Source organism: Tyto alba, unplaced genomic scaffold, assembly GCF_018691265.1.
Source record: "Tyto alba isolate M040663 unplaced genomic scaffold, T.alba_DEE_v4.0 Super-Scaffold_13, whole genome shotgun sequence".
Taxonomy (NCBI): Eukaryota; Metazoa; Chordata; class Aves; order Strigiformes; family Tytonidae; genus Tyto; species Tyto alba.
The window spans coordinates 44,433,130-44,495,567 of NW_024881275.1; the positions used below are offsets into that span (position 1 = coordinate 44,433,130).

General features: G+C 43.3%; 1 protein-coding gene across 4 annotated transcripts; it reads right to left on the minus strand.

The window, feature by feature from the left end:
* Nucleotides 1–792: 792 nt before the first annotated feature.
* Nucleotides 793–58,664, minus strand: FKTN (fukutin). 4 transcript variants are annotated; one of them, XM_033009257.2, is made up of 9 exons: nt 58,268–58,664; nt 56,905–56,964; nt 54,940–55,143; nt 53,239–53,516; nt 51,644–51,776; nt 49,930–50,059; nt 48,662–48,795; nt 47,662–47,789; nt 793–4,181 (listed from the first exon to the last, which is right to left on the minus strand). In XM_033009257.2, exons 1-9 carry the CDS (start codon nt 58,370–58,372, stop codon nt 3,824–3,826), a joined length of 1,530 nt encoding a protein of 509 aa, XP_032865148.2. In that variant the 5' UTR covers nt 58,373–58,664; the 3' UTR covers nt 793–3,823. The 4 variants fall into 4 exon arrangements, with proteins under 4 accessions (XP_032865148.2, XP_032865151.1, XP_032865150.1 ...); XM_009965177.3 differs by lacking the exon at nt 793–4,181 and adding an exon at nt 40,508–42,832; XM_033009260.2 differs by lacking the exons at nt 47,662–47,789; nt 48,662–48,795; nt 49,930–50,059; ... (3 more) ...; nt 56,905–56,964; nt 58,268–58,664 and adding exons at nt 5,827–5,927; nt 12,314–14,102.
* Between the last annotated feature and the right edge of the window lie 3,774 nt (nt 58,665–62,438).

Here is a 62,438-nt window from a genome sequence, read left to right on the forward strand (position 1 = left end):
TCCTCACAAGTCCCACTGCTCGTCACCACGTCCCTTCTTAAATACGTTATCGCAGAGGCGCCGCCGATTGGCTCAATCTCCCAAACAGAAGTGGAGTTGACTTGGAGCTGAGGGAGCTTCGAGAAGCTTCTCACAGGGGGCCGCCCCTATAGCCCCCTCCCCTGCCACCAAAAAACTCCACCACTCACTCAACCCAGGACAGGTGGCATTGCCTTACTTATTATAAATACATATTTTGAACCTCACTCTTGCTGATTTCATGACTTTTATATATAATCTCTTGAGACAGTACCTTTCTCAGACACATATTGTGCAGAAACCCCTCTCTTGTTGTATCATAGAGCAGTGTCAGAGCTGTGACACATCCAATTAAGCATGAAACTGAAACTGGCCCTGTGTCCCAGCAACTTCCCATCTTTTCCTCATAACTTCTACATCTGTCATCCTAGTGCTTCCTCTCCCTCTCCCATCCTCAAATTCAATTGGGGATTAGGTTGTTCCCACCAGATGTTAGCCAGAAAGAGCAGCTTTACACCCTAAGATCCCCCTCAACTTTAGATTAATTTTTATATCTAAACCTGGACTGCAGTCCAGATCTGTAGGTTGTGCCTATCTGAATATCTCCACATAATGATAGACTCAAATCAGAGTCCAAATTAATACTTCAAGGTGAGTTCTGCTTTTTAAAATGGAATTGGTTAAAATCTTTTGAAGTGTCAATATTTGCAAGACAAATACAATAGTGTTGCACAAAGAAATTTTATTTATCTGTCTTTTCAAGAACTAGTCAAAATCTTCTTAGCATGTAGAGTGAAATACAATTCAACCAAAAAGTGTAAGAAATCATAACTAACAAAGAATTCCTGTCATTCTTCACCTTCTGATGATGTTGTTTCTAACATCAAGACTCCTCTGTAAATGCTGAAAAGTAGAACGATACTTTACTGGCATCCTCTACCAAGTGGTATGCAAATATAAAATTAAATTTTAGATAATTTTAAAAAGACAAAGATTTGTTTATTAAATAATTTATTTGGAATATATTAGATGTTAAATAACATCATATAGCACAAAATGTGATCAGTTACACTGTATTTGTCCATGATCATACAGATAAGAAATCCACAAAATGTGAAGAAGAAACATGATCCCCTCAAAAAAATTCTTTGGTAGACAGACCTAGTGAAACACATGCTGAACATGAGCGTAGGGAGCTCCTAAATGGAAAGCAGAGCAAAAAGATAGTTGACAAGAACCAAAGCAGTAACAAGGAGGGAAGCCTTTTAAGATAGAAAATATAACAAGCATGATAAGTTACAAAATTGCCAGGTTTTCTTTCCCCTTCCCTGGACAATAAATCTGCTCACAAGATGTTTTGGCTTGCCTTGGTGATATGTGTTTCCCAGGATTGCAAGTGGCTGATAGACCAAACAGCACCACCACACCTTGCCCACAAGTGCTCTGATTTACTTGGACTAGTTTATCCTTCTGTAACTCCCATCAAGACAACAGAAAGCTAGGAGGAGGACTTGGCTGATTACGTTTTGAGGTGCTGTGCAGAAGAGGCTGTGACTGCGTTCAGTAACATTAAAGTGGGCAGGGGCAGTGAGAAAGCAGTACTGATTTCACAAACCACGCAAAAGACTCTCAGTGTGTTTCCACTCAGCAGCTCTCCAGTGCAGTCCTCAGCTCTGAGAGCTCAGAAATGCAGGGATAAGCAAACTGAAGATTAGCAGTGTTTAGAAACAAAATTAAATCACCATGAACTCTTTTGGGTTTGTTTTTGTTTTTTTTTCTTTTGGTCAAAATCCATCCACTGGCACATCTGTACCTTATAACACCAGCCCTGGATAAGGTTAGCTGTGTTCCTGTCAGACCCTGGTCTTTGTCAGTGCACAGGACAGCCCAATACACGCTTAGCAGGAACCAGCCCTGAATTCTTTGGTGCACCTGGTGGTTGGTGAGGCTTTGAAAGTCAGCTCAGCTTTGGCTGCCAAATCCACTCATGCAGAAGGCCTGCATGTGTTACATGTGCAAAGCCTACCTCTGCTTCCTGAGAGCAACTCATTGTCACATAAACAAATAGAAACAGCCCAGGTACATGCCTTGGCACATGAGAGCTCCATTTCTTTACCCGTGGTGAATAGCTGTCTTTTCTAAGCATTGACACGTACCTTGATCCACAATGAAATCAAAAGGACCTGTGTCAGCGGGAGCAGAATCTGATCAGGAAGCAGTTCTACTTAAACCTGATGTCATTTTTTTTCTGTTGCTTTATGCAGCTTTAGAACTTGCATGAGCAGTGCAGACCTTTACTGGCACAAGTTATAATTCAATCAAGAAATTAAATTGATTTGTGGGCAACAACCCACAATAGTCACTTTTATGAGAACTCTTTTCATTCTGCTTATCATCTAAACACCTAAAGCATGGTGGTTGGTGTTCCCCACAGAGAACCCAGTGAATCAAGGGGAGGACATTTACACCAATTTCTTTGTCCTTGCTCCATCAGCCCATTTGAGATAGTGTCCAGATGGAGGAACCTCAACTACACCAAGTGGAAGTGGGGAGTTTAAAAGCAGTCAGCTGGGTATGGAGGCAGCTTGCCCCTAATCTTGTCCATGGTCTTGGTATCCTGTCTGGGGCAGACATCAATCCAATTTCATGTAGCGGAGCATCAGGGCACCAAGGTCTTACAGATGACAGCAAGCATGTGTGCAGCTTGGCTCTGCTTCCCATGGCAGCAAAAGCAGGGCTGGTTCAAGATCTTGATGCCCAGTACCCCTGGCACACAGCCCTGTGCCAAAGAGGCACCACAGTGCACCAGTGGTGCATGCCCAGCACCTTCTACCACGTTTAGATATGCTCCAACTTCTTCTGTGCACTGGCATGGGAAGGGACACTGATCACTGGTGTTTCCATGAAGGTTTTCACAGTGCACCATTGAAGACTTTCTCCTGGGATCTCCCTCCCAAAACAGGACCTCCCCCATTGCTACAGCCGTTGAAGAACAAAGATGTTTAGCCACCAACCTGTTTCATGGGATTTTAAGGCAGCTGGATTGTACCTGACCACCTTCCTTCACATGCACACTGTCACTGCTACAAAGGTTCACTCTGCCTATTGTAACCACTGAAACTCATCTATGACTATGTCTTCTTTTATTTGAAAGCATTTTTGCTTTAACTTAATGTTTAATTTTGTATAGTAGCATTTTGATCTGATACTAGGGATCCCTCCAGTATGATGGAGAAAGGTGTAGTCAGGTTCAAGTGCTAGGACTTATATTTTCAAGAAAAAGAATCAAGCTGGAAAAAAGATTCACAGGCTCAAGTCACTCTTGCAATTAGTCCCTGGAACAACTGACAGAGGACTGTGGCAAATATCACATCTCCCAAAATCTTTCACTACTGAGGCCAGATGCCTGTCTTGGACAAATTTTGAGGTGCACTCATCATTCTTGAACTCAGTAGTGTTTCATTGAAATAGCATGGGAGAGTAATCTCTTTCCCTGCCAGAAACACTGGATGAATTTCTGTGGCCTGATTTATGAAGGAGACCAGGATAGAAGGCCTTTCTGTCTTGGACTCTGCTGTGATGGCAGCGAGCCGTTCCCAGTTCCCAGGGGCTGCAAGTTCTTTGTCTGGTCTTCCAGGTTCTTGGCTGACCAAGGATTTCCTTTCCTATTAAGTAGAAATGTATATCATATAAAACAGTAATAAATATAAATAAATATTCACAATGCACAGAGGAACAACCCACAGATTCTGGAAAAAGAGAGAGACTATCCAACTAACACCAAGACTGGATGGTTCATTGTCTACTAGGGAGATGATGTCTCTGACCAACGCTCTACTATATTGCTGCTCATACCAGGAGAGGAGACACCACAGTTTTCAATAAGTGCCAGCTCCTCCATGCTTTGCAAGCATGGGGCTTGCTGGAAGAACCCCAGGATGCTGCCCCGTGCTGTTGTCTGCTGGAGACCTGGCTCTCCCAGGACCTTGACGAGGAAGTTGATGTATCTCATAGCTAACCGGAGTGTCTCATTCTTGCTCAGTTTTTTGTCTGGAGGATGGGTGGGAATGAGTTTCCTCAGCTTGGCAAAGGCACTGTTGACATTTTGCTGCCTCCATCGCTCCCTGGTGTTGGTGAAGATATTTCTTGTCATTCTCAAGGTGCTGCAAAGCAAAGGAGATGATCAGTGAATGCTAGGTATCCCTGGCTTTCACGCAGGCTGCTGCTCTGGGGGCACTGTAACCTCTGGACTATCAGCAAGCACACAGTAGTAGTGCTAGGCTTTTCTAATTTTTGCCATCTGTGGCTGATGCCCTTGTCCTGCATGTACTGTACAGATTCAGCCTAATCCCTTATGTCATGTCCCCGTTTGCAGCCATGATGATAAGCATTGCAGCTGCAACCAGACATCGGATTCCAGTAAGGACTTCACAAAGGAGTAAATGGAGTTTAATTTCCCCATACACCTGTTTGGCGGTGCTATGACCCCAGCTTCGCCAGGCTCCTGACAGTTCTCCTGCAGCAGAACTCCCAATAGCCAATTCATTAGTCATCCCACCAGGCTGTGTGAGGGCCAACCGGGAACTTATTATGGGCAAAGGCAGGCAGCCCCAGGGCAGAACACATCATGCTTTCCCAGTCCCCGTTCACATCTTCTTTGGGGCTGCCCCCAGCTGGCCCAAGCTCGGTGACTTGTGGCTGGATCTAAGCCAGGTGGACCTTCCTCATGGGCCTTCAGTGAGTAGACAACCGATACTACAGACACATGTGATTATGATTATTTCAGGAAACTTCTCCAGGGACTTAACAGTGTGGTTTCCTGCCTAGCCCACACTGACTGCTCACTGCTGGTGGTAGAGACTCTTAAGTCTGATCCATTCAGGCTTCTGCTTTATCCCCTGAGAGCTGCCAAGACTAGCCACAAGTGCCATGAGTGCAGGCTGCAGAGAGAAAGTGCAATTCTGTGGTTCCTACAAAACATGCAGACATCCCAGACAAAATGTCTACATATGTGTTACCTGTTCACCCTGCCTCACAGAGCTAAGCAGCAAAGGGAACCCAGTGCCCAGAGCAGACCTGTCAGAATGCTGTGCAGGATGTGCACAGTGATTTTAAATGCCATTTACCAGAAAGGTTGTCAAAAGCTCTTGGGATTGCCCCGACCCTGCTCCCACCACCATTGGAAAGAGTCTTCCCTTCTCTCCACAGCCCCACAGAAGATACTCACTTCTCCATTTCTGAAGCTGCTTGTTATGCCAATGGCACACAGACAATTGGAGCAGGGAAAAACTATCTGCAGCCAAGAGACTAAAGGACAAATGTTTCCACTTACCCTCTTATGTATGTGAAAACCTCAGCTTTTTATATTCATTGGCTAAGCCACCTTATAGCAGTCCACAGGGAACTGGGCAGCCAGAGGGATAGCACCCTTCAACCCCAGAAAGAGGAAACTTTGGGGTGACAGCCCAGCTATGATCCTGTGTCCATGTGAAGCAGCCTCATACTGTGCAAGACACTCACGGCTCACCAAAGTATCTGGTAATAGAGTGGGTGAATAAAGAAATCCCCTTGTGCTTTGGAGGTTAATTGGGGTGCCCTGGCAGGGAGACAAGACATGCATAGCAGCTGGGGAAGTTCCCTCCCAGTTCCTTCAAGGTCCAGTCCAGCACTGATTACAAATCACTAGGGAAACACGGTTACAGCATCATAAATTATGTCAGAGACGCGTTCAGAGACCTCGGTCAGAAATGCAGCTAGTACAGATACGCCCATGTGTGCTATATACAGCTGCACTCATGCTGCTCATACCTTGCAGGCTCCTCTCAGCTGTAGCCGTTACAGAGCTAACACATTTCTATTTTGGTAGAAGTCTGAAATTACTGTTGTAAAGGCTCGGTTGTCTACTCGGCCTGTAGGGGATGAGAAAGTTGTCTCATCAAAATGTCCTTGCTTCATGAGAGGCTTATTTAAAAAAACAAACACTCATACTTCAGGTTGTTGAGAGTTTTTCTTATATTTTGTAGACCAACATTGAGACCCATCACTTGACCCATATGGGGATTATATTGCTCCGTTTTTTTTTATTATTCCCCTACTCCATGTATTACTTTTGGTTTGTACTATGGGAACAAATCTGCTTGGTACTTTGCACCTACCTGTAGCAACTAGCATGTGGTTTTTTGGCAAGAACACTGCCACATGAGTGATACAGATTTTAAACACTGACTTCCAGTGCTCCTCTGTACTGTGGCATGTTGTCTCCCCAAGGCAAAACTTTTGCCCTTATAGTTTTATTCTTTATTTTAGAATCCATTTCACATGGATCCAATCAGATGCTTGGATCCATGTGCCACCTGCTTCTCTCTCTCTCTTCTATTTTTAGTGTTCGACAAATTTATGCATATACAAAAACAGGGGTTTTTTATAACATAGGGAATATTTTTTATAGCATTTTTATAACATTGAGGAAGTTATTTGGGCTTCCTTGTTTCTTCTAATGGGTCAGGTAGATTGTATTTTGCAAGGCCTTTCAGTCCGTGCACTGTAATTCTGGTAAGTGGGTCTAGGTTTGCTGGATGTCTGTTTACACCTCAGTTACAAATACTAAGAGAGGGACTGCTCCTTCTCTTTCTGCTGCTGCAGACAGTCTCCAGTGCAGCATTCGAGGAAAGCAGGTTAGCATCCAGCCCTGGCACTGTGAACATATCATCTTGCCCTGTTAGAAGTATTGTTGGTGGAAAAATAACCCCAGCCTACTCCTTCACACCACACCTTCCTTCTCTCTCTTCTCTTGCCTTTGGAAAGGACAATACCGTGTTTGTGGTCACAAGCCTTGGCAGCAAACAGATGTCTGTATGAGACCAGCTTTTGCTTTACACTTCAAAAACATGTGTTTGTATTTCTGACGTTTATTCAAGATCAGCAAACAGTTCCTTCCCTCTCCCAGTGTCTCCTCTTGTGCTGATAGCTCTACCCAGAGCCTCATTTCAGGTGCAATCCACTTCTGTACACCTCTCCACCTTAAATTCCTCTCTCCTTTTTCCCTTTACTGGTGCGGGTTTCCTGTTGTGCTCAGAGTTTCAGCTAGAAACAAGAGACAAACAAGCCTGGTACAATCCTGCAGTAATTATAATGTTTCAGCACAGCTCCTTTTCTCATATCATCACCTACACATACCTTGAGTTCTTTGTAACCACAGCACCTTGCGGATAAAATTCAGCCAGTTTACTGACAAGGGATCTGATTTGCATTCCTTCTGTCTCACTCCCTTCCTCCTCTTCCCTCCTGCTCTTCAACCCCCCCACCAAGCTTGGCTTTCGATATGATATTACTTGCAGCTTCAAGTCTTTTCTAATGTTGCACATCTGAGCAGTGTATTCTTTAGTTTTCTCTGGTGGACTGTATAAAATATGTATTGTCTAGTGGCTGCGTGCAGCTTGTATCCGGCTGATCCATTTTAAACCTGTGCAGAAATCATCCATTTGTACATATCATGAACAGATAAATTGCATTAACCTGCAAGCCTCTACTCTGTGCTTTCTGGTCACCTTCCCTAACCACAGGTTTACAGCCCCATATTTAGCTGACAATAAAGAAACACAGGAAGACAGCAACTTAAATTCAAGAGGATCAATTCTGCTCTCAGGAATGTAAATCTGGAAAGTCACGCCATTTTCAACAGAGCAATTACTTTCAAGGGCAAAATGTTGCCACTGAGGACAGGATTTAACTCAGATCAAGACACATCTAGAAGTACTAAGTAAGTGCAGTTTCATGAGCTAAGATCCACATCTGCAGTGTGTAAGAATTGTGCAAAGAAATAACCCCAGTCCACCAGTGAATCTGCTTCAACAGCCAGAAGAAGAAAAAACAAAACACCACCACTCACCAGATAACTGAAGCTCTTTCCACTCCCCTGCCTACCCCTTTGAAAAATATAAAAATAGGGAGAAAAAAATACTGGCTGTGGTTAATGCAGCCGCAAGTGTCACCAGACAAAGGACTAAACAATAGAAAAGATGAAGATTTCTCCCCCAGTAGCAGCATTTCTTACAGCCTCTCTATGCAAAAGCTATTCAACCAATGCAGGCAGCCGCAGAAGAGCAGCTTAAGCACAAAGCACCATCTCTGCTAGGACATTCCCCAGCAAATGGCCCCCAAGCCGGTGGTTAATGTCTGAGAGCTGGCAGGGGACTCACCAGGAGCCCAGCACTCAGTCATAATTAGCAGGTTGCTATTAAATAAAGATCTTGGATGAGAAAGTTCCTCCCTCAAGTTATACCTTTGACCTCGGTGAAGTTAAATCTGTGTTAAAACTGGCCACTGGAGACCTACTCCTGCAAATCTTAATCAGAGAGCAGACGCCTGCTGCCAACAAGAATCAGAGTGCTTCTAGTAAGCCTGCAGTGCCACACCATTACTCCACGGGGGAAACCCAGTGCCTGGTAAAATTGCTTATTTAACACATTGCATTGGATTTTATGAAGTCCTCTCAGCCCTCAAGTAAATGGCAACAGAAGAGCAGATGGTGCCTGTTTCCTGTATCAGGCAGGTACTTGTGAGCATGATCTACCACAGGGAGCAAAGATTCCTCACTGCTGTGCTTTGTTCACTTTGCATCAGTGTGATTTGGAGAAGAGAAGCAAGAGGAAGCTCATTGTTTCCCTTTGGTTTCATGTGAGCCTTGGAGCGTGGGACTCAGATCTATGCAGAGGGGAAGATTGAGCATGGATGTCACAGGACATTACACTGCCTATCCATAACGTGTGACTTTTTTTTTTTTTTTTTCCCACCGCTTAGAAGGAACAAGCTCAAACTCTTTGCAGCTACACCATGCCCTGTTTGTTGCATGGTTGCTCAGTGTGTGTGTGTGTGTGAGAGAGAGCAGTTGCCAGCACAGCGTGGCCCAGCCTTGCTCAGCATTGGTAGGTGCTGTGTATGAGTAATGAAAGAGAAGAGCCTCTCTCCGCTCTCACAGGGAGATTCCTAACACCAGCAGTGAACTCCATTTTATGTCAAATAAGATGTGGGAAGAGGAGCTACTTCAGGAGCAAACAAGTGCTCCTTTCACTGCCTCACACCTCTGTTGGGAGTGTTACCTGACAATGATACCACTGTACAAAGTACAACAGAAGAGCAAAAGCTCTATAAAAAGTAGTCAGAGCTGACAGAGTGATTTACCTTTTTTAGAGTCTGTAAGTCTAGAACAAAATGCACATAGTGGAATCTCTGCTTCTGGGAGCCCTCCAGTCTAAGGGCAGCATTTACAGAAACTCTCTCAGCTATGCTGTGCTCTCATTCAACCTTTAGAAAAAGGAAATCACTGGAGTCTTCCAAAGCAACTCTGTAAAAGCCTCAGGCTTATGTCAGCCTTCATGTTTGGGGTTACTAGTCTATATATGATCACAGTTTCAAGAGGCAAGTTTTTCACCTGACCTTGTGTTGCCCCTGGGTTGCTTAGTTTTGTAATCCACTTGCCCTCCTAGAGGGTGCAGACCTTCAGTGGGGGAGAATGCTTGCTGCTTTCTGAGAAATCAGCCTAGTCTGCAGACTTCATAACCTGGACACCCTGGTATCATGTCCCCTGAGACTGCCTCAGGAAAGGTATGTCTACAAAGCAATGGGCTGACACCCAGCAGGCATTTGGGAGAGCACAGAATGCGTGGTTAAGAACTTAGTAATAGTGATGATGAGGTTTACTCAAGGAAAAGTTTAGTCTGCACGTGGGAGAGGTTTTGGGTTCTTTATTCCCCTGTGGCTCCCCTCTTGTCAATTCATTTTATGTTCATTTGCAGTAAATTCAAATTATGACACAGCTCTGTGCAAAACAAAGAACCCACTCATGGGCTGCAACAGCTTTTGCTAAGTGGAGGTCTAGTGTATTGGCATGGATGTGACAGCTTGCAAAGCTGAAAAAGGAACATTCTGCCAGAAGGTTTAGCCTTTATTCACTAAACTCCCACTTATGTTATTTTCTGTTCAAGAAGATCTGAGAGCCTTTCTTGGAAAAGTGCTTCTCTGTCCTCTTGGTCCCTTCTTCAGTAAGGCCTTCTTGCATTACAGTCTGAGCTACAGTTCCAGTGGATTTTATTTAAAAACGGCCTCTGACATTAACTTCCCCAGTACTACATACAGACACTATCCCAGTGCTTCATGGTTGACAGCTTGATGGTCTTCCAGGAGTTCTTCAGGAACTCCTCTTGTCCAGACACTGTGTGCAAAACCCTGTTCCACACAGGTATTTCCTCCCACCTCATTACAGCACTCATTCCTACATGCCTCTTCCTCCACCTACCACTATGAGGCAGTAAGGTAGCTGTTAATAGCAGAAACATGTCCCTTTATTTTAACTTCCATGCCTTGCTTGCATACATAGTAATCCTTACTGAAAACCTGTAAGGAGTGGGGAACAGAGGCTGCATGTCTTACAATTCAGCAAAGACCAGTCCGCAGCCACCCACACTGTTACAGGAGTTGTTGGGAGCAGAGGAGGGAAAATCCAGTGCTGTAAGGGACATTTGCATCAGGGGGAATGTAGGTCTTGTATTATGATTGAATATGACCCCCAGACAATATCTGGTTTTGCATTTTATCCAGGTCTGCTCTGAGGCTGACAGCCAATCTCTCTGCGACTTCAGCAAAAGCAAGATTGAAAGCTTTACAGCATCCTGATAGTGGCATGTAGTGCCCTGCCATCCTACCAAACACAAGTGAAAACCACTCTACTGACCACCATGGCATCACCCCAGGAATTAATTGAGTCTGCTGTAAGACTAGAGTTCACCATAAGCATGGAGAAACATCACCACCACAGCAAATTGTAACTTCCAAAAGTGTGATACAAACCACTGCAAGACAAGGACCACAACCCTGTTTTCCCCTAAATGTCATGCTGCTACCCTCTGTGAGGCCACACATGATAGAAAGATCAGCATGAAGATCATCACTGGCTCAACCACACTCTAGTGGGCACCTGCATTTAGACCCCAGACCTCCTACCTGGCATACTGACTGTACGAGCATTTCATTTCTTGGATCAGCTGCTCATATCACAACTACTTTAATGATTTATGTAAACAGTCAGTAAAACCAAATTGCATTTATTTTAGTTGGTTTGGGGGTTTTTTGGGTTTGTTTTTTTTTTTTTTTGTGAAACAATATAGAAAACACATGGTGGGAAGAGGTTCTGAAAATCAAATATTGTCCTACACTGTTATATGGAAGTCAGGAAGGATAGAGACAGCTACTTCAGACAAATGTTTATTTTATTATTTATTAATTTTCTCAGGCAAATACAGCTTTATGCAGAAGGCTACTCCTGGAAATATAAACATGTTATTGATTGTCAGTTTCAAAAGTCATTTTACAAATCTGAGAGTTATTATTATTTACTGGCAGAAATGAAATTAATAAAATTGCTAAGCTTTTCCTCCTAAGTGAACTATTGAATTGAGCAAAATTCAAATGCCTATGCATTTTACACATACATTAGCTCTAAGACAGACAACCAATAAAATAGTGGGAATATTTTTAAATATGTGAGGAATGGTATTTAAAACTTTACATCTTTACCTGTTGACACTGTCATAAGATTTCTACAAAGTCTAGTATATAAACATATCACAAAGTCTAACAAACCCATGATTATCTGTGATTTAAAAATTATTTATTTTAAATACCAAACATCACTGGAGAATTCTGTTAAGTTTTAGTTCTAAACTCAGACAGTCTATGATGCTTTGTGTAATCATTTTACACCAGTGCAATAACTCTGATTTATAGCACTGTGCAGTGGTATAAATGAGTTTGCCTAATGTGTAATTATACAATTATAAGAATATCTAGGAATAGTAGGAAAAGTGATTTTTAAATCACATTAGCTTGCTCCACATTTAAGCATCAACATTTCTTTCATAAGTAGTAAAACCAATCAATAATTTCTCCTGGAACAAGGTCTGATTCACTGAGTCTGTGTGGATACTAAGAATTTGAAAAGTCCAGGCACAAAAATAGGGCAACATAGTTCTCTTAATTAAACACAGCCACCTGTAAATTGCTGTTTCTGTAACTATTCTGTTTGTCAGATCAGGTGCCTTACTCTTTTTGATGACAAGATCCGGAGGTGCCATAATAAGAAATAAAAATCTCGTGGATGGTAAAAAGCTATTGCAGAAATTCCTTCCTTTAAGGATATTCCCTGCTCCAGGAGGAAACTTTGGCATTCCTAAGAAAGTTGCAAGATCAGCTCAAAAGAGGGGAGGCAGTGCAGTAAAGAGAAGAGGCCATTGTCACTTACTTTTCTGGTCACAAATGCTTGTGGCTCTTGAAACCTGGTCAGCGGGCAGACAGCAAAATCAGACGCTCCCTATTTTTCTTTCCTGACTGCTCTGGCAATGCCTGGCCACAGAGATCGCTCTCGCTGGAGTCAGCCTAGAGCTGGTCCTGGCTGCTTCATTTATAGAGTAGCAGGTCCTTTGTCTGGCGCGTGTCACCACTAGTCCTGGCAATCCAGGGAGCTTATTTTGCATCTCCCAGGAGATTTGCTCTATTCTGCTTTTTCTCTTCTCACCACACGCCCTCTGCCCTTTTCGGAGGCTGGTATGAGGTGGTAGCTGAAACCATGTTTGCTAGCCTTAGAGCTACGCTGGCTAGGTCAGGTGCACTTTGCAGGAAAGGATGGAAGCTTCTCATTACAAGAATCTATTTTTTCTCTTTTTTCTTTTCTTCTTTTTTTGGGAGGATGGGTTTTTTAAAATTTATTTAGTCAGCTCTGAGCTTGCAAATGTTTCCAGAGACAGAGTTGCAGTGTTCATTCAAAAGCCAGCTTTAACATGACTCGGTGCTGAGGAACAGGCCAGTGGATCTATTGTATTCCTAAGTGGGAGATTCACTCTCTGCTCTGACAGTACGTGTGGTGAGGTTGTGGGGGTGACTATGTGCAGGCAAATCGATCCTGCACTACCTTTTTTGGTGAAAACTCCCTTTCACTTAGACTCACAGCTAGCCCCTTCTGTAGCCTGGAGGACAACTACAGCTGCTGAAGTCTCAGTGCTGCTCCAAGCCTTGCACTGGCCCTCTGCTTGAATCTGGGTGACACACATCTACCAGCTTGCCCTTCACTTCAGGGTCCACTCAGTGCATTAAGGGTAGGTTTAATTCACGCTTTTACAGCAAGGATGAGCCAGCTCCATATGCCTGTGGCTAGGATGCAGGGTTGGTAAAGCAGAGACTTCTTTCTCCACTGCTGGGGTGGTCCCAAAACTTCCTCTCAGCTGAGGGACAACAGGCAAGCAAGCCAGAATCTGACTGCAAAAAAACCCAAAATTGCAGACTAACACCATTTCCATCACTGGCGCACATGCATGTGTGTCCATGACACGGACTGGTCCATCGAGCCTCACCCTCCCCCTGGGTAACAACTCTCTTCATAGGTGAAACTCTGGAACAGATTTCCCAGAGAGGTGGTAGATGCCCCATCACTGGATCATTCAAGGTCAAGTTGAATGGGGCTCTGAGCAACCTGATCTAGTTGAAGATGTCCATGATCATTGCAGGGGGGTTGGACTAGATGATCTTTGGAGATCCCTTTCACCCCATTCTGTTCCATGATTCTGTGAAAACAGTCAGAAAATTGCCCCAGGCACAAGCCAACAAGGGTATGGCCTTGTTGTAAACATGCATAGCCTTTGGGACCAGTAAGATCTCATCTGCACCTCCATATACTTCTCCACTTGCTGAGGTTTGCTTTGGGTAGACACAAGTGTAAATACAGAGAAGAAGGGCAAGATACCAACTTATGCTCTGGGAATAACAGGATACTAAAGCAGAACAAGAGATGGGGAAGGAGAAGCCCAAACTAATCACCCCACTACAGAAATGGGGCATGAAAACACCTACACCCAGGATAAGGCAGCTTGCAGCACACTCCACCACTTTCCTCTGCCAAGCTCCAAGAAAGCACAGCTGTTAGGCAGACCACCTCACCCAAAACAGGAAGCTGACTAGGTAGGGCTCACCTACTATTTTCTTTCAAAGCACTGCAAATGTTTCAGTTAACAGGATTACTCCCATAAATATTAACAACCCAGCGGTGGAATGATGTGGTTGCTCTCTGGAGAGAACAAGCCCCAGGTCCCCGCTGAGGTGAGTTGTTCCTCTCAGAGCTCAGTTCAGCCCTTTCACATGGTAAATTAACAGCGGCACTACAGCCTGAAAGCTGTGTCAACCGCTTCATTTAGCACAAGTGTTATGTTAACTAAAGGCCCTATTCTGGAGGGGGCTTTGGCCTCACAGAAGCCTAATTTCCATGTAATTTACATTGGAAAGTTGCAGAGTGCCCCTCCTCTCTGTTACTTCCCCCAATCCATTATTTACCCCAAATGTGCCCTGAGATGGTACAGCCAGCTTGCAATGGTAGGGACAGGGGCTTGCCAGTTCAGAAAGGAGACAGAGCTGCAGAGCTGAAGCTCTTTATCTGGAATGGCTTGGATACTTCACTGCCTAGGGCTTTCAAAACCTGGCCAGACAAAACACTATAAAGTATATAGCCAGGAAAGTGTCTGTCCTTGCAGGGAGAGGGGCTGGATGGGCTACTATTCATTCTCACTCATGTGTCCATGCAAGAGAGTTGGATCCTGCCCCTGCTGCTCTCAGATAAGTGCCCTCTCCAGAGATAGGCTCCTGATGAGAAACCTGCCTCACTGAAGAAACATGAGGAGAAAAAAGAACATCCTAGCCCCCTCTCATGTACTTCAGAAAAGCCACCACCGTGTCTGTTTACTGTTTCAGTCACATCTGTTTAGTGTTTCAGTCACATCCCACAGTCTCCTCATCTCCCCCCTGTTGTATGAGGGAATTATTCCTCCTGAACACCTCTGTGGCAGTCCAGCTGAGGGTCTGCAACCCCAGCACCCAGGAGGTCCTCACCTACCCCTTGCTCTCCTGCTCCCCACTGTACACTGCCACCCTGCAGCCCCAACTTCTTTCCTCCTCTGAGAGGCCACCACAACAAAGCTCTCCATCTGCTCCAAGCACAGCGGCACTTTCTCCTGCACTGCTGGGACGTGCCGTGACCCACTGTCAGGCCCTGGGCAGGAGAACCCAAGTGACGAGCTGTCACTGGTGTCAAGTCATTGAGAATGCTGTTGACATGGCATAGGGATGCTGACTTTTCTATCAATTTTAAGGGTCTTTTCCATCCTGTCAAACATGAGGGTCTGCTTCACTGTCTCTTTATTAAGCTTCCTATTGAACTGTAATTTCTTGCCACCAATGAATGACACCAGTCTCATTCAGCTTCCTCTCCATACTTGGCAGTGACATGACATCAGGGGTAATACATTATCAATACATCCTTGTAGTCCTGGGATTACTTTCCCCTACATCAATCCATAGCTGCCAAGATAGTATAGCTCAGGTAGGGGCAAGGAGAGAGGAACAAGAGCAATGAAAGCAATATTGCACCCTGGGCATGCTCTTCCTCACAAAATTTCTGCTGGGATCCATCCTGACAGGTTTTTTTGGAGTCTGGGGCAATTCTTTACCTGCAACAAGTCTTGGTTTTTAGCAGCCACGCATTATCAGTTCCTGAAAAGTCAAGGAGAAACAGAATGTATTTTGTAGCTTGCACTCTGCCTGCAGACTGCAGTTGATACTAGCACGTTTGCTGGTGTAATGGCCACACTTTCCCTCCTCAGGTACTTCTCTCAGAAAGTAGAGTCCCAGTGCCCTTACAGCACTGACAAGGAGAGGAGGCACACTGTGTGTGCAAAGAGGGTAACTAGGGACATACAGCTGTTGTGTCTGCAGATACAGAAACTGCTAGTTTATTGCAGAAGTGTTGTCAGGCCCCTGCTGAAACGCAGATCCACTCTGCCAGGTAGGTACACATTCCTCCTAGCAGAGAGACATTCCTTGGCAAGTTTGATGAAACAAAAGCAAGGAGAGAAAAGCAAATGTAGTCTCAGCCCTCACATGGGTAAGTACTGAAGCTGAAGAGGAGAACAGGTATGGGCCCCCTATGGAGGACACTGCCTTTCTCCATTTCTGCTATCATGTGCAGCGTGTTCTCCCACCAGAGGCAGTGCTGACCTCGCATTCACTGTAACCACTTTCTGAAGAGCCACACTTCAGTCAGCTCATCAGCTTGCCTTGGTACCACAGATGCTGGTAACAGTTAGACCTGGACGAAGCAACAGACTGCCTGCATTGCCAATCGTTCATGCAAGAGCATTTACATGTGTGGCTCTGCAAAGCGGAAGATATGAGAGTTGGCCACTTGGAAGAAGTCAAGAACATGTGGGTGGTTGCAAAGTGTGAACATCCTCAAAACTGGGTTTCTTATGTCCCTTTTTGAAATTCAGCATGCCAGCAGTTAAATTTCAGCCCCTGAAAAAACCTAGAGGAGTAACTCCAGTTATTCTTCTTCCTAAAGGGAAGAAAAGCTGTTCCTGGCATATGAGTGGTATGCAAGCAGGAGAAAAAGGCTTTATTTATCCTGCTGCTTCACAGCTTCCAGGATCAACAGAAGCCTCTCCAAGATAGAGTAATGGTCAGATGGAAAAAACGTTGTTTGTGTTTCACACTGGGCCAGACCTCAAACTCTGTCTTTCTCCAGCAAAAATCTTACTGCAGATAATCACAAAATCAAAGAGAATCCTGTCTAAATACAGGCAGAGATTTCAGAAGATGGGACTGGGTTCAAATTGGGTTTCCCCCTTTGTGAGGTGACCCCTTTCAGTCAGATGAAAGCAGCGCACAGAAAGTGATGGACAGAAGAAGGACAGCAAGAGGCTGAAAACACACGGCCACATTATCACTGTGAGGCCAGAGCCACGCTCTACAGATGGGAGCAGTAAGAAGCAGTTATATACATCTGGGCTCCTGCCCTTTAAAAATCAAAATTTAGAGCAATAGATTTTTAATATAGTGAGCTGGAAGAGGCTGCCTGAGGTTAAGAACAGCAGCTGCATGCAGACTGCTGAAATATTAAACTTCTATCATCTGAAGCTTTTTGTAACATTCTGAATCTCTTGTTAGTATTAACAAAACACTCACATCAGGGGGTGCTTTAAATTCTGGACACACTTTCGGCTTAATTCCAGAAACCAGAAATCTTCTCTTTTTTAATGCTGGAACTTGCCTTGAAGAAAATGTTTAGCCACAGAAGAAAGAGACTGAAAACTTAGTATTTCTCTAAAACTTCTACTGGAAGAGAGAAGAAAAAAAACAGCTCATTTTCCCTTTGGCACAGATGTACCTAGATGTTATGAGTTCTTTGGAAATCACCTAGAATAGAAAAAAACAAGGCAGTCAATTCAGAGAATCATCAGCTGCTATTTTCACTCCATACAGTGCTAAGCTCACCCAGGTTGCATGCAGCAATAAGGCCACAACATAAGCATCACTCAAAGCAGGGATTCAAAGAAATGTGGAATTGAATATAAGAATATCTTCCTGGTCAGATTATAAGCCCTAAAAGGTCTTTGCCATAGATGTATTTGTGCCTTCTACAACAGCCCTTCAACTAATGACAAAAAGTAGGGACCAAGACATTTAATTTCTAGTATGACTTCAAGCAAAACGATCAACCCCCAGCCACGTGTATTCAATGCATTGGGAGCTGCTAGGATTTTGTAGTCTGGAAAGTTGTCTTTCTTATGTACAAGTCTTTGAAACCATGTGCCTTGCTCTTTGAGGTCAGATCTTGCAAGAACAAGGAAATTTGCTCTGAATCTCTCTGGCATCTTTTCTGAGTGCAGGTTGCTTCTTGGGAATGACTGAGGCTGAAATTCTCGAAGGAGAGGTCCCGTATTTGGTGCTTGAGACTGCTCCTCTTGCAAAAGCAGCAGTGCATGTGTATGCAAAGGAAAACTCCAAGAAGCCTTGCCTCTAAGGAGTTAATTATGACTACGCAGTCTGTTTCACATAATAAAACCAGACCTGCCCACTATTCTGGCTCTGAAAGGTAGCCTTCTTCCTTTACTTTTAAAGTTTTGATATCCTATTTTTTCTCAGTTATGAATGTATGCCTGCATTGCTGCCTTGATAATGGAGAGATAGTACAATTCCAAATGTAATTTTCAATTGCTTTGTTTCCATTTTTCAAAATATATCTCTATATTTCAGTTGCTCAGCTGGTATAAACTGATGTACTTTCATCAATAACTATAGAGCAGCACTGATCCACAGCATGCAGAAATCACTCCATTACTCTTTCAATTTACCTGCATTCTGTCATGTGACTGTGATGTACATCCCTTTACTTTCCACTGGCTCTACAAAAGCCAACAGAAGTCGGAGGAAGGAAGGCAAATGTTTGGCAAAATTCCTCAAGGTGAGAACTGTCCAATCTGTCTATCTGACCGCTTGCATTTTCAAAATAATTTTGCAAGGTCAGCCAGAAGTTCTTAATAGTTTGGACCAGGGTGTCCATTCCCCACCCGACCATGAGTATTGTTCCTGCAGAGCTGGTGTCCCAGCCTCTCGCATCACAGGACAGGGAAGCAGCTCCATTAACACCAGTAAAATCCCTCATGTACACGTTAGCATGTTTTCACTCCAAGTGTGTCACCTGAGCTCATGAAACCAAGACATGCCCTGTGATTATCTTGACACATCAAACCATCAGGTTCTGAACACTGTATGTGTAATATTTTTAATAGCCTGTGAGTAGCCCTTCAAACATCTTTGCCTACCCACTGTGAACAAGATGTAGGTATCAGGATATGTGTTCAATGGCGTGGAGGAGAACTGGGGAAGAAATTCTCTTGATCATCAGTGAGTACCAAAAGCCTAGTGGAAAACCCTGTCTGGGGTGGAAAACCTTGTCTCCGGTGTGTTACATCTGCCATAAGAGAGGCAGCCTCATCTTTGTCACAAACAAAAGGAATTTCTTTCAGCCAGAAGTATTATACAGCAAATGCAGGTCAGGTCAGCTTTTTGGATGGCTTTCAGTGGCCACACAAAGAATAAATAAGCTCTCAGCTCCTCTGTTTCAGTTGTAACTGACTTCTCTTGCCTGCCTCAGCTTTCTACTCCAGTTTGTAAAAAGAACACCACCATTCCTACCTGGATGAAAATATGACAGCCTTAGGGACAAAGTAAGTGCCATAAGCCACATTTTGAGTACTGGTGAAACTTGAGTAAGATGCTGTTCTGATTGCCTAGCCTCTCAACAAGTGTTTCAAGAAGAAATAATCCTATATGAAGCCCAGGGCCAGAGGATGTGATTACCTTGTGTGCACTAAACCACAAGTGCAGATTTTACGTGATACAGTGCCTGCACTTCTAGGCTTTGCAGACACAGGTTCAATGGGCATTTTTGATAATCTGTCCCTTTATTCATTTTGGTTACTGTGTTCAGTGACTAAATCCAGACTGCTGACAGCACCTCTCAACTCAAACCTTGTTTGGGATGCTGGGTTTTACGCTATGAATGAACAAACTTGTAACACATCATGAATGCAAAGGAAAGGGGAGAAAGTCACTTTTCTCCAAGGAGGTCAGAGACAATCTTTCAGCGTACCAAAAGTAACATCCCGGAGCAAAGCACTGGCCTCCAGGAATGCATCAGCACTGCCCTTCTCAACCCAATACTGAGACACCATTAATACACAGGTAGTGCCCACTCCTGACCTTTGATTTGTTGGTGTCTGCCGCTGCTTTGCCAAGCAGGAATGCCCGTCTGTACAGAAACAAAGCCCTGCTCCGCTGCTCCTTGTCTTGGCACTCTCTGCCCAACCCTTTCAGCAGTGCTGCCTTTTTGCAGTTTAAATGTTTCTTTTTAGAGTGCCTTTTATTTCCAGCTTGGAGAGCAGGGGGATGAGAGATGAGATAGGGATGCTGAAGTAGTGATTTACATAATCTGATTAACAGAGGATTATCCAATGGCTGCTGAACAGCCTTAGTGTGCTTGAGCTAAAAACCTTACTATTCATTGCTCTCACCACCCTGCAGGACAGCTGCACCTGCAGCACCAGCTAATTCTCTCCTGGGGACTTCAAGGAAGGAGAAAAGCAGAGGCATATTTTTATTATTATCTGGGGGAGGGTTGAGGAGCTGCAGCTTCTTGTGTGCAATCCCTAATTGATCTGTCTGCATTAGTCTTCAGGAAGCTGAAACGAAAGCTGAGCCAGTTGGCATTATCAGGAACAACCATCACCTTTGAAAAGGGCCAGCTTGTATGGCTCTTCCCAGTTTCCCTGTGGCTAGTTCAGTGGGCCCCATCCAGACCTGCCACGGAAAGAAGCTGTACAGAAGGGTCCTGCACATGCAAGAACCAAAAGAACCATTTCCCCTGTGCTCACCAGTACCCTGCTCAGCTGGAAGCAAACCAGACCCAACCATTTCTCTAACACCACCAGAGAGCTTCTCAGGCGGTTGCCCGCACCTCTCTTCCCACTCCAGGAACGATGTCGTGACGTAGGGATGAGTATGCTCAGGGCTTGTGAAGCCTCACACCCAGCATATTATCTTTTTATTGTTCACAAGCTGCCATATGGTCCAGTTATCCAGGGACATGGCTGAGATGACAGCTGTGGGAAGGGCAGCAGGACCCACTGCAGCAACCCAGCTGTATGCTTGTGGAGAAGGAATAAGCCTGCAAAACAGCTCTCCCACAAACACAGTCCAAGACCTCCCATATAGGAGAGCAGCTAACTCTCCTGTAGCAACTCAGCAGAGAGGCTAAAAAAACCTGACGAGAAGATGAACGCCATAGCTCCTTGGACATATTACAAAATTCAGCAGCACATAAGTGCATCAACCGTGGTTAAGTCAAGCTGTCCCAGAAGGAGGGGGAGATGGATGAATTTCACGTCCTGGCAAGGCAAGAAGAGTTCAGCTGCTGGTTTCAACAGAACCTGGTGTGCACTCCAAATGTCCACCCATGACAAAGGGGTGAAACTCTAAACTGAGAAACATGTTAAGTGTATAATGGAAAGAACTGGTTTTATTCTCCTAATCTACACAGACCTGTAAATTAGGAGAAAAAAAAATAATAATAATAATAATTTACACAGACCTGTAAATCAGGAGAAATAGCAGGTAGCATGAGCTGGACCCTCCCACACACATTCACATCAAAGCCAGGGAAAGAGGAATAATTCGGACATTTTTCCATTGTACAGTGGGGCATCTGTAAGGCTAGGCAACTATAAGTGGATTTTGAGCCTTCCAAGGAAACAAAACCTGGACTTTCTAGAAAAAGAGACACAAATTTAATCCTCCAGTAGAAATGCTGCAATATAATCACCTAAGACCAATTGTGAGTCTTTGTTTCCAGGAGCACACTCCATCCTCAGAGCTAGGTCTGGAGATGCTGGTGTTGCTTTACATATTCACTTATGACTGCTGTATTTGTCTGGGGGTCTCTGAAGACCCAAATGACAGCTGACATTCACAGATACCACCTAAACAGATTTGCAGTGCAATGTGTCTTTCTTACTCCTACCAACAGCAGTGTGAATACATAATGCTGCATAGTGGTCTAGTTAAATAAGGTGATTGCAGAGTATCATGAAGTCTTCCTGCCCACTTGTTTACCCAATTTCTCCTTCTCTTCTGAAGCAAAAAGGGGAAACCATTTCTGACTTCGGGGGGAAAAGCACAAGAACAAAAGCTGAGAAACAGCCACCAGATGAGATTTTGTGTGTGCTGGCAGCACATATACAGTAATCACCACTGAGCGTTTTTTTTTTGAGGAGCTGCAGCAGAGAGAGCTGCCCTTTCACTGTATGTTGCACAGAGACCAGGACTCAAACCTTAGTGCTTCTTGGAAACAATAACTCCTCCCAGCTGCTGGCTGATGCGATTTGGTTTGCAAAATGTGCAAAGCTGGACAGCAATTGCATCTGTGCAATTGTAGCCTGTTGTCCAAGATGCCCAGTGTACTCTATGGTAGCAAAATCTCCATGCTCCACAGTAGAGGTATCACCAAGGTATTTCCATGCTTTTGCGTAATTCGTATTCCTGGATTTAGGATTTAGCAATTACCCAGGATCAATACAAAGGGATAAACTGCATCCTGGGGTACAAAAGCTCTCCTGCTTTGAGGAAGTTCATCTCTGTTGTTAAACTAATCCTTCACACTGGCATCTGCCCAGATGCCAAGAGGAATGAGGAGCTGACAGGACCTCCACTAGCTTTTCTCTGTGGCGCATGCTGTGTGAAACCTGTTTCCTACAGACCCTTATTTCTCTGTACAACTGTAGCTTAGTGAGTTCCCCTTGCACCAAATGCTGAATGCAGACCCTTGCCTCTTGAGCAGAAAAACATTTAAAAGTAAAAAAGGCAAAATAGATATGAGAGAACTTGCATATGTTTATGGATAAAAGTCAGGCCCCTTCTTCACTAGGTCATGTCACTTTAATACAGGCCTGTTCAGTACTTTGGAATTAAAGAGCTAGGACCTGGTGCAGATCATCTGGTGTTGCCTGGTGTTCCAGAAAGGGAGAACGGCACCACAGATCACAGACACACAGAGACAACAGCAGCATCTGTTTGCTCCACCGTGTGTTCCCAGATATGAACTTTTTTGTATATTCCCCAGAGCTCAGCATCCAGAACAATCAAACTTCCCCACAGCTGCTATTATTTTTTTTCCATGCTTCTGTTCCTGGAAAAGGCAGTAGAGCTATTTAGCTGCCATCTGTTCACCAGGCACACAAACCTGACCCACAGGAGGTATATGAAATACATATGCAGTATGAACAGAATGAAGAAAAGCCTTCTCCTGAGCAGTGGGCACATTTCTCATCATAAATCTTCAACTTACAAATAGCAGCAGCTTCTTTCTAGCACACAGCAGGCAAAGATATTGAGAAAAAACATGCCAAGGAAACATATTCAGATGGCAGGGGCCAGGTCCACTGACAATGGTTAGAGGCAGGGATGTCTAGGTGTGTGTGAGGAGATCATGCAATCTCTAGCATTACAAGTTGGCTTAAACATATACTGTTCTTCTCAGAAAGGTGCAACAAACTAGGGACTTCTTTTTTCCTTTTCCAGCCCTACTCCTGTGCCCCTCTCAGCCAACTCAGGCTCCCTGCGCAGCTGAACAACTGTTTCAAAACACAGGACAGCTCAGCTCTGAAGCCACTGCGTTATTTATGAGTTTGAAAATCAAAGCTGTTCAGTTCACTGCCAGTAAATGGCAATGATTGGAAGGAGGAGGGGTAGGCTTCTGTGCAGCTCTTCATTCTCTATTCATTGTGAAAAGGGGATCACTCCAGCTAACTGGCCCGTGGAGATAAGGATTTCAGACAATCTGCATTAGTCTGATAAGCCAGGTTTTCATTTCATAAAGATTATTTGTTAAGAACCTCAGTAAAATAAAATGCAGTCGGAAGGCTTATCAGCACAACCATTTCTACTCACACACCTCTGCCTGCCCCTACTGACATTATTTTCCCCCTATAAATAAAGCTCCCTGATTGTGTTCCAGCTCTCTGGGATGGAGCACAGACTGAGGATGAGAAGCAGTGGGGGAAGTCTGGGGAGGACAAGGAATAATAGCCTGAAACCTCCCCGCTGAGAGTGGTCATGGTTAGAGCCATGGTCCTGAGCTGCACTATGTGGGAGGACAGCAATGCTCACCTGGTGGGTGGTTTGAATTTGCCCCTTCTGGTGTAAACCAGAGCAGGTAGGCTGGCATCAGCAGCCTTCCTTCTTTGTACCAGCTAAGGATCAGATCAGGAAGGAGGAGTTCATTCATGTTTCCCTCTGATTCATGTTTCCCCCTTTCCTCACATATTAAAAAAATGTCCACTAACATGCAAAGTACTAGGGACTCCCAAACCCCAGGCAGTCTTCTCTCTTCCCTCTACAAACCGGCCTTAGTCAGGCATTTTGCTGTAAAGCAGCCTTGCTGAATAATGGAAAATAATTAGAACCGCCCCCAGTGCTCCCTCTTTCCCTTTTTTCTTCTCAGCACCTTCAGCATTAGCAGGGTATGTACCAGACCCAAGACTCTTCTGTACAGAAGGTACTGCCTTTCCAGGAGGTAGATGGCCATTTCTGCACAGACAAGACCCTGGGCTTTATTCAAGTCTCATACAGAAATTCAGATTAAGTCCCTCTCCAGTCCAACCTGGATGGAGAGACCCACAGGAAAGGCAGCCACACAAATACAAACTATTAACAACACAAGCTCTTATACATTTTGACAGACAGAGCAATTGTGAAGTCACTTAACATGTGTAATCTGTTGATTCCAGCTGCCATTGCTGCACATGCTTTTATTAGGACTTGCTGGCAGAAAGACCTTAGCAAGACAGAAAGTACTCTGGTAGGGCTTAGCATTTTGCCTTACTGCTTGCTAACATCATGGAGTAAAGTCACCAATTAGTATTATGAGCAGGTACAACTCTGTCTTACTCAGACCTTTTCTTTAAGGACTCCAACCCTCTGCATGAGCACCAGTGACCACGAACAAAAGTTGCATTAGCCCCATTTCAAACACAGGTTCCTCCATTTCAGGGCCATCTTTAAGTGAAATCCAGGCTTGTTCGACCCCAGTGACAAAGCCTTGTATCTCTTCAGTGCAAGTGCTTCTGACACCCCATATTTCAAGAAGTGAAATGGGAGATGTGGCAGTCTGGTCACCACTCTGGACAACATCAGAAGCATCCAGCTCCAGGTTTCAACCAGCTTCATGTCAGTCTGCCAGATATTAATAAGGACTGGTTAATAATCAGAGTGCCTTGTAAGTGATACTGAAGAGGACTTGGAAGATGAGGCAGCAGAAACAAGAACAGGTAATGTTATTTTCTGGGACCTTCCTTGGCATGCTCACAGGAGATATTGTGGACCATGACTCCTAGGTCAGAACAGCTCTGCTGTACAACAGGGAAAGGCAGGCCTGAGGAGGACTGAGAGGCAGCAGATTGATTGGGTGACTTCATTAGCTGCTCTTAATAAAGTGGCCGTAAAAGACCAGTAATGAAGATGCTAAAAATGGTCTCAGCACATTGTCCCTTAGCAAAAGTTTGATCTCAGTAGGAAAAAACAGGTACTTTTTCTGAACAAAAAAATTGAATGCATTGTAGAGGCATTGTAAACCCAAGTAAGTTGCTACAGCAAAGAGCCATGGGGTGCTAAAAGCATCAGCTGTGTAGGTGAGTCACCACAAGTGGCTACAGACAGCACATGCCAAGGTCTCTGATGGAGGTGGGCCCCACACTCCCTCACTAGTGATGCTCCTGTGTTCACAGGTATGTTACATGTCTTTATTAGACTCACAGTTCAAAATGCCAACACCAGAGAACACTGCAACGTCACCTCCAACCAAAAGCTAAAAGCCCTATTGACATCCTTTTTCCTGCCTGTGCTAACACTATGAGTCACAGAAATGTGCCTTTTCTTTCCAAATGTGGAGCAGGATGCCATATCCTTTGACAGTAGGGAGGTAGAAGCTACATTACACTGCTGCAGAAGTCAGCCCCTGGGATTGAGAAAGCATGCACCAAGAAAAATTACTCCTTTTCTTCCAAATAATGCACCAGAACCCACTGCATCCCCTTACCTGAAGGGATATGGGAGTATAATCTCTACTGGTATAATTCTTCCTTTGTGGACCAGAATGTGAGTTCAGATTGCAGGTGTGTTCTCAGTTTACTCACTTTCCCGCTAAAGTGTATCTGCTCTGGAATAAATGCCTGTGTGCCAGTATAACCATAGTCATAGTGGGTGTGCTTGGGAATACTATTGCTTATTTCAAACAGTGTCTTTTCATGCATAGACAAGACCTTGGGATTTCTGTGAATTTCCTCTGTGAATATGGTTAGAAAGGAACATGTAAAAATAAGTTTGCGAGGCCTTCATCTGTATAGATAAAGAAAAATCGTTTCCCCAGGGGATAAAGCACCATGTATTTGGTCAGTCATGGAGTGCACCCTCCTGCATGCCACAAATGTATCTTGGCTTCCCAAAATAAAATAATTAATTAAAAACCCACAGCTCTGGCCTGGCTCCTGTCTTTATCGGCTGTCACCTATTTAATCTTCTCTCCCTTTCCTTGTTTATTCAGAAATCCCTCTCCCAGTGCAGCTGGAAAGGTTGTTACTAACTAGTAACCAAGACTGAATGCTGACAATGTGAGATGATTACAAGCACCCAAAGAGCAAACATGCAGATTTGTCAACAGAAGATGTTCCTGCTACCCCAACGGGCTTCTGTGATACTTCTCTGGACAGTGGTGGTGATAAACAAGGACTAGTGTTGACTCAGGAGGAAAGGCCACAGAGTTCAGCAGTAGCTCTGTGTGGAGGCTGCTATACCCAAGACTTTTGACTTTTCTGAAAGGGGGTGACTGAGCAAAAGGTGCTGTAATTTATTACTTTATATCAAGAAGGGCCAGTTGGTTTATCTTGGTTTTAAAGTGAATAGAAGTAAAATAGAACTGGATGTGCTGGTGAGAAGCAAGGAGACTGAAGCACCACAACTGTTCAAAGTGTGTAATGTTGACACCTCAGGTTTTGAGTCCACTTTGAGAGTCTAAACCAAATTGCAACAAAGTCATCATACATCTTCCTTGAAATGATTTTGGAACAGCATGAAAACCCATGGGACATGCCCTGCCATGTGGGAGTCCCTGCTGGAATTTCAAGTTTGCACATGACACCAAACTGGGAGGACTGTTTGATTCATGCTGCCATCTGGAGGGACCTGAGCAGGCTGGAGAAATGGGCTGACAGGAACCTTATGAAGTTCAGCAAAGGGAAGTACAGAGTCTGGCACCTGGAGAAGAACAACCCCAGCCACCAGCACATGCTGCTGCCTGGCTGGAAAGCACCTTGGCAGAAAAAGACCCAGGGGTCCTGGTGGACACCAAACACCAGTCCCACAAGAAAGTGACCAAGAGCTGCCTGTGACCCGCAGCGGGAAGAAGCAGGGGAGCCCAGAGGGCTGGTAAGCAGTGCTGGGGTGTGGGGAGAGGCTGTGGGACTGTTCTGTAGCCTCCCAGGGAGGCACGAGGTGTTTTCAAATGAACCTTCTTGCCATATGTGCCTGGAGACATCTGCCATAGCCAGGGCAACCTGATGGGGCCCTGGGAAGACACAGATAAAGCCTCAGTGATGGGCATAAAACACCAATGAGAAGCACAAGTCAAAAGATGGGGGAATGGTGGGGACAGTGGCACTGCAGTAACACTGTATATGTGTAAGTGCACCATGGTCGAGGATGGCCTGTTGTGACATTCCTGAGTGATGGACGGTGACATCACTGAGCGATGGGTTCTGATGTCAGCAAGGGATCAGCTGCAGCATCTTCAAGTGATGAATGGTGATATCCTTGAGCAATGGATTGCAGCCACATGTCCCTCGCTGATTATGTGCAGGCACCGAGTCTCACCCAGATGGCTCATGCTCGCACTCTGGATGAGCAAGTTTGGGAGATCTGGAGCATCATGCAAAGCTGTTGTTGGTACTGGTGTCATGCCTGGGGAGTTGTTCTCTGCAACTCTTGGTGCCCAACCCCAGAGCCTTTGGGGGATTTTCCCTGGCCCTCCCAGGTTCAGGCAGCCAGGTGTCATGATTTAACCCCAGACAGTAGCTAAGTACCACGCAGCTCCTCCCTCACTCCTCACCACTCCCAGTGGGACGGGGAGGAGAATCAGAACAAAAAAGTAAAACTCGTAGGTTTTACTGGTGTCCACCGAGTTCTGTTGCCTCCTCTGCCCAGAGCCTTGCAAACTCGGTGCAGAGCCTGAGGTCTGGTACCAGCAAGGCCAGTGCTGTGTTCCTGGGCTGTGGGACTTAAGGGACGGGGTGCATCCACTGTGGGTCTTGTTACACCGTGGGGCAGAGGAACGGGAGCAGGAGTCTTGCAAAGTGAGTGGGTGGGCTTTCCTGGGAAGAAATATTCAGTTTGTTCTTGTCTTTTGTTTTGAAAACCAATACCTGCAGCCATAATGGATGTGCCGGGGGCTTTGTTCTGACCTGGCAGGGGAAAAGCTGTACAGTTCACAGACAGCAAAGAGACCAGTATGGTCTCAGTAGCAGCCTACGTGTAATTCTTACAGTACAAGAAAAGAGAAGATTGAATACAGAAAAAAGTCCTCAGCTTTACTAACAGGTGGGATATTAAAAGGTGGGATGCTAATGGTGGTGGCTTCTACTTGCTTACATTAGGATCTCCCTGCACCTTGGTATGATTTGCTGACATGCCTTCAGTTCTCTGCCCTGTTACTCCCCATTACCTCTGAATATACTGCATGTCTCTTCTGCATATGCCAGGTACTATTTCCATGTTCCCTTTGCTCCTGTGCAAAAGCACGTTTTGCCCAGCTGCAGGCCATTATCTCTGCTGTTTCTAGCTTTGGGATCGAGGACACTGCAAAAATCTGAAGCAGCACATGCATTTGTGGAGGTACATAGGTGTGACCCAGTTCATCTCAATGGGCTTAAAGCCAGTGGTGTACACTACTAATGAATTTGAATAAGCTTCCAATTACTTTGATCTGAGAAATATCCTACTTTGCACTACTGCTTTGACACTTTCACAGCAGGCTTCATTAGGAAAAATTTCTGATTACAGTGTTTATCATACAACTCCACTCAGGTGACATAGATGCCACCCACGCATTTTCTCTATCAACACTTACAGCTTGGATCTAAGCCTTTAGTGCCTACGTATTGAAAGGAGAAAAGCTTCATTATCTTTTTTCTTCAGGATTGAGATTAAATTTGATTAGCATTCGTGCTACTTAAGTTCTGTGACATTTTTGCATGTTCTCCTTAGGAGCCTGGGCTCTCTTTGCTGCATGGTGGCATCTCCGCGGTGTCCTGTGTCAGTGCACAGTGACCAGGTCACACCCCTCACCTAAGTATAGCAGTGTGACACTGACAATGTATGCTCCAGGCCCTCTTACTACAAATTTGCAGTGCATCCTTTCTGTTCTGGTATCCCAGCTGCTGCAAATAGAGGCCTGCTGCCTGGAGATGTTATCTGTGCCTTGCCAGTGCTTACCAATTTGCCCTAAAGCTGTGCAAGATCTGTTCTTCCCAAGGCATGAAAATTAGTTTACAGGCTGCTGCTGTAAACAGAACCCCACCAGCCTGCTCAAGTTTTCCCCACTGCAACATGGTTCTTCTTCATTGCAATTTAAACCTATTGTTTCTTATTTACCACAACAAGGCTTCAGCTTTCCTTGAAACCTCTGGCTTTTCTTCTTCCTCCAAACAGACCAATTGTTTAGTCTGTCTTCAAAGGTGTCTCAACAAATGCCTTTGTCCTAGACACATTACAGGCAGGTTCGTTTATGTAAGACAGGGGGCAGCAAGTTCAGGAATAACTGATTTTTCCCTGTGGCTCCCTGCCAACTCACTGACAGTGACCAACAGGAGTTGGCTCCCTGCCAACTCACAACAGTGACCAACCAACTTTCCTGTAACAGATGGGAGGACTGCAGAAAAGAGCCACTGTAGGCTAAGCATGCCAACTGAAGGATGCTGGTGGACTCAGAGCCCTGACTTCAGTTTTCAAGGAGTCTAGAGCCTAGTCCTCAGGACAGTGCTGTAGTGGCAAGTATCCAAAATCAGAAGACAATGTCCTGGAAATGGTTATAGCCAAGACTAAGGGACCTATGCATTAGATAAAAGGGTGTAATAGCTGCAGAAGAGCACAGTCTGTTTAAGGGGATCCCAGCTGCATCTGCTGCCTCTTCTTTCCAGTTGCTGGAGCAAATCTTTCACACACAGATGAAGACTATGTAAAGCCATGTGTAAAGCCATGGCCAGCACTTGAGTTTGACATCATCTAGTTCAGAGTGCCTCAATACCCATTTCAAGCTTCCATCCTCCAAAACATTCTGTGACTTTTTGTCAGTCAGCTGAAAGTCAAGCCCCCTTATAAAGCTTTTCTCATGTAGCTGTGCCCATCAACACAAAAGGTGGCCCAAGAAGTATACATCAAACAGCACTAATTCCATGACAGTCGGGTAGTCCTCCAGGAACCAGCTATTTAAAGTTGATTTCATACAGATCATAACAGCTCATAGACAGTATTTCTATTTTTCTGATTTATTTCTTACTGGAATAAATTAAAATTTGGTAACATTTAAAAAAAGAAATCTCTAAACCAAAAAGTGACCTTCAAGAGCATCCCACTAGTTTTCATTTCACCTTACCCAGCTGCAAGATGGAAATTGTATTACTCTGTGAAACTGTCTTAAGTGGTCTATTTTCTTCATAGTGATCTATTTTCTTCCTACTGAGCAGCCCAGCAAGTCAAATTTTCACTCATGACAAATCCTGTTTCACTCTGGCAGTACTTCAAAGGCTCTTCAGTATCAAATACTTCTTAAGTATGTTGTCCTCCTGTAGTACCTTAGCTTAGTGTTAAGGCCAACAAAATCTGTATGTCAGCTGTGCTTTCTTCTTTACCTGCAAGGCTCAGCCTACTTTCAGACTGGCCTGCAAGCTCTGTCAGTGGCTTCTACAGAGTCTGTCAAAAGTCATTGCTGCCAACTGTATCTCAGCTGTAAAGTTTTTGATGAGACCCATCACCATGGAAGAACTGCTCCAGAACCCTAGCACTTGGCTATCAGGAAGACACTGTTCCCAGAAAAATCCCTTCCCTTCTATTCTCTTATGTCCAAGATCACTCCAAGAGCCTTGGGTGGACTCTGGTGCAGCATTCATAGAACCAGAACACCATAGAATCACAGAAGCACAGAACAAGTTTGAGTTCGAAGGGACTGTTAAAGATGAACTAGTCACAGCCCCCCTGCGATAGGCAGGGACACCTTCCACTAGATCATGTTGCTCAAAGCCCCGTCCAACCTGGACTTGAACACTTCCAAGGAGGGGACAACCACAACTTCTCTGGGTAACTTGTTCCACTGTCTCACCACCCTCACAGGAAATAATGTCTTCATTATAGCTAATATAAATCTATGCTCTTAGTTTAATTACAGACCCCTGGTTTGTATTGATACTGGGGATTGCCCCCACTCCAATATGTAAACTTGCACCTGGCTTTGTTGAACTTCATGAGGTTCACTTTGGCTCACTTCTCAAACCTGCCAAGGTCCCTCTGGATGACATCTCTTCCCTCAAGCATATCAGCTGCACTACTCAGTGTGGTGTCATCTACAAACTTGCTGAGAGTGCACTCGATCTCACTGCCATTGTCCTTAATTAAGATACTGACCAGTACCAGTCCAGATACAGACCCCTGAGGGACACTCTGACTGATCTCTATTTGGACATTGAGCTGTTGACTGCAGCTCTCTGGAAGTGACCATCCAGCCAATTCCTTATCCTTCTCACAGTCCACTCATCAAAACCCGTAGCTCTACAATCTAGTGACAAGGATGTTGAGGGGCACTGTATCAAAGGCCTTACAGAAGTCAAGATAAATGCTATCAGTTGTTCTTTTCTTATGCACCAAAGCAGTCACTCCAGCATAGAAGACCACCAGATTGTCAGGCATGATTTGCCCTTTGTGAAGCCATGTTGGTTGTCTCTAATCACCTCCATGTCTTCCATACACCTTGGCATAGCATCCAGGAGCATCTGCTCCATGATCTTACCAGGCACAGAGGTGAGGCTGACTGGTCAGTAGTTCCCAGGATCCTCCTTTTTACCCTTTTTAAAAATGGGCACCATGTTTCTCTTTTTTCAGTCACTGGGGACTTTGCCTAACTGCCATGACTTTTCAGATATGATGGAGAGCAGCTTAGAGACTACATTTGTCAGCTCCATCAGGACCCTGGGCTTATATTTCATCAGTTCTCGTGGACTTGTGTATATCCACATTCCTCAAATGATCTCAGACCTGATCTTTTCCTATGATGGGAGGAACTTTGTTCCCCCAGCCCCTAACATGACGTTCAGAGACTCGAGAGATGTGATGTCTTGCGTTTGAGTGAGTGGTGGGGTTTTTTGGTAGCAGGGGAGGTGGCTATAGGGGCCTCCCCCTGTGAGAAGTTTCTTGAGGCTCCCCCAGCTCCAAGTCAGCTCCACCTCTGCACCAAAACAATCGGCTGCGCCTCTGCGATAACGTATTTAAGAAGGGACGTGGTGATGGCCAGTGGGACTGGTGAGGAGGAGTTGCTGCAGCTGCGTGAACCCCAAGGTCAGTGGAGGAACGGAGGAAGAAAGGAGGGGGGAGGTGTGCTGGAGCAGAGACCCCCCTGTATCCTGTGGGGAGGCAGCAGGGCGGCCCCCCCTGCCACCCATGGAGATCTACAGTGGAGCAGACACTGATTTACGGCCTGTGGGGTGGCTTCATGTGGCAATTAAGGTGTCTATGCCTGAAATGGGCTGGGACCCTAGGAGAAGAGGCAGATCCCACTGCTGTAGTTCATCACCAGGAGGATAACAACACGTGAGGATGTCTCACACCGGAGCAGCTTGAGAGGGGCTGCAGCCCAAGGGAGGGACTCAAGTCAGAGAAAGTTTGTGGAGGACTGTCTCCTGTGAGAGGGGGACCATGATGGAGCAGGGGAAAGAAGTTCCAGAAGCTTCCCCCACCAAAGATGAAAGAAGAGGCAGCACTGACTGCACACACCCCCCATCCCCTGCCCCTGCACCGCTGGGGGAGGAGGTAGAGATATCGGGAGCAGAGCTGAGCCCGGGAAGAAGGGAGGGGTGGGGGGAAGGTGTTCTCAGGATGTGATAATGCTTCTCACTGTCTTACTATGTCAAATGTTGTTGTTATTAGTGTCTGTAATAAAACTATGTTCTTTTTTTTCTTCCTCTAATGAGTCTGCCTTTTGCTCATGACCATAATGGGTGTTTTATCCTGCCCTGTCCTATCTTGAATCTTGAAAAGAGGGAAGTGAGCAGCCACATGGTGCTCGGTTGCACTCTGAGCAGACCACGACATATGGGAAGAGAGATTACTGTTGAAAATCAAGGCAAAAAAGTTCTTGAGTACCTCAGTCTTCTTCATGTCCATTATCACCATCTCCTGTTTTATTTATTATTCTGGGAGCCAAAGAGAGGCAGCATCCTCCTGAAACAAATTTGTGTCCATCTGCCACAACTACATAGCTGTAACTGAAACCCCGTAGTGATAAAATCCCCCTGTGTGGACACCCACACCCAGACTTTCTTCCCAAGAACTGAAAGAGCTGCCCAGACCCAAAGTTACATGGAAATCCAGAACCTGGAAGTTCTTTTAGGGTCCAAATACAGAGGTGAATGTCACGGGTGCAAGTGTGCCCAGCTGGATGAACACTTCAAGCAATTTGCCATGTTACATGAGGAGCTTAACAGGCAGCACAGTATCCAGGAATCTGAGTGAAAGATCGATGTGTGGTATTATGTGCCGTCAAAAGCTGAGGGACAGCCTTGCCTTAAGTCTTTGCAAAGGGAAAATAAAATTGCTTCCAACCCTGAGCTGACAGACTCAACTGACTCACAAGACAAAGGAGACTAAAGTCTTATCTCTGCTCAGAGGAGGGGGAGGAATCTTTCCCTTCCGCCTGAAGTGCCTCTGTGTAATGGATATGGTGCCCTTGGAGATGCAGAATGAAGAGAATGAGTAACACACAAGACCCAGGAAAGGCCAACTGTGCAAATCTGGCCCAACCACCCACTTGCATGAGAACCAGTACCACCAGAAAAGTATGTAGGGTGTTAGTAATTGGAGACTCCTTGCTAAGAGGCACCGAAGCACCCGTTTGTCATCCTGACAATGTCTATATAGAGTTTGCTGCCTGCTGGGAGCTCATATATGTGATGTCATGGAGACACTGTCAGGCCTGGTAAAGTCTGTGGACTATCACTTGCTCCTACTATTCCAAGTAGGGTAGAATGATACTGCAACAAGACAACTCAGAAATATCAAAAGACTTTATGTTCCTCAGAACAATGTTAAAGGGATTGGTAGGACAGATGATGTTCCCCTCTATCCACCCTGTTGGAGAAGGAGGTTCAAGAAAAAGAAGATGGATATAACAGATGAATGACTGCATAGCTGGTGCCAAGCTCAAAGTCTTGACTTCAAAGTCTTGGGCATACCTTTGAGAAATCAGGCCTGTTGACAGCTGACAGGGCTCAACTGACCCAGTGGGGTAAGAGTGTCCTGGGCAGCAAGATGGCTGGACTTATAAACAGAGCTTTAAATTAGGCTTAGTCAGGGAAAGGGATGGAATTCTAAGCACTAGAGAAGAGCCAGGGACTACTAAGGCATTAGGAAACAGCAGGGACACACCTGTGAATTGGCTCAAGGGAATTAGGGCAAATTCCTAGAGAAAGGTGATGTGGCCAATAGCCCAGCTGAGAGGCCTCTATACCAATCCATACAGCATGGGAAACAAGCAGGAAGAGCATGTAGCCACTGCCTGTTTGTAACACTATGACCTGATTGCTATCACAGAAACATGGTGAGATGAATCACACGATTGGAGTGCTGTGATTGACAGCTATAAACTGTTCAGAAGGGACAAGCAAAGAAAGAGAGGTGGAGGAGTTTCCCTCTATGCCAAAACCAGGATTGATTGCACACAACTGTCTTTAAAGAACAGCAGTACCCAGGTTGAGAGCTTCTGGGTGAACACTTGAGACCAAGCCAACAAAGGAAACTTTTTGGTTGGTGTCTACTACAGGCTACCTGATCAAGAAGAGAAGGTCAATGAAGAGTTCTTTATTCAGCTGCAGGAAGCACCATGCTTGCAGGCCCTGATCCTAACAGGTGACTTCAACCACCCAGTCATCTGTTGGAAAAACAACACAGCAAAGTACAAGCAGTCCAGGAAACCCCTGGAGTGGTCTTGGGCTGACAACTTCCCAGTACAGGTGATGGACACCCCAACCTGAGGAGAGGCACTACTGGACCTGTTGCTCACTAATGTGGAAGAACTTGTCAGATAGGTCAAGACTGGAGGTAGACTGGGCTGCAGTGATCATACCCTCGTAGAATTCTCAATCTTGAGGGGTACAGGATGAGTAAAAAGTGGAGTCAGGACCCTAAACCTCAGAAAGGCAAACTTTCAGCTGTTTAGGGCAGTAGTGCATGGGATCCCTTTGCAAACTGTCCTCAGAGATAAAGTTGCGAATGAGAGTTGGGAGATATTTAAGGACATTTTTCTTAGGGTGCAAGAGCTCTCAATCTCAACATTCAGGAAGAAGGCAGGAGGCCAGCTTGGCTAAGTCAAGACCTCTCAGCCAAACTAAAATACAAAACCAAAATGCATAGGCAGTGGAGGCCACATCACAGGGAGACTGTAGGGATATGGCCTGAGAGTGCAGGGAGGCAGTCAGAAAAGCCAAGGCATAGCTGGAGCTGAACTTGGATAGAGCTGTAAAAAATAACAAGAATGGCTTCTTCAGGTACATAGGACAACAAAGGAAGATGAAAGAAACTATGACCCTGCCTTGATGAGCAAAACAGGAGACCTGGCTACAGCCAACAAGGAGAAGGCTGAGGTACTCAACAACTTTATTGCCTCAGTCTTCACTGGCAAGGGCTCCAGCCACACCATCCAATTCACAGAATGCAAAGGTAGGGCCTGGGAGAATGAACTACCACCCACCATGGGTGATCAGGTTCAGGACCATGTAAGGAATCTGAAGGTGTACAAGTCCATGGGACCTGATGTACCTGCAGGTCCTGAGGAAACTGGTGGATGAAGTGGCTAAGCCAATATCCATCATATTTGAGAAATCATGGCAGTCCTGTGAAGTTCCCACTGACTGGAAAAGGGAAATATAAACCCCATTTTTAAAAAGGGAAAAAAGGAAGACCTGGGGAATTACAGGTCAGTCAGTCTCACCTCTGTACCCGGCAAGATCATGGAGCATATCCTCCTGGAAACTATGCTAAGTCACATAGAAAATAAGGAGGTGATTGGTGACAGCTGACATGGCTTCACTAAAGGCAAATCATCTCTAACAAATTTGGTGGCCTTCTACAATGGGATTACAGTGTTGTTGGATAAGGGAAGAGCGACAGATGTCATCTACCAGGACTTATACAAAATATTTGATACTGTCCTGCACAACATCCTTGTCTCTAAATTGGAGAGACCTGGATTTGCTGGATGGACCACTCAGTGGATGAGGAATTGGCTGGATGGTCACACGCAAAGAGTTGCAGTCAATGGCTCAATGTCCAAATGGAGACCAGGGACGAGTGGCATTCCTCAGGGTTGGTATTGGGACCAGTAATGTTTAACATCTTTGTCAGTGACATGGGCAGTGGGATTGAGTGCACCCTCAGCAAGTATGCTGATGACACCCACCTGTGTGGTGTGGTCGACACACTGGAGGGAAGGGCTGCCATCCAGAGGGACCCTGACAGGCTTGAGGGCTGGGCCTGTGCACACCTCATGAAGTTCAACAAGACCAAGTATAAGGTCCTGCAAATGGGTCAGGGAAATCTGATATCCCAAGCACAAACACAGGCTAGGTGATGAGTGGATTGAGAGCAGCCCTGAGAAGAACTTGGGCTTGTTAGTGGATGGAAAACAGTCTATGAGCCAGCAGTGTGTGCTCACAGCCCAGAAAGCCAACTGTACCCTGGACTGCATCAAGAAAAGTGAAGTGTGGCCAGCAGGTCATGGGAGGTGATTCTCCCCTTCTACTCTGCTCTTCTGAGATCCCATCTTGGAATGCTGTGTTCAGCTCTGGGGACTCCAGTATAGGAAGGACATGGAACTGCTCAAGAGGGTCCAGAGGAGGGCTGTGAAGATGATAAGGGGGCTGGAGTACCTCCCTTTTGAGGACAGACTGAGAGAGTTGGGGTTGTTCAGCCTAGAGAAGATAAGGATCTGGGGAAACCTTCTAGTGGCCTTTGAGTACTTAAAGGGAGCTAAAGGAAAGATGCTGAGGGACTCTTTATCAGTGAGGGTTGTGATAGGATGTGGGGTAATGCTTTTAAACTGAAAGAGGGCAAATTTAGATTAGATGTTTGGAAGAAATTCTTTCCTGTGAGGGTGGTGAGACAGTGGAACAAGTTACCCAGAGAAGTTGTGGCTGCCCCCTCCCTGGAAGGTTTCCAGGCCAGGTTGGATGGGGCTTTGAGCAACCTGATCTAGTGGAAGGTGCCCCTGCCCATGGCAGGGGGTTGGAACTAGATGATTTTTAAGGTCCCTTCCAACCCAAACCATTCTATGATTTATCGGGGGGGGGGGGGGGGGGGGGGAAGGGTATATTTTCTTCAACCTTCCTCTTCTGACCAAAAGTTCAGGGGGGATCTCATCAATGTATATACATACTTGAAGGGAAGGTACAAAGAGGAAGGAGCCACGTTCTTTCCAGTGGTGCTCATTGACAGGACAAGAGGTAATGGACAAAAACTGAAACACAGGAGGTTCCTTCTGAACATCAAGAAACACTTTTTCATTGTGAGGGTGACAGAGAACTGGCACAGGTTGCCCAGAAAATCTGTGGATTGTCCATCCTTGGAAATATTCAAAACCCATCTGGACACAGTTCTGAGGAATGAGCTGCCTGTGGCCCTGCTGGAGCAAGAGGGTTGGACCAGATGTCCCCTAGAGATCCCATCAAACCTACACCACTCTGATTCTGGGATTTTGTCTCAAGTTAGAGATCCATACCTACCTGTCACCTTTTACCTCAGTGCTACTTGGCAAACCCAGACTTCCTGAAATAAGCACTATTAATCACTCTTAGGTCAGGAAACTAAACTTCTGAGAATAACAGCCCTAGCCTGCTAACACTATCCATAACTCATGAAAGAAAGATGTTCCACCAGGTCTCTCAGCAAGCTGAATTGTGTAGGTCAAACATTGTTTGGATGACACAAAAAAACCCACTAAAAAAAGTAAGAAAATAAATAAGTAAAAAAAAAAAAGAAAATAACTCCCTAAACTCAGTTGGGCCCTCTTCCTGGTAAACAGCAAGAATACATGCAATCACATAATTTCTTCCAGACATTTAGCTTGTTATCAACCATAGCTCTAAACTGATTTCTTTTGCAGAACTAACCTGAATATCTCTGCAGAGTATGGTTCTGTGTCAGACCTATTATTGCCCTGAGTGATGTGTCCTGTGCTCCTGAATTCTGAAACACAGGTATGTTGTACTCACTAACATTCAAGCTAATTACTCTGATGATAAAAAATGATATTCAGAAGTTCTAGAGCTGGGAGAGGAATGTTATGAGCACACAGGATGATCTGCAGAACACCTGGCAACACATTTCACCTAGTAAATTCTGGATAAAACACATGAGTTCTCTTTTAAGCTGCAGGAAAGATTTATTCCAGGAAAAGAGGCACAACCACAACAGTGTTAGTTTCCCTCCTTTACAAACAAAGCTTTCATTGTGCCTTCCTTGTTTCAAGGTCAAAGCTCTGACCCCCACCCCTTAATTACAGCAGTGACTTGGATTTAATAAGACTCATTCAACTCATAACTCATGTGCCCTGCTGCAGTCTAAATCATTAGGACATTTATGTATAAAACTAGCCACACCAGAGAACTCACCACGAGGCAATCTAATGCTATTAAGCAAGATTATCAGCTGATGTAAATTGAATGCTGGTGCCTATTTATGAAAACAGATGTAGATCATGAAATGCAAGTGCTGAATAGTCTTTTATGTGCTTGCATGAAGCTTTCCAATCTCTCACATTTTATTCTGCAATACATAGTGTGATAGAATTACATGAAGAGAAAGAAAACAAGCCTAAACAGAGAGGTAGGTGCCCCTGAATTTATTGAACTGCTGTGTGAACTCAGAGAATTCTGCCAATGAGTAATAAAGGACAGAGTTCCTGAAAGCCATTGCACCATGACAAGGCAGTCCAAGGAAGGAAGGAAGGAAGGAAGGAATATCTGTATTATTAAACAAGGAAGATATCTGTATTATTACACAAAAGTTGCTCCTTTTAACATCTTATTCATCTGTGCAAAATGAACAATTCCAACTGACAGTGCAAAACAGAGATTGTTTTCCTTGAGTTGACAGACTTCTGATGAGAGAATTCTAAAGCAGCAAAGGATGCAAACTTTGTTTTTAATGCTGGGAATCAGCATCTCAAATACTCTGTTTCAAGGAAAAGGGCATAAACAAAATCACCTACTTATTTTTTCATTTGGATAGAAGAGAAAGACTTGACCATATTTTCATGGCTCTCCTATTTGCATCATCACGCTTCCATTTCTGACTTTAAAAGAGTGGGATGGAACATAGACAGGTCCTTCTTTTATCAGAAGATTCCTTCCAGAGAGATGAAAAGCATTGGCATCTCCAGCAGATGCTCACAGCCCTGCATGGTGAAGAATCATCTGTTCTGTGCAGGAATTACAAGATTGTTCTACACTCTCAGTCTGGCTCAGACATACCCTTTGAAAGACCTGCACTGCACTCTTGGAAATGATCACATTTTTCAAGTGTTCAAGATGCTGTGGCTTCCTATCATTTCCACAGTTGGGCTCTAATGTCTGATTCTAGAAATACAACCTTTCTTAAGCTCATACACAAACGATGATTCCAATTTCCATTTTGTAAAAGCTGTAAGTGACTGAAAACTGATACAGAATCACAGAAGATAGGAACTCCCTCCAGCTGGAAGATAGGATTAATGACAGTCAATCCTTAACTGTAATCAGACTTGGCTGACATTTGTCTAATGTGCTCTCAGAGAACCCCAGAGTCAAAGGCTTCACACATTTCCACATGTAAAACATTCCAGTATTCCACTCACTCAGGCACCCCTCCCATTTACTTCTATTTCCTACCAATCACGGAAAGGTAGCACATATATCCCTTTCTTTTTGCAACCATCTTTTACAGCTTTTGACAATGGCTTTTTATGGTCCCTTCTCTTCAGGCAACCCTACCTCTTCAATCTTTCTTTACAGTTATTCTGGAGCTTTGAATATCTTGCTAACCCTATTCTTTGCTCATGGGCATTCCTTGAATAGGCTCTGCTATCTTTAAGAGTTACACATATGTAACATGATTTGTTTGCTACCTGAAAGTCAAGGTACTTCACGTGTTGCTTAAGACCTTAAATGAATGCCATTAAGAGAATTTCAGAATTGTTCTCTCCAGAGCACTTTGAAAATGAAAGCAGTTAATAAGCTAGGAAAGTAACACAGAATTAAGAATCCATTTCAGATAAAGCAATTCAGGAGAACCTAACAGGAAACAAATGCCTAAATCTGGGTGTCTCTGTGGAGAACAGTAAGGCTTCAGTCTTGTGGTGTGCCTTTGAAGAGCACCAGTTCTACGATGTTTACACTGCTCCTTGGGATGCAATCCTACGAGCAGGAAACCTGCAGTCAGGGCACTGCACAAAGCATGGCAGGAGACATGCAGGAGTGCGATGTATTTGTGCAATAGCAGGCTCCTTTTTAATACATATGGGCACCTGCTTTATTCCAAGTATCTCTGTTGTGTTCAACAGTGTGTTATTTATTAAACAATAAAAGCTCAAGATAAACAGTCAATAAGCAGTGTAAGAAACAGTTCAAAATTTGTCTCTGCGTTATGTCATGGTAACTGCAACGACATGTGTTAAATGCTGCTCAAGATGACAAAACAAAGGACAAAACAACATCCGGAGTTGCAAATTACTTTCCTTCTTTTAATCAGTGTTAAATATACACGTGTATCTTCTGAAAATATTTTAACCTGAAGAATAACTTACAGGTATAATCAACTATTTAAGACATCTTCTCTTTCCAAGACATGCATTTTTTCCCATTAGTCTTTCCATTTACAAAGTCAAAAATTTGACAGGACTATAATTTTCTGATAGCATCTTTTCTTTCACTCTTAAACATCTATCGCACTTGAAAAACTTATTGTACATTATTAAACAAAGAAGTTCACAACAACAGAGTTCTGAACACAAAAGCTGTAAGGACATTGGCTATTTTCATTTTGAGGAAAAAATACAAAAAATTCTACCTGAGAAATTATCCCTTATGATGTACTGTTTGCTTCACCAAGTAAATGGCATTAGCAGGATTTTACATCTCTCTCTCTCCTTAATTAGGCAAAGCTAACACAGTTACCATACCAACTGAAGAACCAGCACGACAAGTTGTTGCCAGAAGTTGAGTAATTTACTCCAGTGCTTCAGTGGCAGACCACTGGAACTAAGAGGATTGGCAGGAAAAAGCATGTAGTACACGCCAGGATGAAAACAGCAGGGAAGCCCTAGAGTGCACCTGGAATGATACAGTAGTAAAACCACCACATGGCAGTAGCTATTTAATCTCTCCAGAGCTGTACACACTTGAATACACAGCTGAAAACTGCAGATCAGCAGAACGCAAACCACAGACTCAACCTACCTCTACCCAGTGAAAGGTGGAAAAGCTGTGACCCACAGATAGCCTTTCTGCTTTAGCCAGGAAAGAATGGATACAGGTTTGTTGCAACTAAACATGAGTTTCATTCAGTATTTTGACACGAGTTCACAAGTGCTCCTGTCTGTACTGTATATTACAGTCGTAACTAGCAGCTCTAGTGCCCCTGTTTTCCCTGCACAGCAGGACTGGAACAAACTTGGACACACATCCTCATATGAAAGCTATTATCCCTCTCCAAAATACTGAAGAAGAAAGCCTACTTCACTGACCAAAAGCACCAATAAAAGCAGAAGAGAGTTGTCAGGCTTCCAGTGTCTCCCCATGCAAAGCTTGTTGCACTAACACTCCACTTGCAACTATACTCCTGCAAATTCAGTGGAATGGTTGGTATTTGTACACACTTCTGCTTACACTTACGGAAAATACCTGTGATTCTGAGATCTCTGTTATGTGAGTTAAACAGAAAATTATCAGTACCCCCATTTCTATCTACTTGTAAGAAAGCAGGGATAGCTGTAATTTTCTAAAATCTAGTCAAAATTTTACATGGAGAACACACTAATTGGGACATCAAAACTAGAACGTTTCTTTTTCCATGGGAAAGACATCCCTGTGGCATACACCTTCACGTTCTTAAAAAATTAAAAAACAAACAAACAAAAAAAAAGGCAGGTAACATCCCCTGTCATCATTGCCTGCAGTGGTTGGTTCACAAAATCCCAACTGTTATTGGAAGATGAACAATGTGGATAGTTTCTCCTTTCATTCATTCCGTGTTACACCATTACCCAGTACCTCCTACATGTAAAGCAGGTGTGTCACATGGGTTCTGTGTAATAGAAACATTCCATTCCCAAGAGCAGCCTGTTGCATATTATAGGGATAGATCAGTCTCAAATCAAGCACATTTGAGGTATTCATAACTCTGGTGATTAAAAGGTGAATATTCACAGGATCTCCTCTGAAAAAAAGAGGGATTTTTCCACCCTATCCCTCTCTTAAGCTTGAGAAGTGAACAATCCCAAGGTTTTGATGATCCCAGGAAAGCCTGAGCCACCTGAGCACTGTTTACATTTAAATAGTCAACAGGCTGTAAGTTTGCTGCAACATTTCTTCTCTATTCCCTCTGCACAGCTTTTTTTTTCAGCTTCCCTTCTCTTCAGTTTTCTAGATAATTAAGGGAAAAGATTAAAGATGATGTATGATGAAGTACCTGTTAAGCAAAAAAAGGCAGATGTCTCCTTAGGAAACAGATGAGAAGTTACAAAAGGAACAGATCTCGATGCCTTTGGAAAACAGGAAATTATAAACTGACAGTTTCAAGGATGGCAGGCATGCTCTATTAGCAATCAAGTGGTCAGTAGATTTGAATGACATCATCCCATTCATCAACAGGCCAGACACCATTGTACTGCACGTTGGACGGTGAGCGCTTCCAGTCCCACACCTTCACAGGAACCTTCCAGTCTGGGCCATAGTTGGCTTCAACATACTGATGGGTTTCACAGGGCACATGTACCTTGAGTTCTACAAATTCAGTCCAACAGAGAGTAAACTTTGGAAAGAGATACCTGTGTCATAACAAAAGAACATGGTCACTGGCAGAAGACTGAAATACACCTCGAAGTTCCGAGAGAAAGCAAGTAACTGTAGTGAGTGGGAAGGTTACATTTCTAGTTTGTTTTGTTTTGTTTTGTTTTTATTTCACAACTTTCTATCTAAAAAATATTACCTACATACTGGACAGGGGTGTTATCAGCAGTAACTGGTTAACATTTACCACACGATCTTAGCAAGGGGCATTTCTAATTCTTTTGCTGCTTATTCTCATATAATTCTGCTACCTACAGGAAATCACTTAGTCCCTGTCTCTACTTTTCCACTTACAAACTGGATTTAACAGTTACCTCATTTAGAAGGGTGTCAAGAGGAAGACACATGTTATTTGGTAGGGGAGATTTTGATAAAAACAGCATTAAATACTTTATCATGAGTCGCACCTTTTTTAAAAAAAAAGTGTTTACCTTTTTTCAGTCTTACCAAAGCATGCAATTCCCCTTCAGTACCCATGTTTAAACATGGTGCCAGACTTGGAGCAGCTTCAGGTAATTAAGATACAGCTGCCACTCTGTACTTTCTGAAAACTTCTTGGCCCATTCAAGTTCTAAAAATAATTTATTCTACCAAACTGACCTTGTTCTGTACCTGTTGTTTTCTGTAGAAAAGCCAATGTAAGCCCTACCTATAAGTATGCTTACACCAGTGGAAGTTCACAGGTAAATTTCAGTCTGACCAGCATGACATCCTATAGGAGCACAGTGTCAGAGCCGATGTGTTAAACAAGGAAATACCAAAGCCTATGTACTATTCCTCCAGAGGATCACTCTCATTTCTGACACTGTTAAGTCTTCCACAGGAAAAAAGTGATCTTAAAATTCCTTTTCACAGGTTAAAATGAAACCATAAGCACTTAGACCTTTTGTTAAAGTAGGATAAAAGATTCATGCATTTGCATGAATTTGAAACTCCAAGGGTTCCTCTAAGCATAAAGTTAATTCTATTTCTAAACACTGAGCAAAGTGTCAGAAAATAAAACAACCTTGCTTTTATGCCTTAAATGGAGGAAGAGAAAAAAGTGATCAAGCACTTCTGGATATATATCCAGAGACTACTAATTAGCTCCAAACTAAATCAAAAAGCAAAAAAAAAAAAAAAAAATGCCAGCTACCAAGGGGAAAACAAGGTAAACAAACTTTTTTAGTGGATCTATAATCATCAAATAGCTATTTAGCTGTTATCAACCCAGAAAATCATTCATCTATCAGAACTGCAGTGGGCGTGCATATGCAAAAGCTATCAGCAAACCACTGAAATAATACATACTCCAGAGAGTGAACTCTGAATAATAATTCTAAGAAGAATGAATGGGTAATTTAAATGAACTAATCTGCAAATTAAAAACTCGGTTGAAAGTTTCACCAAAATAAGTATTTAGCTATTATTAAAATCACGTTTACATTCACTGATGAAAAATGTAGCTTTCAGTGGTGCTTCACACTCCTGACATCATTCCTCCTTGTTTGTTCATTCCAAGTTACTGGGATAATGCTACATACTCTTGTATATATGGACTGGTCACCATTTTTTCTTCCAATTTCAGTCTCATCAATCTTTGGACATAAAAGTACTGAAGAGATTTTACACTTACACAGAGTCCTCTATGTTAAGAGCCTACAGAACTAACTCACTTTAAGGATTAAAGCATACAGTACAAATTTTATTCCCAGATTCAGTTTTTGTAAATACTTCTTCTCTGCTGAAGAATGTAAGTGTCCAGCATTAATTTTGTAAACAAAACAGAGAACTTAATTGCTGTAACTCTGAGACAAGAAGGATGTACATGCTTGCTTGTGTATGCAATGTTGAGGAGGTATTTGCGTACAGGAAAATGCAAAACATGCAGCCAGACTTGCAAGGTTTAGAAACCAGCTCTCCAAGGAAACAGAGACTAAAAATGACTAATGAAAATTATTTTAGAGACTAGATGAGAAATACTTTCATTCTTCATACTTCTATTTAGCAAGATGTATAGAAAGTATGCCTGTGCAAATATTTAGCTTTCTGAAGAAAACATCTTTTACCCTTAATTTTTAAAAACATACATATCTTGGAATAGAACTCTCACCCTTATCTGTGATGATCTAGTAGCAAATAGTATCTCTTCTGATACCACATAAACAGCTGGAGAGATTCCTTCAAAATTATTAAAGTGGATTTAGGATTCAGAATAATCAAACAATCACTTCTCTTTTGATTGACCTTCTCACTTTACCTTCCCCCAAAACTTTGAAAGGGCTGAAGACTAAGCAAAATTGAGGGTCACTCTGGTGTTGCAAGCATTCACATCAAGCAAGCTAAATCATCACATCTCACAGCTGAAAAGCTGTGATATTTTTTCTCTTTCTGAGAAAGTATTTGGAATAATATATATCTGGAATTATTTGGCTAAGCATGTTCTGTCAGGGCCTTTATAATGGTAAATAGCAGTTTTCTTGATCCTTTTCTGTATGGATTAAGTACAGTAAACTATGACTAAGAAACACCAGTTCAGAATTAGAGGCTTCCTTACACTATCTCGTCTAGATAAACTAAGTTCTTGTTGAACTAGAAAGCCATGTTTGTAAAAAAAATACCACCAAAAATAAGTACCAGGCTGTAAGAAAAAGTGTTTCACGAAGGATGGAGTTACAAAAGAGCTGTAATATCCTAGGATACATGAGCTGGAGCATAACACAGATTCACATCATGCACTGGACCCATCATATCAAAAGAGGAAAAAAAAAAAACAGCTCTCAGGTATCCAAGGTTTGATGCCACAATGGAATTTTCAAAGAGTATTTCAACTCCACTGGCATGAAAACAGATATTGCAATTTAGACACAACAGAAGCACAAAGAAAAGGAAATGAATTTATTGGTCATCTTCCTCTTCAGAATGCATCACACAAACCTCCAAAATCTTGTCTGGAAAAACAGACATTAAGCCTGCTTCAGAAAACTATGGAATTGTTCCTGTAGTATAAGAAAAATACTCTGCAACATAGCACATTTTCTGTGGGAATATTCCAAGAGCTCTTCTTTTAGTCTATTTTTAAAGTGTGCCTTTTAACTCTGGGCATCAAAATATCTTCCCCAATCTTTGTTTAGCATTTCAGAACAAAGACTATTAACACAAAGACTCAGACATTATCACCATTCCAGCATTCCAGTCATAGGAGTCATCCCACCACATCTCCATGATGCTAGTAAGATCACAGTCCTGCAGGCACGTGTACAGCCCTAACTGCTCTCATTTATTCTCCATGCTACATGCATTTGCATTTAAGTTGGGCCCCCAATGAAGCTGACTTACTGGCTGGAGTGGCACTCTTCAGGTGCTCTTCTGCCGACCTGTGATCCCTCTCCAGGCTCTGGGTATCTATTGCTGGCACTGGCACCAAGCTGGTAGGAGCGGGATGGATTGAGGTTCACCTCCCCCAGCAACTTCAGTTTAAAGTCTTCACCAGCTCAGCAGGCCTATGACCTGTACCCTCCTCTGACAGACGGACCCCATCAGCCCCCAGTAGGCCACGTTTCTGAAAGTGAGTCCCATGGTCTAACTAGGGCTGTGGCACCAGTCCCGTAAGCAATTGTTGATTTGCCAGATTTGATGGCCCTCTCAAACCCCTTCCCTTTGACCGGGAAGACTGATGAAAAAACTACCTGTACTCCAGTCCCTTGCTGCCACTCCCAGGGCTCTGTAATCTTTCCTGATACTCCTCAGGCTGCTCCTGGCTGTATCACCAGTGCCCGCATGAAACAACAGCAGTAGATAATAGTCAGGGGATTGTAAGGCTTGGGAGTCTCTCAGTGACATCTCAATATGAGCCCCCAGTAAGCAGCATCCCTCTCTAGAAAGTGCATCAGGTTGGCAGATGGGTGCCTCTGTACCTCTCAGAACAGAGTTGCCTACTAGTGTCACCTATCACCTTTTCTTAGTTGCACTGGTTGTTACATGGTGAGCAAACCAGCCTGTCTTGCTCAGCTCCAGCACCTCTCCTGATGCAACAGGTCTTTCCTCTTCAGTCTGCAGAGCAGTGAAGTGGTTCTGTAAGTGCACCTCAGGCTTCTGGGGAAGCCTCTTCCTCCTGGAGGTCCTTGCCATTGCAAGTTCCCATTCTTCTGCGTTATTGGCCCACCCCCACTTCTGTGTGCCCCGGTGGGGCAGTTTTCAGCTGTTTGGCCATGGGCTGTGGGTTCCCTGCAGACTGCTATTGGAACCAGCTATCTAACATTTTCTCAGCTTTCCTGACATTACACAGCCTTCTCACCGCCTCCTGCAGCCCGGCCACCAGCTGCAGCAGGTCCTCTACCTGGGCACACCTTTTGCAGGCAGGCCTGCTGCCTGCCCCTGCCCCAGGTGAGAGGTCTGGGCACCTGCTGCAGCCTGAGGCATCAGCCACCACTGGGCAGATGGTATAGATGCCCCAGCCAGAGCCGCAGCCTTTGCTCTCAGATGAGTGCCTGCCATTCAGCTTTAGAGACTTCTTTCTCATCTTAGCTGTTTATTTAATTCAGAGCTTGTCACAGTCCAGGTGAGAGCTGCTTGATACATGACATGCCAGCATTGCTTTTGATTTCACGATAGAATTGACATTTCATCAGCCCAGCACCTCTCTAGTAAGGCACAGTACTGTTCTGTTTCTACTTCTCTGATTCCAAAGTGCAAAATCTCCACTGATTCTCCTCTGATAACTATCTTTCCCACAAAGATCACAGACCTTGCCAGGCAGCAACACACAAAATGACAACACTAACTTGTTAAATTTCTTTTCTATTAGAGATACAAATCCAATTCATACTTAAATTTCTTGCCCGATTTGGCCTGAGTTCCTCCATTCCATATGTGGTTATCCTCTTCATAGAAGAAAAAAATATCAAGTTTCACATCATCTTCTCCCTGGAAAGAGAGTTCCAAGCTGTCTTCTATCTGCAAGACAAAAATACACACTGTATATACTCATAAAAATATAAGGCTACTTACGTCATCAGGTTTCAGAACACAAATTTACTTTGGTCAGGCATGCAGAGTGACTCCTATGACTGGAGAAAATACACTAACTCTGCGATTTCTTTCTTTTTTTTTGATGCCTTGAGACCACTGGAAATTTTCTGCACATCAGTGGGACTATCTTCTCTTTCCTTCCTTTAGCCACAAAAGCTTCAGTGCCATCTCCTTGTCCTCTGCCACAAGCAAAATTATCTCAGTGAATAAACATGTGATTAGTAGGTGTCTTCATTTAACACACTTCCTCTATGATAAAACACCCACTAGCACCAGTAATCGCTTGAACTGTGGCTGAACCTTCATATTCCTGTAATTTTGTTTCTTTTCTCTACAGTTCTGCAGCCTGCACTCTGAAGCTAATAATGAACAAGCCCAGTGCCCACCTGAAGCCATTCTTCCCCCTCTGCTAGTTTTACATACAGGGCTACAAATAATCTCAGAGCTATCAACAATCCTCCCATATGATGAGTTCCATCCAATCTCAAAGACTAAATTCACCTTGATTCTTAAGTTTCCCTAGCACCAGTGACACAGAGTAGGCCTCTTTAAGCCTTATTAAAAACTTCTGAGGTGAAATTCAGACTCCCCAAACAGGGCTGAAGCTATTCAGAAGGGTATTTGCTTACACACTGTCCAAGAGAACACACAAAAATCAACAAGATTACATGTTTAGGTAAAATCCTAATGGGACACTTCGGATACCCACTTCTACGTGAGTGAGTGATCTGCAGCTGTACTCAAACTGACAAACCTACAGAAAGACACATGAAGCAAATTGTTCACTATCTATATACCTTGCCAAATTTGTGCTTCAGTGGTAACCCTGCTTTCTGAAAGGCTGGAATGATATCTGCTTTGTAGTCCCTTATAAAGATGCCCAAATCCACATCTTTGCTGTAAGGAATGACATTGCACTGTCTATACCAGCCTGAAGGAAAGAAACAAAAATGAATAAAACAAACTAGTTAAATTCAGGAACATGAGAAATGTATCAATAGAACAAAAGCAACATAAAAATTAACTGCCATAACGTCACCAGGCAGAGAACTCTGAATAAAGCCACAAACAAGACTTGTGCCTTTCTCTAGTATGAAATGAAGCACATCAAAAAAATCCAAATATTACTGCACTTATAGCCAGCTCTTTCATCTAGAAAGCCAAACATGAGAGAGAATACACTAAATTTTCCAAAGAGAAAATATCTTCAGTTTTCTAATCTAAATGGCTTTAAAGAAAAGATACTCTATCTGGGCCCAAATCTAATCAGCAATGAAATTACATGACTACAGCTGTGCTTTTAATTTGAAACTATTATTTTAAATAGTATTTGAGACATTAATAATCTTTCAATCACCACTGCAAAATAATAATACAACAAGTAGGACATCCTTTTTTCTGTTTCCTTAAAGCAGTTTTTAATAACTGTTCATTCAGAAAATTTTATTTCCTAGGACTAAACAAATAAAAGTCAAATGAGCACACAACATGAGTTGCCACAATCCGTTTGAATAATAAAAGAATTTTCACCAGTGATAAGATACCACTACCATCTTCAACAGATCTGAAAACTTGCAGTACCTATTCTAATAGGCTGGCATTTTATTAAAACAATGTATTTTAAAATAAATAAAAAAATGTGAACTATATTTTAAAAGTCAGTGATAAGCACCAAATTGAATGGGACAAAAAATCAGGTGAGGGTCTATATGGACAGCAGAAATATGCGCCCATCACTGTGTTTTCCAACTGGCATTTCAGTAAATTCCAAGACACACAATTTAAGGAACTGCTGATTACTTCCTAAGGAGTGATCAGCACAACACAGATAATTGCAGACAACATTAAATGGTTCACTGGAAATTTGCTCAGCAACTCCACGGCTCAGATTTCTAAAGAAAAAGCATTTTATGAGGAGCAAAAAGGCCTATTTCAATACAGGTAACACCACATACTACCTTCCAACCCAGTACATTTAATGTCAGCTGACATCACGAGCAATAGAGGATGAAATGTTTAAAATTTCAGATATGTTTAAAAATGCAACATAGCACAAGCGTTTTACCCAGGCATGTTCCACTGCTCAGCCAGAACTTTACTCCTAAGTTATTCAGTGTCAGGGCAGCCAGATGGAGCAACGATTTTGCTTTTTTTCTGAACTCAACTGCATCAAGAGAGGCATCATCAGGATATAGCTGGAAGGCAAAGGAAGAATCTGTAAGCCACTGTCAGAGAGCAAACTTATCCCTTCATTTTTTAGTGTCCTAAGAAAAGTAAATTTTTAAAGGTCATTCTAATTAATACCTGGGAAGTATCTGGTTTTGCATATACAACCCAGTTTGAGAAAATGCAGTAGAACAACAAGTTAAAATTTAAACTCTGAAACATCAATCTCCAGTTTTTCTAAACTAGCTGAATGTAAAAGTCACAGCAAAACAAAGAATAACTGTGTTAGACACAGATTATCAGCACTTGGCAACAACACAGATGAACCCTAGTTCTGCACAGGCTGAAGTCAATACCCAGAGTCCAGGGAGAAAATAGGGACAGAATCAGTTACTTCCAGCACATTAGTTTACTTGGCGCCACCCCGTGTTACAACTGGATGTTGGCAACTTTTGCCACAGAGTAGAAACAATGTGAACAGAAAATCATGCCCACCTTCCAGCTACAAGCCTGGCAAGATCTTCTGTTAATGCAAAGCCGAAAACAACATGTCAGTTTGAACAAACATTACCAAGTCAAACATAGGAACAATGCACCATCAGTCAGCTTCACAACTGATTTCATTAAGAGCTCTTGGGCAGCAAATAGTTGAAATGAATATTTACTTTTCAAAACAGATGCCAGCTGCTTATTTCAATATTAAAGCTCCAGCAAAGTTCAACATACCTTCTGAGGCACATCTTTCTCTGCCTGGGGCAATTACTGACTGAAGGTTTTGGAGCAGAACAGAAGCATGCTTATAATTTCTGTCCTTTACAGGAGAAGTGACAACACCCAGGTAGTGCTGGGTATAGTAACCCTCCTGCTAAACACATGGGGAGCTACGGCCTACTAGACTGAAGAAGGATGGTCTTCCCTTCCCCAAGAAGTCCCTTCCCCAAGAGCTCAAATGTCTTAAGAATGGAACCTCTACTATCCTCTTGTTGACCCTTCCATGAAATTATAGATGGTTCAAATTCAGCGACCTGATTCTGACTCCACAGTCCTAACTGCGGTAACTCTTGACCACTTTGTATCTTGGTCCTTTTCAAGTTAGGACAAAATGGTCCCCATACTGCAGCAGAAAGTTTTCTACTACCTGCTAAATCAGGTAGCAATATTCTAAAAATAATGCTCTAAATAGTGGTGAAAACATTAGCTTACATGGTCAAAAAGCAATGAAATAAGTAATTTCAGATTAAATATAATTTTGAGAATTGCCATAAGGAAAATTTTCAACCACAAAGATACACAAGATTTTAGTCTTATTCACATGAAATCTATCTAACAGTAACCATGTGTGAGAACTATGAATATGTTGGTTACCTCTTCTTTTCAAAGTTTTGGAAAATGGAAAACAATGTGCTTACAAAAAAGACAGACCATGTTTTTCAGTTAAGTTTTAGTATTATTACCACTTACTAAACTTTGGGGATTGAGTTTCACAGGCTGTATTTAGCTTTACATATGCAAACAGTCCCATCTACGTAAAAAGCAGTGAACTGTTTGTAGTTTTGAGTCAATCGGTGAAAACATGCATTACAACTCAGAGATTTGACCTGATTACCACTAACCTGAAAGAATGCCCGAGCTTCTCTGTACCTACATTCAAGAAATCTAGAGTGTGACATCTCCTCTAGAAAGCTGGATGGATTTTTTGGAATTTGAACTTTTAAGTCATCAATGGAAACAAGGAGAAGTTCTGGCCTGTAAAGAAAGAAAGATGATGTTACTCCATTCAATTCCTTTACAAACCACAAGCTACTTTTTCATCTAGCTTAGGTTAAAATCTTAATGCATACTACTGGCAGTGATTCCTCTGTCCAAATACACCCAAACCCAGTTATAAAAAAAGAGTAACAAGAGCTTCAAGAAATTCCCCATACACTTCAAAATTTTGTTTAAAAATAAATTCTATGCTTGTAAGTTAGTTTGTCAGATCACTGATTCCTTCACTGACTCATGACTTGCACTAAAATTGTTCAGGGCTCTTGCTCAGTGCATTTGAAAATTCAGGCTATTTATTTACTTGTCTAAGCATGGAATGCGCTTAAGAACCAAATTTTGCCCTATACCTTGAGGCTATTTGCCTTTAAAATTTAACAACTGTTCAGCCTTCACAATGAATGAAATGTGATATTTAAGAGCTTCCACAGTTGACTTCAAATGTTTAAGCACAAAACTGCTACAGATTCCATGTTTTAAAAGGAAGAAAGAATGGTGTCAATCTTAAGGAAAAAGTTACAGATTTATTTTGACCTGTGAAATGTTTGGCTGGTTTTCTCTGATTTATGACATATACACACACCCTACAGCAACACAGTTCCCAAAGACTAGTGGTATGTGCTTGGCTTTGAAAATAGTGACAAGATTTGCCATGATCCGTATTTCCTGAAATGCTGCTATTTAAAGCATTGTATGAAAAGGCAGACATTTACAGTAACTTTATGAATGTGATGCAAAGTTTAAGCAGAAGACTATGGACAAATAACACCACCAATTAAATCATTTATGCAAGAAAGAAGTTCTCTCAGCACTTAGGAGCATGGATTGGATGCAATGGTTGGCACATGTCTTTGTGGTACTAGTGTCCCCTATCTTTATTCATGTTCTTTAACACTGATTATTTGGACTGTTCCTGAGTGTATTTCTGTTGCTTGCCCTTTTCATTTAATGTTCCACGGCTGTATTCAACTTTAGGATCTATGTCATTACAGAAGGAACACCAAGTATCTATCAGCTAGTATTAAATTTCATGCCACTTCTACTTTACCCCTGTGTTGATAGCACAGATGGCTATCAACAGATTTCAAACTTTTAAATATATTAACAGTAAACCACCGACTCTATCAGAAGATCCTCTGGTACATTCAAACTCAGTCAACTTCTTTGACTTCTCTCGTCTTCCTATCTGCTTCAACCTGGCTACACAGCAACTTCCTCTAAAATGTAGCTCTTAATTTATGAATGGTGGGAAGCTCTTGTTTTCAGGCAAACAGAATTGGATTTACCTTCATACCTTAATTTACCTTTACTTTGAGGGCTGAACCCGTACATGAGCTAAATTTTACAACCTGACTTTAGGAAAGAGAGCAATTTTAAGTACATGAGAAAAAAGGTATTTTGGAGGTGCTATTATGGCTTTTCCCCTCCTCGATTTTGAACTCACTTTTCATATGCTCCAGGGTAGCGACCAAAGTGGAGTTTCCGGAAAGGCACAAACTTTCTGTCCATATATTGCTTGAGTCTTAGGGGGCCATGCCAGAGATAATTACCACTCCTCTCATAGAAGACCACCAGGTGAATGGCATGAGATGACAGTTTAAATATGTAGTGCAAGGGAATTTCAGTCCCAGACAGGTCATCCATCCCATCCAAGCGGGGGTCCTTGTTTATAACCTTTAGCCATTGGAACCCCATTTTCTCAGCAGTTCTAAAAAGGCCCACCTAAAAATCAGAGAGAGAGAGATGAGAGAGACAGAAAGAGAGAGAGAAGCTAAAGGTTGGAGAAACCAAAATTCAATGCTAAATGCTTATTATTAACTGACAGTATTCCCCATTTTCATTTTCTAATCAGACTTAAGCACTAACTACAGAAAAATTTCTAAGATCTTAAAGATCAGCAATCACAAGCAATTCCAGCCACTGTATTCCCTCATCTTAGATTCTGTCCCTCAAACTTTTCAATAAGACAACAAATAAATGTTGTAAGCCATGCTTGGACTAGGTTTGCTCCTTGGCACAGCACCCTTCTCTGCATCCTCAAACTGCTCTCTAAAGCTATTCTTGCACTGAACTTGGAGTTCATAAGTCTTTGAATAATGATGCCATTAATACAAAAATGATTACTGCAAAATCTTACTTTATGATGTACATAAATATTTGTCTAAATGTTGCACTAGGTAACAGGCTTTCATATTTCCATAGAAAAAGGGAATGAAATTCTGGCTGATAAGAGAAGAACCAAACAGCATCTGAAGACCCTTTCAGTTACCCCCCTTGAACAGTTTTATACAGGCATATCAGCTTCTTCTCTGGATGCTACAAATACTATCATGAGCCACAAAGGAACGGGCAGATGGATTTATATTAACCCTGTTCTCAGTTTCTTTAATGCCTTTACAGATATTGGTAAAAACTGCCAAGTCAGACCCAGAGTGCCACCACTCTTCACTTGAGTAGGACTCCTTCAGTAAAACATTCACAGACCTTTTAAATGACTCCTGCTTTTTTGAGAAAAAGAAAAAAGCTGTTTGCCACTGGTATCTCTAGTCTGTATAAGCTAATCTAATAAACATTTACACATGACATTTAGTTGATTAAATAATCTTGGATTCCATTCTGTCCTTCATCACATGACTCTATTTTTAAACACATCCATTTAAAAATCTCAGAATAACAAAGAAAAGTGACAAAATAAAATGGTGTTATTTAGATGTACTAAAAGAAACATAAATCAGCAGACTATAATCTTTCTGGCCTTGTCATATCAATACCTGCATTTCTTCCTTGACAGATCCCCAAACTCGAGACTTGTTACCTACATTGCAGGCTTAAGGCTCTTCTTCTTCCCTTCTAATACACCACGTCCTTCTTCCCTTTTGGCGTGGCCTCTTCCTACAAGTGTTTAGGAATATTGCAGACAGCTTCTAAAATCTAGTTATCTGTAGATGACTCTTAATGTATCCATGCTAGATGCTAGTGCCTGGATACCTTTTACTTCAAAAAGTTTGCTCTACTGATACCTGTACAAGATTTCTACACAATGAATTCAGAGGCCTTAATACAAACATGAAAGCATTGTCACAAAATCACAGAACAATTGGATGCATTACAATACACAAATGTGAACTGAAGAAAAGGCACTTACTTCATGTTTCCATGTTTTGTCCAGTAGTGCAAACGTAGTAAAGTCTCTTGGAGCACAAAAGTACTTGCACTCTGGACTAGGGACATCAGGAGAACTTCTGATTTGTTCAATGTCTTTATCAACCAGTCCCAGAATCAAAGGATCGATCAAATACACTGGTATATTGTGACTGGATATTAAGCCTAGGAACTTCCTAACCACGTGCTGTTTGACAGAGGATAAAATTACTAGTTAGAAACACCATCTTTAAGTGTATAAAGGTTAATACATTAAAACTTTTTGACAGAACGAAAAAAAACACAACCCACTGACAGAAGGAAATCTTATCTCACAATACATTTTCTGTGTGCACACAATTCCATCCACATTCATGAACAATTGTGGAAATGGAAATTTTCTCTTTCAGAAGATCAGGCTGCTCTCAGGCTTTCCAGGTCTCTAAAATAAAAACCTTTTGGCTTCTATTAGAACTTTCCACAAGTTACAGTACTCTAGAGCATCAGACTTTAGAACAGACTCTAGGATAAAGCCTAGATTCTTGTCAGCTCTAGACTGAGTGGGAAAGCACTTGAATAAACCAGAGCTCATAGGATGCAATGTGATGCAGCATGTGGGTGCTGAAGGAGCTGGCTGGTGTCATTCCAAGGCTGCTCGGCAACATCTTAAAAGGCCATGATGGTCAGGAGCTGTTTCTCAAGTCTTAGAAAAGGCATATCTCATGCCATCTTCAAAAAGGAGAATCTGGGGAAATCTGGTCACTTTAATCTCAGTCCTCAGGAAGCTTCTGGAGCAAAAGGCCCTGCAAAGTCACATCCAAGCATATGAAGGATGAGGATGTGATTGTGAAAGCCAGCCAAAGGCAAACTGCATCCGAGCACACCAACTGACTTTGAAGTCTGTGCGCAAGGCAAGAGCAATGGATACTGTTCATACCTTGACTTTAGCAAGGCTTTTGACTCACTCCCAAACAGTATCGCCAAACCTCAGGATTGATGCCTGCTGCATATGAAGCGCGATTCACTGAGAAGGTAGGAAGTAAGTGCTATCAAGTCTTTGGATACCAGAGTGCCCAGGGCACTCAACCATGGCATCATTGCATAAGGGGTTTAAAACTGTAGCAAGAAGGTCCTGTGCCTGATGTGAGGATTTATTAACTTGACTCAGCGGAGAATTTTAATCAAGCACATTTAAATATCAATGGCATACAGAAGATTTACAGACATCATTGCCACCCTGCTACTAAAAATGTAGCTGATGTGTTTAATTGTAAAAGTTAAATGAATGACTTAAAAGTACCATTCTAAACAGAAAAAAATATTTGCTTAGAACAGCACCGTCAGGCTTTATGTATGTTACATCTCAAGGTTTCTAGAAGAGGTGTGGTAAGGAAAAACAACAGCCTACTGCCCATGCTATCTGTCCAGCAAGCTGATCCTGGCTTTCTAAATGAAGCTATAACATTCCTCCGGTCCAGATGATGAGTCTGTTCAATCAGACTCCACAGAACAACTTCCAATTCTGGCATGGGGTTTTGGCTTCAGAGAGACATAAAAACATGAAGACAAAAATGTGTATCAAACAGAATTTAGGCAACAGCATTATATGTGCTGTACAGGCAGAAGCAAGGCCACCGTCTTAAAGATTTCAGCTACTGGAGCTGAAAGGTAAGTGATGTGCTAGCATTACTTCTGTATCTAAAACTAGCAGATTAGAATGATAAACAGTAAGTAAATCTGTGCAAAACTGTCTACTTTCCCACCATCCCTGTCACAGCTGTACCCATTTCTCAATTCCATTTTAAATTGATGTTTTAAAACACTTCATAACAGCAAAGAAAGTATCTCCTAGTCCTCAGTACTAGAAAATCCCCGGTGAAGAGGAAAGAGAACTGGACCCTGAGTTTGCCATTCCGTGTGAGTCCTCTGAGACTTGCAGAACTACAGGTACCGATGACATTGTACATACCCATCTAGTGCTGTCTTGGCCTGACTGACTTCCTCTGACTTTGGAAAAAGCTGCTCCATTCTGTCAAAACCAAACAAGGGGAGGGGGGAAGGAGAGAGAAAAGAAAAAATAAGTAAGTTTCAGTTGAATCCCTGCTGAAGATCTCTTAACAGGACATTGAAGGGCATTTATCCAGTTAGCACATTATAATTATGGCTGCGGTTATGCCTCTGCTCACTCAACCACAGTACTGAATGTGAAATCATAAACAACTGCTCTAGCTTAGTGTATTTAGAAGGAGAACGCAAGCCTTGGAGATTTCCAGATATGCAAGGATTGCATGACCAAGGTTCAGGCTTCTAAGTCAATACGCCAGCAAATGTAAAATAAGATGACAAACACAAACACTATTAGGCAAATACGCTGGAGAAAAGACAGCAAGACTCAGTCTCAGTCGTTCCAGATGTAATCCTAAAGAACTACATTTGAAAGAGAGTATCTTGGTATGATAAAGCCAAGGCAGTTAGCGACTCAGCTTTTATCTTTTCAAAAGTGTGAAGAATTTCTCATTCACAGCCTTGTTGTTTACAATCAGAAACTGTAAGAAAGAATAAGTCAAAGGTTGCGGCGGTACCACCTAGCAATAAGACAGCCTACATGTATTAAGAATGTCCTCATTGAAGAAAACAAACTCAGGAAACACAATAGCTATGCAGTCATTCTGTAAAAATAAAATTAGTTCCTTTGTTGAATCTGCATTGCAACTGTAAACTAAGAAGCCATCAAAAGAAACAGAGTATCTCATTTATAGAAACAGTCACATCTTTTTCCATTACAGATAACCACACTCGGCTAAACTTTCCAGGGGTGATATAAAAGCAGGATTTAATCTATAACATATAGCAAATCATGAACACTGAATCACAAGGTGCTAAGAGAGCTACAGAGAAAGCCGGGTTTTCTTTTTAAAACACCACTGTTGAAAAACCGGCAACCAATAAACGCCGCCTTCTCTGTTCCATCAGCAAAGCCCTAAGATAGCACTTCGCTTGACTTCACTCTCCACAAAGGTCACTTTCAGCAAAAGTAGGAAGGCTTGCGAAGATTAAGTCTTAGTGGCTCAAACCTGTAGCTGAAAACACCGAACAGCATCCTATTTTGGAATTAACAGGATGCCTCTGGCTGACATAATTACTTGAATATCAGGCTGACAACTGAAACTATACTCCTGTCACCAGGAACTTGACCGGGTTACCTAGCCACTTCACGTCAATCCTGCAGGAATTGCTGGCTACATGAGCGAAGTTTAGGGGTAGCATGGATGCTGCTGAAGGGCTCTGACGAGAGTAGTCGTTATCCTGGGTGCAGGACAGCTCTCCCTTACCTTCTGTGATAGGTAGAACTTGTAATAGTACAACTGGAAGAGGAGGAAAACCAGGCTGGTCACAGAAAGGAGCGCCAGGACCACGTTCTTATTGATTTTCTGCATTAGTCTTCGGGGCGCCCTCAATCACCGCCCGGAAGCAGCGCGGCGTCGCTCATCCTCTCCGGCTTCCCAGCTCCTCCTCCTCCTCCTCCTCCTCCCTCTGCGCGCCTGCGGAGGAAGCCGGGGCGCGTCGCAGGCCGCAGCCCGCAGGGTCGAGCCGGGGGGCCGCGGCGAGCCACGGGAGCCCTGCGGTCCCGGCGGCGGGGGGGGCTCAGCCACGGGACCCCCGGGGACCGTCACCCGCTCCCAGCCGCCGGGCAGCGGCACCGCAGCCCCCGCCCGGCCCCCACCGCGCTGCAGCGCATGCGCGGCGCCGCGGCCCCCTCCGCTCCGCCCCCAGGGCCAGGCCGCAGCCCTCACGGCAACTGCGCGCCGCGGGGTAGGGTGGGCGCAGCAGGTTTCTGTACTGATCGCAACGCTCGCCCCACGCGCAAGTCAGAATCATCAAAACACTCCGCCGACCCTAAGGCACTCGCCGCCACGCAGCGTGGGCAGCTGGAGGCCTCCTTCCTCAGCGGGCGCTCCGCGGGACAAGGGGCGAAGGGCTGAGGCGCAGCCAAGGGACAGCGGGGGGGGCAAGCCCTGCACCAACGGCCCGACGGGCCTGTGGGCATGCGCACCGCCGAAGGCATAGAGTCCGACTCTATGCTAACTCTCCGATTCCTGCCTATTGCTGGCGCCCTGGTCCAAGCAAATGTCTCTGCTCTCTGACAAGTATTGACTGAATGCTTTCTCAGAAATACTATTTTCTGAACTATTATGAGAAACACTTCCTCAGAAGTATTCTGGGGCAGGGATTTAGCCTCCAATTCACCCCATTAAATTACCGTGGCATATTCTGCTTGTCTTTCTCCATTGCACATAAAGCTACTTCCATCTGCGTATAATTCCAAATCTGCCCTTTCCAATGGTTCATCTTCCAGATCTCGTCTATTAGCACAGACTCACTCAACTGTAGTTAAGCAATCATGCTGCAAGGGTTCCTGTTCAGCTACAGGCAGCGAAGTGGCTGGGCTCAGCGTACATACTGCGTTCAGTGTCACACCCTCTGGGTCTGTCGGGATGGCCTGGTGTTTTGCCAACCACGCTGCAGAAACCCAATGGCGTCCTCCGCCGTTTAGAACAGCTAACACTGCATAAGGTACCAGTACCACTGTGGGCTGTCCCAGGGTGGGCTTTTCCTGTATCAGCAAAGCAGTAGCTGCTACAGCTCGAGGCGACCCAGCGCAGTTGCACGGACAGGCGTTGCAGGACAGTACGTGGCAGCAGCGGCGGTGGGGGCACCAGGCAATGGAGGATCACCCCTGCTTGGCCTACTGCCACGAGAGTGAGGGAAAACCACAGCCAGGCTTCCCCATCCAACAGGTCATCTGTACTACTCACCTGAGGCTGGCGGGCGAGGGGGCAGAGCAGAGCAGCAAAGATCAGAACTCATTGCCTTTGTCTTATTAAACTATGCATCGCCTTCCTAACATGTGATCCTTATCAGAGTAAAATATTCTTAAGTCAGATGTTCTTCCTGAGGGAACCAGCTAGTTTCACCAGTCTTAACATGAAGTGGCAGTAACATGGGAGAGTGTAAGGGGGAATGAAAACAGGATTTGTACAGTAACATCTTTTTTCTTCTTAGAAGATGGCAAAAGAAATAACCCTGTCACCCTCTGCCATCCCTATTTGGTATCTGGAGAAGCACCTATCACTTGGATGCTTTTAAATTATCCTTTCTGAAATGAACATCCCTTGCTGCAGTTCATACAGCTTTCCATAGCAACAATGAAAGCTAAGTTTTCCAATATATTAAGAACTCAAGGGAAACATTCATTTCCTCACAAGTCATTCTGAAGTTATTTTAATTCTGAAAGACTACCAGTAATCAGTATTAAAAAAAAAAAAAAAAAAAAATCTAAAAACTCATTTTGGTCATACAGAAGATGACTCCTGTCTAGCCACCAAACAGCATCAACTCCAGAGCAGAGAAGCTATGGGCATATTATACTTAGCGTTAACTACAGGGCGAAACTACAGACCTTCAAGAGGTCTAATCCATTGCCAGAGAACAACTCCTCCAATCTCTGAAGTGGACTCCCCTAGGAACAAGTAACTTCACAGGCTGCATGCATCCTTCTACAGATGCAGGTACAAACAGTGCATGAACTGCCACAAAGTATCACCAATATATTGGTACTTGACAGACACCAGCTCAGAAAACAGAAGAGCTGAAAAGAAATAAAGTGGCTAAGGCAATTTTTCTTATCGCCATTTACTAAAAACAACTGGAATAGCTGTTAGCAGCAAAAATTTGACATCTGTGCAAACTATTAAATAAATTAATCCTTTAAGGGTAAAGTCATATGTTAAGTTCCTCTAGGACATCAGTTAAATCAAAACTTGCATGTCACACGATGATATATGTCAAGGTTTCTTCCAAGTGTTAAAGAAAAATTACATTTTTACATTGTGCATATCAAATTCACCTTGAAGGTTGCACTACATCTTGCTAAAAATTTTTCCTAATTTAAATGCTTTTACATAGGGTTGGAGATTACTCACGCTTCTTTCCAACTACACATTAACTTATTGTAAACATGCATTTTCTTTCCAAAAAGGGAAATTTAAATAGGAACCATAGCTGAACACCCAAGATCAAGCCGATGACTGGGCAGTGTGAACAGGTACTAGCCTATTTTGACATCTGTTTACCCGTTACTCAACCGAACAAGTCTCAAAACAAGCAGCACCCTTCTCAACCATCCTCTCTAAATGCCACCAGGGTCCAAGCATGCAAGTCTCAGTCCCTTGCATACCACTGAATTCATAGCAGCTGAGCCCCTAGAACTCCCTGTTAGGTGTTCACTGAAGTAAATAGAAACAAGGAAGAAACAGTTAAGATTACCACACGGAGTACTTGGATAGTGACATCTGTAGATGATGTGTGAAACAAATTCAGACACTGCTCATTTGAGAACTATGTCACCTTCCAGGGTATCTTTGTTTCAAGACCAAAACCACTAAACTGGCAGAGAAAGGTACAGTTAAACAGGGAATTGTTTTGCACATTCCTCTGCAAAAGAGTACAGCTAACTTTGTTCACAATGCCAATATTTAGAGATGATGAAGTTCCAGATACGAAGTTAACATTAAGGGCTCAACTTCATGATTCTGAGAGAAACAAAGCTTTCTAGAGAAAGTATTAAAATTAAGAAAATTGACATTTTTCCACTGATCATCACAATCAATTTGTTACGAGTTGTTTCAAGGAGCTTCTCCTTGAGAAATCTTGATGGACAGAGAATCCATTGATACTAACAAGATTTAACATGATCAGATGGTCATGTTTTTCCAGACTAAAAGATACATAGAAGAAAAAAAATACTTTGGCCCTGTAGAAAATGAGCCAATTCACTGTGGACCCTATCAGCATGAGTTTAAAAGTCTTCAGGTGATTTAGGAGTCTTCAATTAGAAAACAAATGGTTCAAGTGCATATCTGAAAATTACTTTTAGGCTCCTGGCCCTGATTAGAGGGAAGAAAGCAGATTTAAACAGCCTGTAATACATAAGTAATTCTCATTGCAAATTGAGATTTTCCATGAAGAATCTAACATGATTTTTTTTGAGCTCCCCCACTATCATAAATAATTTGACTACTGTTACTAAGCTTCCAACTAGGAGTTGAGATGATGGAATGCCCAAGCCCAACACTTCACTTAATTTGTGGACGAAATGTATAGTCACAGATCCAGAAGTGGATTGTATGTTGGCTGGCAAAGCATTTGTTCACATCCCACTTATATCTTGCCCTTAAAGGGAAAAGGTGTGAAATTAGAGGCTATAAAGAGATCCTGTACAATACGATCCTCAAAGTCAGTCTCATAGCCACATATGCATGGCATATGGTACAAGATAGTATGTTAAGAGTGGGATGCTATAAATAAGCTACATTTCTGCTGGATAAAGAAATCACTCAATTTTTGGACTTCTCTGATTAACCAGAAAGTTCCAGGAATCCTCACTAGGCTAGTCAAAACAGGTACCAAAAATGCGTGCCCAGGCTCAGAGTGTACTGCCCT

Bases quoted from the DNA above. Each gene is read 5' to 3' on its own strand.
- FKTN (XM_033009257.2), bottom strand. From the start codon at position 58,372: ATGCAGAAAATCAATAAGAACGTGGTCCTGGCGCTCCTTTCTGTGACC. The intron at 48,796-49,929 runs GTAAAACGCTTG...TCTTTCCTTCAG, and splicing joins GAGCAGTGGAACATGCCTGG to GCTGGTATAGACAGTGCAAT. The intron at 47,790-48,661 runs GTATATAGATAG...TTTGTCTTGCAG, and splicing joins TGAAGCACAAATTTGGCAAG to ATAGAAGACAGCTTGGAACT.